This window comes from Cupressus sempervirens, chromosome 9 (genome assembly GCF_028749045.1).
Source record: "Cupressus sempervirens isolate cs-2001-9-10 chromosome 9, ASM2874904v1, whole genome shotgun sequence".
NCBI lineage: Eukaryota > Viridiplantae > Streptophyta > Pinopsida > Cupressales > Cupressaceae > Cupressus > Cupressus sempervirens.
The window spans coordinates 444,266,554-444,338,642 of NC_143126.1; the positions used below are offsets into that span (position 1 = coordinate 444,266,554).

General features: G+C 33.7%; 2 protein-coding genes across 2 annotated transcripts; one reads left to right on the forward strand and one right to left on the reverse strand.

Annotated features, from left to right (window-relative positions):
- Positions 1 to 22,850: 22,850 nt before the first annotated feature.
- On the reverse strand, positions 22,851 to 24,002 carry LOC149539214 (uncharacterized). The gene has a single exon (XM_089802526.1). It carries the CDS (start codon positions 24,000 to 24,002, stop codon positions 22,851 to 22,853), a length of 1,152 nt encoding a protein of 383 aa, XP_089658652.1.
- Positions 24,003 to 24,093: 91 nt separating this feature from the next.
- Positions 24,094 to 25,674, forward strand: LOC149539215 (uncharacterized). The gene has a single exon (XM_089802527.1). The coding sequence runs from the start codon at positions 24,094 to 24,096 to the stop codon at positions 25,672 to 25,674; it is 1,581 nt and encodes a 526-aa protein (XP_089658653.1).
- The last annotated feature ends 46,415 nt before the right edge of the window (positions 25,675 to 72,089 follow it).

Below are 72,089 nucleotides of genomic sequence, written 5' to 3' on the forward strand. Positions count from 1 at the left end.
ATATTGATAAGATTGATCATATGAAGCTAAATTATGATTAATGGCATCCTTATCTTGAATTTCAACAAAAATAAAATCGGACAATGTTTAGAAAGACTAGAAAAATAAGTTTGATACCTTTGTTTGCTTATGAACAACATATCACTGCAACATTTTAGAAGAAAGTATTCATGAAATGACCAAATTTCAAGGGTCTATTTTCCTTTCATTTAAAGGCTTTCAAAAATTCTTTAAAAGAGAAATATAAAACTTTGTAGGAAAAAGATCATGTTGGTGTCATGCTTGATAGCTATTTTACTATAGGACAATGTGAAAATCGTAGTAATTAAGTCATGCATGTAGAAGCAAACTAGAAAATACTCTATACAAAGAACCTACACAAACTATAGCCTTATAGACAATAAGTATGTAAATGTAAGAAAAGCATAATGGATTTCTCTAAATTAATATATGATATGCAGGTGACGTCAAATTAATTAGAAGTTATAGTTTGCAACAAGTAAACATATTAGCATGTTGCCAGAATTTCAGTCACCCCCTATTTAAGCTTCTAGCTTGGAGTCAAGTTAATACATATGTGTCTATGTCTAGTGTTGGAAACTTACAATTGGAACAATTTTTTCTTTTTCATTGATGTCAAATCTATTTTATTGATGAAGTGGATTTGAGAAGTTGATCATAACTATAGCACCTAGAGGAAAGGTTGAAGTTATGAAAAGGGAGTTACAATAGACATTTGATTAGATAGACTTTGATAAAGCAAAGTAATTATTTATGTCAAGAAAGCTAAGCCAAACATATCAGAAGAGTAAGATACTAAGGAGTTCCAAATAATGCTACTATCAACCAAGCTATAGTTAGTGCCGAGAAAATCTAGTATTGACTGAACAAGATAGTTAATGCTAGGCCAGAAAGCTTTGTAGTGACTGAGTATTTCAATGATGACCAAGTGTCAGAATTTAGAGATTTTTGAGTGACAGTAAGAGAATAAATTCAAAGAAATTGTAAGATCAAGCTGTCTCAGTTGATTTCTTGGGAGATGTAAATTATGTTGAAGATAAGATTAATGAGTTAGATCATTAAATTCAAGGAGAAGATTATGTAAAGATCTAAAAGATGGATTCGAGAGAAGTTTCTAGAGGATGATCAAGAAGATGGATAGATACATTGAATCAAGTTGAACATGATCCTAAACCCTAAGATCTACAATGGAAATGGAAAATGGTAAAGCAAGAATTACATATTTAAAGAGGTACAAAGCCAAACAAATCATCGAGGAGATCAATTAGGAAATTAGGAGATCAAAGAAGTGCTAGTGCAAGGCACATACATACAAAGGTGGATCAAAATTGCACAAGAGTGTGAGTGAATGTGAAGCTAAAGGAGAGAGCTTTTAGATACAATGTTGTCATTGATAAGTGAATCAGAGCAGAAGGCTTAAGTGTTGATGAAAAGAGTGGACTAATTGCTTGAAGGGTGTCTAAGAAAATCAAGATTAGAGATGTCAATGAAAGCTTATCAGTAAACCAACATAAGGACCAAACAAATATCAAAACCTACAAAAGTGATTTGTAATCAAAGATCAAAACCTATTGTTTTCTTTCTTATCATTGTAAACAATTTGTATTGAAATCATTTTAACAGAGGTTGACCTAACAATTATTTAAAGACTTAACAATATGTGGAAATACTTTAACTAGGTGACATTCTAAATAGAATGAAAAAATTCCTCTTACAAGGCCACTCCTAACAAGGTGATTAAATCTTCTAACAAGGTCACATTTAACATTGTGTTTTGTAACTTTTAATAGTGTTGGCTGTTAACAGGGTTCACTTTGAAAAAGTGAAAAAGAGTGACATGTTGCAGGTGGTTTTTCTCAAATTGGGTTTCCACATAAAATCCTAGTGTCAAACTATGATGAATTCTTTATGTGTGTTTACATTTGATAATGTTTTCATTATACAATGCAAGTTATTTTTATGATAGTTTTACGGTAGAGATTGAGCAACAACAGGATAACCAAAATAGTGAAGTATTTATTGTTTAATTGTTCAAGTGGTACATATTGAACCGAGTAACCAATTCACCCCCCCACCCCCCTATTATTCTAAAAATTTATAACATCTAGGTCTAGGTTTCCATTACATGGCATTTCTTCTCAATATTTGTAATCTTGCCTCTGTGCAAAATATTGGGAATTCCCTACTCTACTTTCTTCCCTAACCCATCATTCTTGAAATCATGAAAATCATTTACAAATTGGCCTTTAGAGGTCTTAGGATTGGGAGAGATGGTTTTTATGAATCTTTCTCTAATGAAAAGAAAGAAAAAAATGGATGATCGAATTTGCAGAAGGATATTCTTCCATAATTTCACCTTTTCATCTGCTCCTCCATTGAAAGCGAAGGTCATGTATTGAGTTTCCAACACAAGATGAAAGGAAGCCTATAGAAGAAAAAAGTTGATGGAATATAAGATGGATATTTAGAGTAGTGTATCTAAGGAAAATTAGTCCCTAAATTTCCTAGAAATGAAGAAATGACTCAGTACTATGTGGAGTTAGAAAAACATCTCTGTTGCTATGCCCCCACAGGAGGAGTAGCCCAGAAATGGTTTTCTGATAGAAGGAATTTAGCTTCACTTTTGGTGGTAAAAGTGATGGATATGTACATAGGTAATCCAATTTTATTTTCTTAAGAAGGTAAATTTGTTAGCATGAACAAAATACTTAGTGGTGGATGCTTTAAGAAAAAGGTTGTTTTAGATACATTGCGAGGCTAATTTCACCATTTTCTGAAAGAGCGAAGTTGGGCATATTGTATCAATCTAGTAGTTGGAGTTCAAATTTTAAAGTACCTAGAAGGATAATAAACTAGATCAAGTCATTTGTGAAGTGAATCAAAGAAAAAGATGATAAATATTTCTTTGTCAGAAAAGCACCACTGCAAGTGCGGATTTGAATAGTGGAGCACCCTGAAGAACACTTTGCTAGAAGTGTGAATTATCCATTATACGAGATGTGCACAAGAAATTTTTCATTCTATAGGAGATTCAAGGTACTTTGAATAACAAAGAACCATTTTGGAGTGTCTTAAAGACATAAATGACAATTTCAGAATTTGGCCATTTTTCAGTGTGTTGGAGTACCTATGACCCCAATTTTTTGAAACTTTGAACTTGATTGAGTGCTTAAGGTATACACTTTAAGATTTAGATCCCTATAGTTATTAAAGAAGGCCTTAAACAAAAAAATCATTTAGATGGATAGGTTTTAGTTGAAATTGTGTCATGTCAGAGTTTCCATGTTTCAACTACTCCTCCACCGAGGGAGTGCCTTATAGGCTACTTCTTCGACTGGTCATGTTAGAGCACAATTTGTGGTAGTGGCATGGTGTTGAAAAGGAGTATGCTTTAAAATATTATAGTATTATAATTCCTAGGATGCTTGAGAGACTAAGAATGCCAAGAATAAATAATTTTGAGAAAGTGAGAAATAAACTTCTTCGCTTTTGAAGGTGCACCTAAAATGCCGCAATTTTAACAAAAGCAAAATGTTAAGTATGTAAGAATTTCAAGAAAGTAGTAAATATGCTACTCCAAAATAACTAAATGGGAGTGTTGGAGAAGGAAAAAGTGAGGCTTCTTCCCCAAATGAGCCAAAAGACATTGTTCTCTCTTCAATTCAGATTCTCACATCAAAGATTACTTTCCAAAAGCTATTAAAAGAGGGAGAATTAAAAAATCAATTTTCCACTATGCCAAGGATTAAAGACTAGAATTTATTGTATGACTCCCCATTAGTGGTGGATTCAATATGAAATGAATCCATTAAGAAATTAAATAAAATTCCAATCCGATCAGTGTGCCATTAAAGGAGGGATCTGAGTTAATGGGTTATTCTTCACTCGTGTAACGAGGGAAACACAATGGCCAATGTTCAAATTTTAATTCAATAAGATTGGATTGTTGGTAGATTCACCTCTTCATCTTGCAATAGACATAATTTCATGATAAATGTGATCTCTTTCTTTGTTTGATTATATATAGTTAATGGCTAGAAGGATTTGTGGAACTGGTTGCTTACCTAGATTAGAGAGTGAGCTTAAGAGCTATATAGATATGTCTTTCAAAGTTTATAATCATAGAGACTTGCATAGGAGATTGAACACTCAGCCCATTCACTCTATCACTCTAAAGATTAAAGAAAGTGGGCTAGTGGAGGTTGATGGATTCCCCATGGTAGTCCAGGAACCTGAACTTGTCAAGGAATGCATAGCCTGGTATGATGCAAAATCTAAGAAAATTAAGATGTCTAACAAGTTTGTCTTTCTCACATTTAACAGAGGTCTTATGAAAAGAACATTTGGCATTCTAGAAAGAATAGAATACTGTGATATTAAATTTGGCTCATCTACCTCCATGTTAAATGAGAAGAAGAATTGAGGGCAGGGAGACATTTTGACAACACGGTTCCAACCACCAAAGAGAAAGAAGAGTAAGCTCCCAAAGATTCTATTTTGAACCATTATGAAGCAAGAAATAGTAAATATCTTGGCCTTATTGTTGAGATTGAAAAAAAAAAGGAGGCCCTTAATTTTATTGAGAACCATTTCTTTTTGGTGCAAGCGATATGTGTTGATGGACAATACATTGATTGGGTTCAGATTATTTGTGATGAACTAAGTAGTTGGATGAACTCGGCGAAGCCTTTTAGGAAATTTTATATATTTCCATACCTAATATACATTATGGAAACCCATCATATATGGTCAGGTTTTCCATGTATTAAAGAATTTGATGAGGACACAAAGATTTATGAATTCTACCCCTGCTTATAACTGGAGAAGAACTATGAAGAGTATGTGAAGGTGAATGATGCCTTTACTATGAGACTATGTAGAGAGTTGCAAGGATGCCCAGAAAGAAGATTTTCACTTGAAGCTATTTCAATGGTGACACAATTTGGTTGTTGTTTCATCCAATTCCCATTTTTTTCTTATATCAAAATTAGAGTATTCAATGGATTTCCATGGAGGCTACCAAGGTATCCAGAAGATAAAATTAATTAAATTATGTATAAAAGTTATGGAATTTAATACCTTGTTCTCAGCTATTAATAAAGCAAGAATTCCTTTCCCACTTGTTATAGGAGAATATTAATGTGCATCCATATTTGATGCAAATAATTTGTTAAAGGCCTTTGAGGGAAAAAATAAGATGAAAGATTATGAAGTCATAAGGACACAATTTGATCCAGTGAGCTACATGAAGGATAATTGGCAACTAAGTTGTAATTATAAGCATGTGCTAGATATAGAAGATTATTGGGCTGGTTGCTACACTAAAATTCAAACTAGGGAGAAGTTTTGGTCATGACTCACTGTGGAGAAAATAAAGTTATACAAAGTGATCATCAATGTGGATGATGTAGAGGATGATAGTTCACATATGACATCCTTATCTATGAAAGGGATATCAAGGACAAACCTATCCTATCTACTCCACTAGAGGGCCCAGTAATTAAAAAAATGTAGATTCTCATGGACACAATTATTAAGAGAACTAATAAGTGGGTAGAGTGGACAAGAGCCAAAATAAAGTGGATGGGTACTATAGGCATGTTCGGTGGTGCTCAAACAACATAAATTCCCACTTCTACCATTGCAACTACCACCTCTACATCTATGGGACCATCTCAATTAGTAGGAGGAGGGAGTGATCAACCACCAGAAGATAGGAATGTACAAGTCCCTCCTACTTGTGGGGGAGGCTCTTTGCCTGATATGGGTAAAGTTGGTGATACAAAGACAAAGAAAGAAAAGGAGAAAGAGAAGGAAAAGGAGAAATCAACTAGAAAATACTACTCCACTATTCCAATAATCAATCTTGATGGATATAGAAACTAACTAGGTGATGGCCCTGATTGATATGGTGGAGATGGACAAGCGCAAATTACTCTATAGCCACAACAATAAGGAGGAATGGATCAAGGTAATTTCTCTGCTTATTCTATAGCTAAATTCATAACATTTTCTTTCTCAAAAAGGAAGAAATAGATTCCCTCAGTGGCTAGAATTTTTTTTGATCCTATAGCTCTACAGTTAGCACTCAATGTCCTCACAAAAGGCTTTTGGTTGGATGATATTAATGAGAGGAAGAAGAGAAGGATGGAGGATAATGCCCCACCTAAGAATTTGATAGCCCATGCTATGAAATCATAGCCCCCATCCCAATAAGTGAAGAAGAAGAAGACATTAGAAAATATTGAAACTAATGCCAATACTAGACATATGGTCATGGAAATAGCTAAGCTGTAGAAGGAGAGAAGAAATGAAAACCTAGGCCCAGGTGATTTTCTAGGTTAAGAAACATGATATGGGACTTCCAATGCATGATACCATGCTCAACATGTGGAAGTATAGTAATGTGAAGATTAGAGATATATTGGAGGAGTTGATACAAATGAAGGCAACTTTGAATGCCTCAAACAAGGAATTGATAAATTCTATTAGGGAAATGGTTGGACCACTTGCAGTTGTGCTAGTGAATAGTACTACTATGAGTACATTTGATCCAACTAATGAGGAGAACAATAATTTATCTATGAAGCGACAATAGGAGAGACATTTTAGTCGGGATGAACATTGATTGAAGATATGAAGACCCAAGGTCCTCCTTTAATTTAGAACCTTGGTAACCTGTTGTTGGATGTAGACAAACTATAGGAGATAGTCACTAGTCATCAAGCTTTTATGTAAGTTGAAGCTCAATAATTGGAAGAGGACTTAATTCTACTACAAGAGCTGATAGATATGAAGAATGATGTAGCCATCATTCATGACATCCTCAGAATAGGGAAAAATTCATTACACCACTAGAAACAGTCAATAGAGTTCAAGACAGAGAGCTTAGAGAAATTTGAACAAGCATTGAAGAGTGTGAATGATGATGTAAGGAAGATCATGGAGAATATCTTCATGTATCTAAAGATCTACACACTGAATCCCAAGTGGCTTCTAATAAGAAATTAGTAGATATCCAACATATGAAGGTAAATTTTCTTAGCTTCATAGATGAGACTACTAATCTAGCCAATTATTAGGATTCCAAGATCCTAGAGCTGACAACAGTTAATGAAGCTCTAAAAAGGGAATCTGATAAGCTCCAATCTAAGGTCACCATGATTGAAGAATTGATAGAGGACCATGGATATTAGGTTGTCAAGACTGACAATGTCTACATACCAAGTGTCAAAGAGATGAAGACAATGGTTAATGCTAAGAAGGTGCATAAGGCCAAGAATATAATGCCTAAGAAGAATAACATACATGAGTAGAAGTGTTACATTCTTTTGATGATCCTCATTTAGTCTAAATTTTGACATGTATCTCTTTCTCTATGTTATTGTAGTCACTTTTGACGATTCTCCTCGCATGAATTTTATAATAGATGACTGACAGTCAATCCTAGTTTTGGGCAATACCATCTTACTAGCCTAATGTTTAATGATGAAATGTAACTGGTCAAATTTCTAAAAGGGCCTATAGATATAAGTTTCAAAAGATGAATAAAAGATCGACAAAGCTTTGGTGTGAACAAACCCCTATAGCTATGGCTACTAAGTGAGACTCTGTGTTTGCACTAAGTTTTACTCTTCAAGTTAGTTTAGTTGTGCATGTGAATGGAATTTGATTGTTGATGAATATGTGAGTTAATAATAATTTGAATGTTGTTATTTTCCTTACAGTTTGTAATATGAAGTATTGCTATCATTTACAATGTTATTTTAGTTTCCCTATTCTGCATAAGTTAGGGTCAATTACAATTTCATTTATGTGTAAGGGATTGGGATATGGTCAATAAAAAGTTGTTAAGTTGAAAGTAATTTGAATGTTGTTGTAAGATTTTTGACTTGGGAAATCTAAGTGCTACCTGTTGATCTATTATTTTGCACAATGCTTAACAACAAGAATCCTTTCAAACTCCTCTCTTGAAAAGCTAATCTAGGATCAACTCCAAGGTTCTGGGTGATCTTACAACCTATTGAAATTTTCTCAATTGAAGATAAATGTTTTTTTTCATGAGGAGGCCTTTGCTAGTCCAACCAATTTAGATAAGATCTATAAATTGTTGTTTCAAAAGTAACCACAAAAAAGATATTTTTTTGGTATTTTCTATTTTATAATGAATGCAATCTATCAATGCAACTATATGAATTCCTAATTGAACCAATTGTTAGCAAAGCAAATGATAAAGATAAGGTAATGATAGATGAAAGCAAATAACTTGAAAAAGAAATTCCTAACAGACATAAACCATAGTAACAACATGTCTACAAGTTAAATTATCAAAAAGATCAGGTAGAAAACCAATAAAAATAGGAGCAATGCTTCCTCAATTCCACTGATGCAATTGTCGATGGGAGCTCAATAATAATTGAAAGATGTTTCAGTTATCAAATTGCAAGGCCATAGAAAGTGCACTCATGTGAGACAAGAAGCTACGCAGGAACAATATGTGATCTTTTCTCCAACTCGGTATGTCAAGGGAATTTGTTAACATGAGGCAAACACTAGAACTAAATGGTCATACAATCAAATCAACAAAATCAAACCATTGGCTTCATTATTATTCATGAACATGCATTCACAAAAATAGCACACTCCGACAATAATAACTACACTCAGAATGAAAACACCAATAACATATATTATTGCATTAGAATAATTGCTTGGAATACATGTTAGATTCTTAAATTTATAAGAAATCATCTCCTCAATTTGTGTTGAGAGTGAGAGATCTCTTAATGCAAACATATGCTTCTAGACCAATAAAACAAATCTAATTATATACAAACTGACTCTCTAAATGGTGCTAAGTTGGACTCCATACTTATTTTTATCAATTAATGGGTGCATGAGCCTTTGCATGACTTAAAACAATAGACAAGGAGAAGGAAGCCACAAGAGGATCTGAGACTCACTAGAAGCTCTAAAAATGGAAGCTTGACCTTCTCTAGGTGTTTCTAGGAGTTGAACTATCATTAGAATGCATTTCTAGTGCATGGAAAGCTCTAAATTAAGAATTGGTAGTTAACTATCGTTGCACTATTACTTTTTCAAAATTTTCAGCATACCTATATGAATAATGTACCTACCTTTAGGAAATTTGTGTAGGGTGCTCAATTCACCAAAAAATCAAAGTTCTCTATTTTGAAAATAGTTTTTGGGTTTTTCTCAGACAAGGTCTAGGAGCACTCTAGTGCACTTATTTTTCTCTTTTTGATGATTTATACCCTCTTTATAGCCCAAAATTGTCATAGAATTGAATTCTTGCTTCTTCTATCTAAATTCCCAAAGTGCATTTGTTTGAATCTTATCATTCATAGTTTCATAAGATGAGGAACTTGTTCAGGTTAATGTCTCCAACCTCTATATCTTTGATCTTTAGTTTAAATTCATGAATAAAAACTTACGCATGACTCCTTTGAAGGTGAAAGTTAATAGCTTAGGTGAGATCTCTATTGCTGCTGATAATGAAGATTCTATGATAATCTATACACTTGCGCATTATGTGCCACACCTTTGTGTTATGCAAACTTGCGCACCTTCGTGTTATGCACATCTTCATGCATTGTGAAGTCTATTCCTTGATTTTTTCTTCTCTCTAATCCTTCCCGGTCAGAGACCAAGTGATCTAAATTATCCAAACTAATCAAATGTTTTGAAAACTTTTCATATATTTTTTAACAATCTTTTCTAGGTCTTTTTAATTGGATTTTTTGGAGGTCTTTTGCTCAAAATTTCAAGTTAAAACTCTCATCGGTCCCTAAAACTAGGAAGTCAAAGGCTCTCTATTTTAGTGACTAAAATTAGATTTTTAGTTCTTCTTTCCAACGGTGTAAATGGTTTTGAATTCCAAGCTCTAGGTCAAAAGTTATGACCCTAACAAGTTAAGGATGCCTTTTTATTTGCACAAAGAAGAAAACATTAGTTATCTTATGTTGGAAGACCTAAATGAGAGCTCTACAAGACTTAGACTGACAAAAAGATGGGTCAACAATAGTCTAAATTCACAAGACAATTGGTTTTATCCCCCTAAAAGCCAGTTTTGTGCAATAGTGCACCTTGGAAATGGAAAAAGTGCATAGCTGTGCATTAGCACACATACGTACCTTGACAAGGTGCACATGGTGCTCATGTGCATAATTGCACACATGCACATTTTGCATTGTGTAGGTAAAAAGGTGGGGGGTTTATATAGGTGCTCGAGAGGGCCAAAGTGCACATCTCCATAGGTGTGCCTCTTGTGACGATGCACACCTCCAAGGGTGCACACATGCATATCCCCAAAGTGGGGGTGAAGTGTGCATGTGCACACTTAGCGCACCTGCACATGTGCACATTTTAAGCACATGAAGTCTTAAACTTGATCTTTTTATCTTTGTCTGACTACCTAACCCTTTTTGATTAGAGATTGGGGTTTGGCATAGACCCAGGGGAGGGTCCAAAATGACCAAGGCTTCAGACTAGATGCCTCACAAGGAATTTTGAAACTAGGGGGTCCTCATTTTATGACTCAAAATGGGGCGTGCATTGTGAACCCACAATAAATAACCCCAACAAAAGGGAAGAAATGAGAAAGGCATTTCTTTATTAGAAAGCATTCTTCTGACATGTTTCAAATGACAACTAAATTTTGAACACTTCAAGAAGCTTTCAAAAACCTTGATAGTCAAAACTTTAGAATCTTGAATCTTCAAGCTCAGTGTGTGCTCAATGTATTTAGTTCCTTCAACTTCTTGAGGCGGAGTGTATCATGAGTATCTAGCAACTTGGAGAAAATCTTTTGTTCCACTAGTCCATTCATCAGGAATCTTTGTTAAACTATTTGTCCATCACTATTTGACTAGATGAGATAATCCATTCTAAGGGCTTTTAATGAGTTATCATTTTTTTTTTGCATTTAAGGTCTTGAGTAATCTTTGGATTCTACTTTACGGAGCTCACACATTTCCATTTTATTCTTCCATGAAGCCATTTTGGAGGGCATGTCCCTATTGTCAGATTACCTTTTCTCATACCTTTTGGAATCTTTCATTCTTAACACCACCATAATTTTTATTCTCTTTCTATACCCTGACCATGCTTAGACTATGTGGCCAAGGCATTGGTGCCATTTCTTAGATTCTTTCTTTAGTTTGATAACCTTTGCGTTCCTCTTTATGCACATTATGATCTCTCATGCCAAACAATAATCTGAGTAGTTCTTTGAAAAGACCCTTTAGTCCAAACTGGTAAGTTTGAACTATCCCTTTCTTGTTGTCAACCTTGATTTGAAAATACAAAGATAATCAATCTTTAGACTTATAAAGTATTGAGAAATATCGATCTGCAATTCTAATTTCAAGACTGAAAGTCCTTTACACTTGTAAGTAGCATCCATTTTCAGTTGGTACAAGAAACAATTTTATTTGAATTCTTTGACAAAGAAATACCTCTTCCCTAAAGTTGAGACTAGTTGGGATGGGCCACATGTTGGGAACAACCCCGACAAAACATAGTGACTCCCTAACTCAAAGACTAAAAAAGAAAAAGAAGCAAAAAGATACGAAACTCAAACAAAAAAGACTTGACTCAAAGAAAACTAACACCTAACTAAAAAGATTTTTAAAAAAAACTTATATACATAAAACCTTGAATAATAAGAGTGTGGAGTGGTTGTCAACAAATTTCTCATTATGTGCAATGCTAATAAACCACCCCATATTGTTTTAAAAAATGTTGACTTGTCTTTGTACTCAAAAAAATAAAATGTGGGCAATCTTGGTTCAAATTTTGGGTACAAATGACACAAAATCAGAAGTTGTGGTAACTCTTCATGGCCATGATTAATCCACAAAAAAGTTCTCTAACCTTCAACATCACATTCAAATTGAAAATCATCAAACTGAAAGGGATAATGGGAAGATATCACCTAATCTAGCGAGTCCCCCACCATAGGGGTACACTCACACATTGTAATTTCTCCTTTTGGTGGTCTTATCTCATTGTACACAACTCCATGCACACATGGAAAAAGTAGTGTTGATGATGTAATATAGCTATCAAAACAAGACACAAAAGATAAAATATTATTTTTATGGTCCTTATTATCACCATCATTAGCCTTAAATCATGAATTGTCACATTTAGGCTCATTGGGACTAGAAAAATAATTCATAAGCCTTCCTTTCAAATTACAAGATTCATTAGTGTCATTAATCAAGGTGTTTCCTCCCTCATGTCCCAAAGAAGCCTGTTCAAAATCATACATGCCTTCCATTGCGATCTCCCAAGCTAACAAGAAATCAAGACAACTTTCTTCTGAATGGAACCCAAATGGATGGATTATACATGAATTAGTTATTGCATGGTTTGATATATGTGTATAATACCCACAAATAGACATTCCCTTAGTCAAGCCTGAGACCAAATTAAGCACTCTATCCATCTCTTCTAAGGACATATCTTTTTTTGAGGGAGGTATCTTATCATTATTTAATGGGGAATCAATATCACAATAGGAAGCATTGGTATCTTCTTCTTGATGAAATCCTCATTCAAAAATCTCACCAACCTTAGGATCTTCTGCATTTCCATCTTTTTTTGCAACTTTGAGAATTTTTGCAACTCCATGGAGTTTTGGAACTTCAAAATTTTTCTACATACTCAAAATTTCTTGGGATATCCACACTTATTGCAATATCTAACCTTGAAATTTTTCATTACTTCAAATAATTTCAACAAGTTGATCTGCTTGCACCAACACATTAGATACTGCATCTTGGCAACTAGCACATTCTAACTTTCAATGAATCCTTTGATGGAGGCGATAATAGTTAGGAAACAAAAGGATGTTTAGATTCCAGCCTTCTACAAGATACTTCAAATTTCTTGTTATTTTATCCGTAAAACCTTTCAAAACCTCATCCTTTACATGTAATTCCTTCTGAACTATCAGGGTAATATTGGTTGGAACCTCATAATGAATTGAAGTATTACAGACTTGCAGGTCTGGAGGAGTAGGATGCAACCATAGAGAGACATCATCCATTAGATACTCTTCTCTACTTCTCAAAATTTGTGTGTTCATATTATTTCTACAACAAACATGTATCCATGAGTGTCCATTCTCTTCCTCTTCATTGAATGGGAACACAAACTCCCCTTGATCATCCTCATCATTTTGTTCTCCTGCAGATTTATCACATGATTCAAACACCATGACACTAAACTGCAAAGGTTGTTCCTCCATGATTTGGGGAGGCTGATTTGAAACATCATTGTGCCCATATTCATTTTTACTTGGACTCATGCTTGTAATACCTTTAATTCTCATTGTTGATGTTACCATAAAGGCCAAAATTTTTGCTCTGATTTTGAGAATAATTGTTTTGGGCGGAAATTTGTCTCGAATGATTGCCTTGTTTTCTTGAGGAATTCAACTTTATTTTCATAAGTTCATTAGATAAAAGAGACATCATCTTCTTCATGGCCTTAAGCTTCCTAGCCATATTGTTCTCAAGTTTAGTAGGTGGAGAAGTCTTTTTCTCAAAGAATACAGTCTTTTGGGGCTCATACCATGAATATGTAATTGTTGGCATCAGAGTAGTAGTAACCTACTTTGTGAATGTAATAGCATCTTTGAAGACCTTTGCAATGGTATCAATGTCTCTGGGTTGGAGCCTTCTTCAAAAAATAGAAGTTAATGAATCCATTGTTCCAAAATAGATCTCGATGATAGCCTCTTGTGGTACAATGTATGGAAAATCCATTCTTTGATACATCCTATATAAGCGATGATTAAAGTGTGAAATAGTCTAGTGGAGATCCCTCTTAATTGAGATGAACTGATGATGTAGGATAGATGAATCAATATAGATCTTAAATTATTCTACAAACTTGCTCTCAAAAGAATTCCAATCCCTTATTGATGTTGGTGGTAAATTGAGGTACCAATTGAATGTCATTTCCCCCAAAGCGTAAGGGCAAAGGCAACATACCACTTCCATATGCTGAATTTGGTTTTGATTAAAAATTTATTTGAAAATTTTAATATGATCTTCTATTGTTCATGATTCTCCATAGATGAACCGTGGAGAAAACTTTTTAGGATTTTTGGGCAAGTCATGTAATGGACCAGTTAGATTAAAAGGTGAAGTTTGGGCATTGAAGAAAGACATGGTACATAATGATGGGAATGTGTGAAGTAGAATGTAGAGAGGACGACGATGATGGAATTTGTAATGTGAATGGGTGGTGTTCTTGGTATCCCTTTATCATTGTGATGCTTGTGAAAGTGACTGAGTTCTAGGAACTTTTGTTTTTCTAGAAAAGTGCACCTTTGAAGAAGTAGACTTTCTCAAAGCAACACACTTTGCACACCTTCTGTCAGTTTTACAAAGAATTTTTTTTGAACTTCTGAAAACTTCAAAATTTCAAAACAATGAGTTGTTTTTTTCTTTCGAATGGTATGAGGCCCTCTTTCTAGTTCCACTTCTATTGAGCTGGCATTTTGTACGATGTTGAATGACATGAATCCTTTTGAACTCCTCCCTTGAAAAGCTGATCTTGGATCAACTCCAAGTTTCCAAGCAATCTTGTGACCTACTAAAATCTGTTCAATTGAAGATAAATATGTTAGTTCATGACGAGGCCTTTGCTGGTCCAACCAATTTAGATAAGATTTATAAAGTATTGTTTTGAAAGTAACCACAATATATATATATTTTTTGGTATTTTCTATTTTATAATGAATGCAATCTATTAATGCAACTATATGAATTCCTAATTTAACCAAGTGTTAGAAAATAAAATAACAAAGATAAGGTAATGAGAGATGAAATCAAAAAACTTGAAAAAGAAATTCCTTATGGACATAAACCACGGTAACAACATGTTTGTAAGTTAAATCATCGAAAATATTGGGTAGGAAACCAATAAAAATAGGAGCAACACTTCCTCAATTCCACTGATGCAATCGTCAATGGAAACTCAATAATAACCAAAAGATGTTTCACTTCTCATCAAATAGCAAGGCCACAAAAAGTGTGCTCATGCGAGAGAAGAAGCTATGCAGGAACAATAGGTGATCTTTTCTCCAACTCAGTACATTAGTGAAATTTGTTAACACAAGGCAAACACAAGAACTAAAAGTCACACAATCAAATCAAAGTAACACTTGGCACACCTTCACATGTGTGCACTTTAAGCACTTGAAGTCTTAAACTTGATCTTTTTATATTTGTTTGATTGCTTGACCCTTCCTAATCAGAGGTCAAGGTTTGACCTAGATCTAGGGGAGGGTCCAAAATGACCAAGGCTTAAAACTAGATGCCTCATAGGGAATTTTGAAACTAGGGGGTCCCCATTTTGTGACTCAAAATGGGGTGTGTATTGTGAAACCACAACACTGCCTTATCATTTATTATGTTTCTATCTCCTTGTAGTGTGCATATCAGTTAGTGTAGCCGAGCATATAAAGGTTAGAATAGATTTCATATTAGGAGTTAGATCTATAGAACTAAAAGAAGGTTTACACGCATTCATAACTATGGATTTTGTAGGCTATCATATACATCAACCTACCTAAGTCATTCAAATATTTGGGTGACTTGGTTATTTCCTTTCCCACTTTTTGGTTAAGAGCATACTTGCAAAATACTTGATCTATTAAAGACAATATCAAGGGAGTTGTACCTTTCAATTCAAAGGGTAGTGATATTACCCATACACTAACCTAATATGTTGATTCCAGTTTGTTCTCCCCCCACGTTGGGCACACAAAGAGTCAAGTTATAAGCCAAAATATAGGAAGGAAAACCTGTTACCAACATGGCATATCATACTATTAATTTTAGATAACAATACTATCATTAAAAAGAAGAAATCGTTGAACCTTTGTCCTCCATAAAGTCTATGGGTGCACAAATGTGCAGTGATTGAGAAAGTGGAAAACAACGTTCATTCAAATTAAATTAAAATGACATAAGACTGGACAATGAGCTCCTTTACTTGAACAACTTTGGAAGATTGGGTAACTATCTCTAACTTTAACATTAGAGTAGAAGATTATACATAAATGATTTTCATTTTAATGCCTATTAAATAAAAGGCTATACAGAAATGTAATTATAATTAAACCCATTTTTTTGAAATATTAGATAATAATTAAAATAGGAAAATTCTTACAAAATGAAGTGTCTATTTATTACAATGGAAAAAAATACTTTTTTATTATATTAAAAATTAGTGTATGGAGAGAGTTTTTATTTACTTAAAAAATATTTCTATTAAATATTCAAATTTTTATTGAAAGAACTCTTTAAATCTATCAATTTATACCAAAAAGAAATAACATACTTTACAATATATTTTAAATAATAAATACTAAAAAATTAAAATACATAAATATAAATATTTAGATTTTTAAAATAAAGCAATATGGCATTACATTATTAAAAATATGGTAGATTTAAATGTTTCCATAATAATTTTTTTAATAAAAGAGATATTATATTTATTATTTACACCATTTGAAGGTAATAATTCTCATAAATTAGAGATCCTGCTCAAAGTATTGAAAAACACTACAAAATAACATATTGCTTAAAAAAAAAATGAAACCTTACAAATTTTGTTATACTCTCATGGATGCCTATAGCCTTGTCCCATTTCGACACAATTTTTTGAAATTTGGCACGTGTTGATTGCATTCCCTTCAATGCTTTTAAAGTGTAAGGAAGTTTGTGCATATCTACAATGATCATAGTCTAGAAGACCATTTTTTGTTTGAGGCATTTTGCTACCCCTCCATGTGTCATGTTCGTGCTTCCAATTTTTTACACATATCTTGCAAACTTGCAAATACAAACAAAATATTGAAGTGAGTGACTTAAGACACGTAATTTTGTAGCTAGCCCAAAATACCTATTGCAACAACTATGCTTCAGGATTAATGGAAGAGATGAATGACTCTTCTTATTTTATATATATTTTTGCAAGCGCATTGAGGTAGCTTCTATATTTATAACTCCTTCACCAGTCATGCCTGATGGCTAAGTATATTTGGTCATAAATGATCCTTTCATTTCACATTTGATTTTTTTTTTTTAATATTTTGGTTGATATGATTAAAATTTGGGATGTAAAGTAATTTTAGTTCCTTTCCTCGCTTATTATTGAATGTGGATTTTGGCCAACATGCCAAAAAACTTTATCCATAGAACTATTTAAATTTTCTTCTACATTCTGGCACTATATTTGAGTACTTTTTATTCTACTTGAGATAATTTGATTCAAGTATTTGAAATCATCATATAGGAATACAATTAAAAAAACAACTTTTAATCAAGCAGATTAAGAGTTTAATTTGTGTGTCATAACAGGCGTTGATTTCTTAAGGAAAAATACAAAATAAATGATTAAGAAGTAGTTGATCATCATCATTCAAAGCGATTTGAGATGGTGTATTCAAACCTACTTGTTAAAGCCAAACTTTTGGGCTTAGATATTTCTAATGAGGCATCTATTATAAAGAAAATCAATGAAAAGTGGCACTTCAATTTGAAAAAGTAATCTTATGCTATCACCTATTTGTGATATGTGTTTTCAAGAAAGCACTAATTAATGATGGAAGTGATTGAGTATGGTGAATCAGAGTATCAATGCACTATGCATATAGATAAGTTTTAGGTACAAATAGGAGCTTGTGCAATGCCCCACTTGAAGATCCTTGGAACAAGGATTCAATACAAGCCAAGATATATATATGCAAGTATGAATGCACATAACAACATCATACAGGGATCACAAAGACCACAACAAAAGACTTCACCACAATCTGACAACCAACGGATCTCTGAACGCCACTACCAAACTGACACACGCAAATAAAAGCCAACAACGACCACACACAAGATGAGGGATCAAAAAAATGACCACCAATCAACAAAACACCAAGCTGGGGTAAAATGTAGAATCCTAAAATTTGGCTAAGTCTAAAATCTTTAAGCCTTGAAAATTGGTTGTCTGAATTTTTGAAGCCCTAAAATTTCCTAGAATCTTTATCTTATCTCTGAGAGGTTTGAAACCTATCTCAAATGAATCGTTGCATATATTAAAATATATATGTCAACTTATACTTAAATAATATATTTTAAACCCCAAGAGACTGACTACTGAAACACACACAACTAAAATCAAAATGTGACACCATAGGGTTGAAGAACACCGAAGAGGGTATCTAAATAAAATTCAAAAATTTTGGACCAGATTGAAAAGTGCCCACTGCCCACCTGCACAAGTTTTTACAAAAACTAGGCAATACTTTAATACAACATAGAAAAGTATCGTGCAACATTTCTAAAGAACTAGGGTGACACTTTTAGGGACTAGGCGATACTTCTCCTTAAGGCATGCAACACTTTAAGGGTGTCGTATGACATTTCTTATAAGGAGGTGTGATACTTTCTAGTATCATGCGATAATTCTCCAAGATGCGTGCGATAGAATCATGGGACGCACGACAAAGTTTCAATGGGCATGCGATACATTTTTGTGTCACACCATGTTGATAAAATGTTGCCCATAGAAACACAAAAACACTTAAGGAAAACACAAAAGGGAAAAAACAGAGAAAAATAGAGTTCAAAACCTCCACACTGGGGAGTACCAGATCCATATAGATTGAAAAGCGAACACTTGAGTGCATAATCAACAATATGCCAAGGAACAAGAAAGAGGAACATCTATCAATCTAAATCATAGAAATAACAGAACGTATTGAAAACAACATTGCAATGTACATAAATAACATCGCAATAATTGAACAACTAAAACTAAGTACGTAGTTCCTCCCAACTGTCAATAACATCATAAGACCATCATGGATCCTAGCCATCCCCTACGCGTAACATCCGAAGCCACCAATCAGATCATCGGTACTATTATAATAGGGACATCAATACTAAAACATGCTACAATATAAGCATAAGGAAATCTAACATGCTAGTAGAAAAGCATAAGATATTCCTACAAGTAGATAACATCTCCTATCACATGCTAATCATCATACTAGGGAATGCATCAAATAAACTAACATCATCTAAACATGATATCCAAGCATTTCAATGAAAGCATAAATCACAAGAAAGCATACTCCAGAACCCGAAGCATGAAGTGAAAACATCTAGCAACGATCGCACTAGGATAAAAGACCATCTTTGTACATTGGTCCCTAGCAATGTGGAGGTACCTATGCCTCCCAACCACATGGCACCTGTAGGTCCACACCCACCATGCTGACGAAGATAAAGATCCAACCACAAACACACAGAACAACATCCACGGCTAACACTCATGCCAGACAGTATGATGGTTGTAACCAAGAACCTAAGACAATGCAAGGAGTATAGGTCTTGGTCAGACACTCAATAGGCTACTAAGTAGGGACTGACATCATGGAGAGTCGCTTGGCATCGAAAATTCCAAGCGCTAAATGGGTGCTCACACATTGTGTCCTCAAACTTAATCGGGTGCTCACACATTTTATTATCTTAAATTTTATTACCATTCACACATTTTATTTAGTTATCACTTATATAAAGCTTCCTCTACCAACCCTATGGTGTCATGACACCAGGCTGCAAGATAGAAGCCCCCTCCATATGCTACCCTACCCTACCCATGCTCATCCTATGACAAGTTTCTGTGGGCATGCATACTCCCATCCCAACCCCAAAGATCATAACTTTTAAAAGTACCACAGAAGATCGGGCCTCACAAGTCACCTAACAAATGTACGTGCACATACCTGTGTGTGGCACATCACCATCACAAAGATCAAAACACAAGGAAAGGATGAGAACACAATGCAAAACAAAACACCCAACCAAAAGCAACTCAGGAGGATGGATTCTACATGAATCCCAAAACCAATAAAACCATACATCATGAAATCACTCTACCGGCCTCAATCCAGGAATATGGATTCTACATGAATCCCAATGATGCAACAAAACCAAACATCATGAACCCACTCAATCGGCCTCAATCCGAGGGCATGGATTCTACATGAATCCTAGTGTCCACAAAACAAAAGCAAAGGTCCAAAAGAAACCATAACACTAGCAATAAAATTACTCAAGTGAACACAAAGTTGAGAGTACAGGTGTGACACCCATCCCAATGCAACATAAAAGTGCAATAGTGGTTTGACTGATATCCAAATGGATCATCCAGGTCCACAACCCACATTGTGCCAAGAAAACCCAAGAAAATAGGGTGGCACACAAAATGAGGTAAAAATCCCAAAATTTTAAAAAACTTCAAAATTAAAACCCATTTGACCTTTGGGCACAAAAACCCCAAAAATCCAAAAATAAATGAGTTTAGACACCGTATGCAAAAATAGATAGCATAACGACGTAAAATTCCAAACCCTCATCCCGAAAAAATAGGGAAATGTTCATACCCATCCAACTGGGTAGAACTAGCATACAGAAATGGAGGGGAACACTAGTTCTTAGCCTCCAAACAAACAGCTACCAAAAACAGAAGCAAAAATAATAAAATAGGAAAGCCCTACCTCATAGCTAAAAGGGAAAAATGGGAATCTGAACCATAAAATAATAGCATGTAGAAGTAGCTAAAAATCATGCCAATCCAAAGTTTCCCCGAGTTGGATCCAGAGCCCAACCTCGCAAAGATCCCATGCCCGTAGCTCTCACAAAAAAAAAAGAGTGAATCCTCATGAAGAGGATTTTGGGTTTTACTCTCAAACTTTCTAATTCAAAAGTGAGAAGTCAGGAATTAAATTCCTTTTTGGATACTTATTCACTTTTCAAGTGAATAATCGATTAGGGCAATTAACTAGCCAACCTAATTAAACCTTGAATCGACCCAAATGAAAATAGGCTATTCCTAGAAATAGGAATTCATCTATGAAAAAGTTTCCAGAAATTAAAATAAATCAATTAAAAAGCCCAAAAGCCCAAAAACACATAAAATTCCTTAATGACTTTCATGACAATGTGAAACTCTAAATGCATAGACACACTCACTAGTCTAATCACATAATGCAAATGAGTTCGGATTTAATAATCATCGAAAGGTTTAATTTAAACATTAAATTAAGGATATGTCGACCATATAGGGACAACATTGGTAAAATATGAATGGTTGAATCACTAACTCCATGTGCCACTGCCAGGGATATAAATCCTGCACACTAAACAACACGATCAAGTGTAATTGCATATAACAACATAGCCAAAGCAATAAATACATTAAATCACCTAATTTAACCATTTATTTAATTATATTAAAATAATCTATTTACATCACTCACGTTCGCATAAAGCATAACAACGCAAGAATGAAGTAAATAACCATAGCATTAAATCCATCACATAACATAATCAGTGATATGCCCAAATATCAGATAACTAGATATCATCATAAAACACACTGTCATCTCAAAATGACATCATTATACAATACAATCAACTAAGCAGCATAGTATTCTAACATCTATGATACTAAAATTAAAGTATAACATTTGACCCTTAGGTCATCTCAAATGTAAAACATAAGATAAGTGACAATATCTCTTAGATCAAAACATAACAAGTAAATATCTACATCATATACCCAATGAATTCAACAAGGAAAATCCATTTCTAATTATATCATGAGAATTTTTGGAGTTTGATTGTGTTGTGATTTTTAAGCATCAACGTTTCGGATCACACACAGTGATCCATCATCAGGATGAGGAGTGCAAGAGAATAGAGAAAAAAAAATAAAAAATGTAAAGTGGCAGAATGGAGGGAGCAAAGAGATTAAAAAAGGAGGGGGGGGGGGGGGGGGGGGGGGTGGGGTTAGTTGAGGTAGCCCGCAGATCGAGGGGGGGGGGGGGTGGGTGGGGGGAACTAGGATTCAAAAAATTAAAAAGAGGGCAATTGGTGTAGAGGAGAGAAGAGAAGATGGAGAAGAAAAAACAAAAAATTAAAACATAAAAATTCAAAATTGAAAAACTAAAACTAAAAAAGAACAAAAAATACTAATTTATACTAATAACGAAATAATGCAATAAAGAGAAAAATAAGAATTACGAAATAAAGAACAATGAAATAAATATATAAAAATGGTAAATAAAGTTAAAAAACTAAAAAATGAAAAAAGGCAGGAAAGAAACAAAACAAATAAAAACCAATTAAAGGGGGGGGGGGGGGCGGGGGGAACAAATTTTTAACAACAACAAAAAAAAAAAAAAAAAGAAATAAAAATGAAAAATTAAACAAAGAAAAAAAGGAAAAGAAAATAAAAAGATAAAATAATATAAAATGAAATAGCTTTTAATATTACAGTTTTAAAGAATTAAAAAACTAATAGATAAAAAGAAAAAACGGGGGGGGGGAAAGTAAAGTAAAGAACAAAAAAAGGAAAGGACGACAAGAGAAAACTAAATAAATATTGAAATTAGTTGGCGCGACTAAGAAGAAAAAAATGAAAAATGAAAAGACACTACGCACAATAACCCTACCCCCAATAATAATGAAAACGAGATAGAGTTTGAGCACGAGAACCTGAAAGAAGGAAGAAAAGCCAAGCCCAACAACCAATGAGAAAATAAAAACTCGGGGGAAGGGCGAGAAATGGGGAGCCCCAAGGAGGGAGAGCCAGACACCAAAGAGGAATAAAAAGAAGAACAGGAAGGAGTAGGGGACTGCTACTGACCAGCAACCAGCACCAAGAGGAAAAAACAAAAAAGAAGAAACAACAGAGGACGAGCGCAGATCGCGAGACTAGGATCGATGGCACTTGGCTAACATCGGAAACCAGGAGGGGTTTAGGGTCCATCCCTCGTCCCTATTAAGGTTTATGGGATGACCATTGATTTCAATTGCTTCCTTAAGTTTCCTCTTGACATAATTGTCCTCCTTAGATAAGAGACGAGCATCTTCTAGGCAGATGTGATGTTTGGTGGTAGATGAGTGTTCAGCTAAGGCTGACTTTTGAACCCTATCATGTCTGATGTCCGCACTATGCTCCTTGATACGAGTGCTAAAGGAGCGACCGGTTTCACCTATATAAGGCATACCACAGGAGCAAGACACTTTGTAGACTCCTGATTCTGAAGAGACATCATTGGAGTCTTTGAGTGCAGGGGTCCGGTTTTTTATCCTATGTAAGGTTTTGAAAGCCACCTGTAAGCCTTTTTTACTCAAAATCTTGGCAAGCTTTTGCGAGACACCATCAACGAAGGGAAGAGACACAAAGGAGGGGGGTGGAGAGGGATTGGGTTTGGGAGCAGAGAGGGATAAGAAGAAAGAACGAGCTTGGGCGAAGGCCTTCGAAATTTGTTTACCGGAGTACCCATTCAGTTTGAAGACTTGGCGAAGGTGGGTAAGCTCCAGATTTAAGTGGTCATCGTCACAGATTCTGTGGGCCCTTAAAGCCAAGGTCTTAAGGATGCCAACTTTTTGGCTGGGATGGTGATGAGAAGAGGCATGGAGGTACAAATCAGTGTGGGTGGCTTTTCGAAACACCCGACGACCTAGAGATCCATCAGATTTCTTAATGAGTAACACATCAAGGAAGGGTAACCGGTCATTGGATTCAAGCTCTTTGGTGAAAGAAATGCAAGAAGAAATACTGTTGATATGCTGGTGAAACTCCTCAAGTTTCTCCATCCCATGGGGCCAACATACATTGGTGTCATCAACGTACCGTTTCCACCATTTTGGCTTGAGGGGGAAAGAACTAAGGGCCAACTCCTCAAAATGCTCCATATAAAGGTTAGCAATCACTGGGGAGAGGGGGGAGCCCATGGCGACACCATCTACTTGCTCGTAAATTGAAAGTGCAATACGCTCGCTCCCTAACGATGAGGCTGACGAAATTCGACAAGATTGTGCGGTTGCACTTAGACATGCTAAACCTCCGAAGCGCAACATTTCTAGGAGAGAGTCTCTAGCTTTCAGCAATTTTTTGAATAATAATGATGTTATTCTTGTAAAAGCTGACAAAGGCAATGCTACTGTAATCATGAGCAGACAGGACTACATTACTAAAATGACCAACCTTCTCTCTGATTCGGGTAGCTACAGAGTCCTTTCCATTAACCCTTGCTCCAAGATCTCCAAGAGGGTCAAAGGAGCCATTTCTTCCTCTTCGTTTGATGATGGCACCAAGAAGAGACTTTTACCTTCCAAAGAGGTGACCCCGCGCATCTATGGTGTCCCAAAAATTCACAAAGCAGGCGTCCCCCTCAGACCCATTGTGGACACCAGAGGTTCCCCCACTTACCTTCTTGCCGCTCATCTTGCCAAGTTAATCTCCCCCCTAGTGGGCATCTCCAGGACTTTCATCAAGGATTCGTCCCACTTTGTTAATTTCATCAAAGATACCAAGCTAGAGAAAGATGACATCTTGGTCAGCTTTGATGTGGTCTCCCTCTTTACCAAGGTTCCTATTTATGATGTTGTTGAAGTGGTGAAGAGAAAAACTAGCATTGAGATCGCCAATCTTGTTGATCTATGCTTAAGATCAACTTTCTTTTCCTTCCAAGGGGTCATCTACGAGCAAGTAGATGGTGTCGCCATGGGCTCCCCCCTCTCCCCAGTGATTGCTAACCTTTATATGGAGCATTTTGAGGAGTTGGCCCTTAGTTCTTTCCCCCTCAAGCCAAAATGGTGGAAACGGTACGTTGATGACACCAATGTATGTTGGCCCCATGGGATGGAGAAACTTGAGGAGTTTCACCAGCATATCAACAGTATTTCTTCTTGCATTTCTTTCACCAAAGAGCTTGAATCCAATGACCGGTTACCCTTCCTTGATGTGTTACTCATTAAGAAATCTGATGGATCTCTAGGTCGTCGGGTGTTTCGAAAAGCCACCCACACTGATTTGTACCTCCATGCCTCTTCTCATCACCATCCCAGCCAAAAAGTTGGCATCCTTAAGACCTTGGCTTTAAGGGCCCACAGAATCTGTGACGATGACCACTTAAATCTGGAGCTTACCCACCTTCGCCAAGTCTTCAAACTGAATGGGTACTCCGGTAAACAAATTTCGAAGGCCTTCGCCCAAGCTCGTTCTTTCTTCTTATCCCTCTCTGCTCCCAAACCCAATCCCTCTCCACCCCCCTCCTTTGTGTCTCTTCCCTTCGTTGATGGTGTCTCGCAAAAGCTTGCCAAGATTTTGAGTAAAAAAGGCTTACGGGTGGCTTTCAAAACCTTACATAGGATAAAAAACCGGACCCCTGCACTCAAAGACTCCAATGATGTCTCTTCAGAATCAGGAGTCTACAAAGTGTCTTGCTCCTGTGGTATGCCTTATATAGGTGAAACCGGTCGCTCCTTTAGCACTCGTATCAAGGAGCATAGTGCGGACATCAGACATGATAGGGTTCAAAAGTCAGCCTTAGCTGAACACTCATCTACCACCAAACATCACATCTGCCTAGAAGATGCTCGTCTCTTATCTAAGGAGGACAATTATGTCAAGAGGAAACTTAAGGAAGCAATTGAAATCAATGGTCATCCCATAAACCTTAATAGGGACGAGGGATGGACCCTAAACCCCTCCTGGTTTCCGATGTTAGCCAAGTGCCATCGATCCTAGTCTCGCGATCTGCGCTCGTCCTCTGTTGTTTCTTCTTTTTTGTTTTTTCCTCTTGGTGCTGGTTGCTGGTCAGTAGCAGTCCCCTACTCCTTCCTGTTCTTCTTTTTATTCCTCTTTGGTGTCTGGCTCTCCCTCCTTGGGGCTCCCCATTTCTCGCCCTTCCCCCGAGTTTTTATTTTCTCATTGGTTGTTGGGCTTGGCTTTTCTTCCTTCTTTCAGGTTCTCGTGCTCAAACTCTATCTCGTTTTCATTATTATTGGGGGTAGGGTTATTGTGCGTAGTGTCTTTTCATTTTTCATTTTTTTCTTCTTAGTCGCGCCAACTAATTTCAATATTTATTTAGTTTTCTCTTGTCGTCCTTTCCTTTTTTGTTCTTTACTTTACTTTCCCCCCCCCCGTTTTTTCTTTTTATCTATTAGTTTTTTAATTCTTTAAAACTGTAATATTAAAAGCTATTTCATTTTATATTATTTTATCTTTTTATTTTCTTTTCCTTTTTTTCTTTGTTTAATTTTTCATTTTTATTTCTTTTTTTTTTTTTTTTTTGTTGTTAAAAATTTGTTCCCCCCGCCCCCCCCCCCCCCCCCCCCCCCCTTTAATTGGTTTTTATTTGTTTTGTTTCTTTCCTGCCTTTTTTCATTTTTTAGTTTTTTAACTTTATTTACCATTTTTATATATTTATTTCATTGTTCTTTATTTCGTAATTCTTATTTTTCTCTTTATTGCATTATTTCGTTATTAGTATAAATTAGTATTTTTTGTTCTTTTTTAGTTTTAGTTTTTCAATTTTGAATTTTTATGTTTTAATTTTTTGTTTTTTCTTCTCCATCTTCTCTTCTCTCCTCTACACCAATTGCCCTCTTTTTAATTTTTTGAATCCTAGTTCCCCCCACCCACCCCCCCCCCCCCCCCCCCCCCTCGATCTGCGGGCTACCTCAACTAACCCCACCCCCCCCCCCCCCCCCCCCCCCCTCCTTTTTTAATCTCTTTGCTCCCTCCATTCTGCCACTTTACATTTTTTTTTTTTCTCTATTCTCTTGCACTCCTCATCCTGATGATGGATCACTGTGTGTGATCCGAAACGTTGATGCTTAAAAATCACAACACAATCAAACTCCAGAAATTCTCATGATATTACTAATGGATTGTGGAAATCAAATGACCTTAATCATTTCTAATTATTTAAGCATTTAATAATGATAGTTTACACAACATTAAAAGGGCACTTAAAACACATAAATGAACATAGTCATAAACATGGCTAACCACTACTACAGGAACCTAGCCAGTATAGCATGGTAATAGTTCACAGTGCAATCTCTACACACATCTCAGGGTAATCACATAACAACCTCATGATACCATCTCAATCCTAGTAAGCACTAGCACAAACCTCAATGAATCATAAATCATATCATAAGCATAATCAAAGCAACTGATATAGAAACATACATCAAATCAACTCTACGATGTAGACTACTCATGGTCACAATCATGATCCATCACAACAAAAGATCAACAAGGTTGCATGCATCAGGACGACTTACAGAAGTCAAATGGGAGAGGCACTACAGCTTAGCTTGTAGCCATAGTAGAGGAGTGTGGGAAGGTAGTAAATGGTGCATGGAGGGGAAAGCAGTGTGTGAGCATCCCAAAATGGGATAGTGTTCTCTTCCTTTACAAACTCTTGGCTCCTCAATTGTTGTAATGGGGTTTAGATCTATTCTATGTTAGAGTAGCCCCCCAAGCCCTTATAAGAAAGACTGTAGCAAATGCAACTAGAACTAAGAATATCTTGCACCTTAATTTATACACCAGTCATTGAGGTCACAATAACCTCCTTCGGTGGCAACTAGGACTTTATTTGGAGTTCATACGCTTCTTGTCATCTTGATGTTGGCATTTCATGTTTTCCTTCCATTTTAGTCAAATGAAAATGTGTTACACATTTGGGACGAGAGGTGGAGTACGACCACTAAAATTTAGATGACCACTATGTTGTAGTAAAGGCTTTAGCCTAGTGCCCATTCCTAGACAATCTATTAGCATGTCGAAGAGGAATGACATATAGATTTATCAAAATGTGGAATGTGCACACAGGTTCATGTCTTATTTCTCTAGCTCTCAGATGTGTTCCCTCTTATGGAATAAGCAAAAGATGCATTTACTTATGTTGGCTAATCCATTCAGCTTTTAAATTATTGAGTCTCTTGCATGCCTGAAAATTTTCCATTAAGAAATCTAACATATAGATGGAATCTAGAATTTTCTAAACCTACTATGCTAGATGTTCTCTGCCTCAAAATGATGACCATTTAATGCAATAACATTACATTATATGGGCTCTCAAAGTATTGGACCATTTTTTTGTTATTTTTCTTATCTAAATTTGATTTTAGTCCTTCCCTTTTTCCATAACAACAAATAAGATATTAGAAAAATAACAATTTTTTTTTTGAAAATATACATTTGAAATTTAAACTTTAGAAAAAATTTATAAGATTAATTTTTTTTGTAATTCAATTGGACAATAATAAGTTTTTGATAGCTTTTAAAAAAACTAAATGATTCCATAAGTATTCTTGTGAACAACATAAACTAATAAAACAACTCTTCCTAACAAGGGTTCTATTAAGTAAGGTGAATCATTTCATTTGTCTTACCATTTTACATATTTTTTCATACTTGTCTCTTTCAAGGTTAATTCCTAAATGGGGGCTTGACCAAGACAAGCCCCTCTCCCCAAAAAAAAACCAACTTTTCTTGTGTACAAGAATAGGTTATTAAAATTGTGAATTCAAATTTAAAAACTGATAGTTGAGAGCTTCTAGAATATTCTGGGTTGACTTTAGTTGTGTACTCTGGGAAGATGCCTTTTATCCAATAATCTACTAGTATACATCACCTAGATCAACCTACACCTGGAGATCTAAAATTTTAAGGGTTTTATGTATTTTCTATTTTGATTCTAGATTCACAAATATATTTTTTTAGCAGTTGTATATTAATAATTTTTCAAGTTGAAAGGCACTTTCCATTGCAAATCTTGAGGTCAATTTTCTATTTTCTTTTCATTTCATATCATAATTTATTTTCCTAGTGTAAGTGGATTGATTGCATAAAAATCATTCCTAGATCTATTCATCTTTGTCATTTAATCACTTGGTTCACTTTACTTTCACATTGCATATCTAAGTTTAATAAACATTGCATGAAAGAGGACTTGTTTGCATAATTCCTTAGTATAATTTGGGTTTAGTATTGGCATCCCTTCATCTTATTTGGATTTTTTTATAATGTAATTTGGGTTGTATTGAGAGTTATGTTTGGAAGCCATGCTTTATCTTATATTGAATGACTAAGGGGAAATATGTCTAGCTAATGAATTCATCTCATCTAGTTTATATTATTATATTCATTGATGTCATTTCCTCTCTAAACATTTTTTTGAACTTGGCATGTGATACTTACTTACATTTTGGAGTTTATTTTTTATATCTTGTGGAGTTAGATCTCTTTATCTTTCTTGTTGCATCTACATCTACTTTGCACATTCTTGATTTTATTAATGGTATTTATATCTACTTCACATATTCTTGATTTCATTAGTGGTATTATAACTGTTGGAATACTTTAGAATAACTAAGAGGGGGTGGTGAATTAGTTATCCAAGGTCCAGATGTATAAGTAAAACTTTTCATAGCTTATTGAACCCATAAAACATTTATACTCATGCATGCATCCAATAGATTATGCAATCACTTAAAACTTGTAGGTTACTGTCAAATCAACTTGCAGAAATGTAAACATGAAACATAACAGATTCATCAACACACATGACACAATGATTTACGTGGAAACCCAATTTGGGAAAAACTGCCAGTAACATGCTACTCTTTTCACTCTTCTGACGTGATACCCTGTGAAAGGCCAACCCCGTTAAAGGTTACAATACACACTGTTAAATGTGACCCTGTTAAAGGATTTCAATCACCCTGTTAGGAGTGAGCCTTGTTAGAGGACTTTAGACCATTCACTTGGAATGTCACCCAGTTAAAGGATTTACAAATGATTGTTAGGTCAATCTTAATCCAAAGGATTTACCCTAGACTGATACAATTGTTAGAGAGTAATAGTAAGGCTTTGATCTGATACAACTTACAACTTCATTTGTAGATTACAAATCACTATTCAGTCCTCCATTCTGCTTGGCCTTCATACATTGCAGCTCTAATAGCTTGTTCACCCTTCAAGCATTTGTATCCTTAAGCCTTCCTACTTAACATGCCATTGCAGACTCTTCTCTTAGGTCACTTGATGAAGCAAAACCCTTGACTCCTTGTCTTCCTTAGGTTCTCGTACATAACAACATTGCTTCATGACTAGCCATTCCTATAAATAGGAAATTAAGATATTTTTCCACTCATTCTCCATTGTCCAATTTAGGGTTAAGATGGATTAGGTAGGATACAATGTATCTAACCCACATTCCATATCTCTTCTAGAAACCTCTCTTAGAATCCACTTTGAATTCTCCTAAAAATAGTTTACCTTGAATTTTGTGCCATCAGTTCATCAACCTTATCTTTCACCTAGTTCACATAATCCAAGAAAAAAAACTTGTCATCTCAGATTCATCAAATTCACGTTCTTTTAAATAATGCATCAGCTTAGCATTATCAAACTTCTAATGCTCAACATGCACTACGTTGCTCAACATCCATTGTGAAATTAGTTAGCACAAACTAAAGTTTACTGGTGCTTGGCATGAACTAAACTTTACTCAACATCCACTGTTCTACTTGACATACACTAGAATAAGCATTTACTTGGCTCCAACTAATTTTTGCTTAGCTTGCACTGACTTTGCTCGACACCTACTATCCACTCAGTCAAGCTTGGTAGAAAAACTTTGTGTAACTTGTTCTTCTAAACTTTCTTTGTGTAACAAACCTTTGTAACGTTAAGTAGATTAGTAATACATCATGTCATCATTGTCTTAACTGATTCTTGTACCTCATTACATAATCATAACTCAACCTTTCCTCTAGGTGCTATTGTTACATCTTTTGATCAAATCCTCTTCATCAATCATCTAAGTGATAGTACTTAAATCATATAAGTAATTATCTTACCAACAAAGTTTGGCATCAGTGACAAAACAATGATTGAAGCATATTGGTCATACTTATATGTTCTTAACAATCTCCCTCTTTAATTAGCTTCTTCAATCTATTCCCAACAATTTCCCTCTTTGGCATTGATGGCAAATCAAACTGATTAACCAAATCAACCAAATGGTAAACACCTTGTTCAACCAAACTGACTAGGTTAAAACAGTAAGACAATACTAAAAAGAAAATAATTCCTTGTATTGAAATCTAGTCCTCTATCAACAACTTTCATCTTCTGAATAGGTTATAAAAATCTTTGGTATAACTCCCTCTGATATCTCCCTCTTACTAGGTAAAGTAGGATTTCTCCCTCTTTCTTATATTTTTCTCTATCTCCCTCATCATACTTGTGTTCTCCTCTGATTAGCAATATCATCAATTATCTCCCTCAGTAATTATCTTTGTATTGGCTTAATCTTGATCAGAAATCTCTCTTGATCAGTAATCATACTGTTGATCAACAATATTATCTCCCTCTTTGACAACAATGCCAAAGGCTTGTAATCTTATTATACAGATGTAAGCTTTTTAGTTTCTTCAATTTCTCCCTCTTTCACCTTGCTTATGATTGATTTGAAGTTTCATATCAAACAACATATCAAATAACATATGAACATTAGCTTGTTTGATGCAGGGTACTCCTCTTGTTACTTAGATAGCCTTTGATAGGGGTATCACCCCTAGTTTACCTCTCAGATACTCATGAGCATCCTTAGGTAATGCTTTTGTGAAGATATCAACAATTTTCTCTTTTGGGTTAACATATTCCATCTTCACCTCTTTATCTTGAACTAACTCTATCAAGTAATGATACTTGGTTGCAATGCGCTTAGTGTTTATGTACATCACTAGATTCTTTGATATATTGATAACACTTATATTATCACAATAAAGTATCACTAGTTTTTTAATCTCTTCCTTCATTCCTTTGAGTAGTTGTTTGATACATACAATGTTTGTATAATTTACAGCAGCAACAACATATTCAGCTTCAACAATAGATTGTGAAGTGCAATTTTATTTCTTGCTAGTCCATGTAATCAACCTCTTGCCTAAGAAAAATGTTCCTCCACTAGTGCTCTTTCTGCCATCAATATTTCTAGCCCAATCAACATCAGTGTAGGCTCTCAATTCAAATTTTTCATTTTTCTTGTAGGATAGACCAAACTCTTCTATTCCTTTAAGATATCTCCTATTCTCTTTACAACCATTAAATGATTCTCCTTGGGACTAGCAGAGAACCTTGCAACTATCCCTATAGATAATGCAATGTTAGGTCTATTATGTACTACATATTGTAATTTACCAATCGTAGACCTGTACAATGTTTGATTCACCTCAGCTGAATCATCATTCTTTGACAACTTGTGTTCTATCACCATAGGTGTACTTATTGGTTTGGAATCCTCCAATCCAAAAGTTTTCAATATTTCCTTGACATAATTTGACTAAGTCTAATCCAAAAGTTTTCAATATTTCCTTGACATAATTTGACTAAGTAATGTATATACCATATTTCATCTGATATACTTGCAAACCCACAAAGAACTTGATCTCTCCAAACATAGACATCTCAAATTCTTGCTTCACCTAATTTGCGAAATCCTTACATAAAACATCTTGACCTCCAAATATGATATCATCAAAAAATATTTCAGATAACAAAATACCTTTTCCTTTCTCTATCTTTATATATAGATTGTTGTTATCATCAGTCCTTTCAAATCCAATCTTCACAAGATAATTATGCAGTCTCTCATACCATGCTCTTGGTGCTTGTTTCAAACCATATAGAGCCTTGTGTAGTCTACATACCATGTTCTTATTGTTAACATCAAAAAAACCTTCTGGCTGTTCTATGTAAACTTCTTCCTCCAATATGCCATTCAGAAATGCAGATTTAGCATCTATTTGATAAACTTTGAAACCTTTGTATGCAGAATAAGCAAGTAATGTTCTTACTCCTTCCAATCTTGCAATAGGGGAAAATGTCTCTCCACAATCAATTCCTTCTTCTTGTGCATATCCCTTGCAAACTAGTCTTGCTTTGTTCCTTATGACTTCACCATTTTCATCTAACTTGTTTTTGAATACCCATTTGGGGCCAATCACATTCTTATCTTTTGGTCTAGGAACTAGACTCTATGTTTTGTTCTTCTCTATTTGTTCAATCTCTTCTTCCATGGCTTTACTATAGTCAACATATTCTAATGCATCTCTTATTGATTTGGGTTCCTTCATGCTCAAAAAACATGTATCACTTCTTAATCTATTTCTTTTCATTAGTCTAGCATCTTTATCTCTAATGATTTGAGCAATAGGATGATGTCTTTTGACATATTTGGACAATCTTGGCTCAGATCTAGTTTCTTCACACTGTCTTTTAGCTTCTAAATCACTGTGTTCATCTCTATCAAGTAATTCAACATCTCTTTCATGTACACTAATCTCAAAATTTGAATGTGCGTCTACTTCATTCTGTAACTCAACATCTAAATGTGGCTTGGTTCTTGAATGCAACTTGACATTCATGGGGTGTGACTCGACAGTCACTAAAAGTTGTTGTTGGTTTGTAGCTTGATTTGCAACATCTTCTTTAATAGGCATACCTTCATAAAAGTATACAAATGATTTGTATTCTTCTGGTTTTGTCATAGGTTCAGCCTCATACACTTCTTTATATTCATCAAAATTTGCATTTTCACTTTCCAAAACTTTGTTAGTGTTAGTATTTAAACACTTATAAGCTTTACTTCTTGTGGAATATCCTAGGAATATACCTTCCTCACTTTTTGCATCAAGTTTACCATTCCTGACATCTTTAAGAATGTAACACTTCCTTCCAAATACCTTAAAATATTTCACATTGGGTGAGTATCCCTACCATAGTTCAAAAGGTGTTGAATGAGTACCTTTCTTGATTTGCACACGATTTAAGGTATTGACAGTTGTACTTATAGCTTCTCTCCAGTATTTTAGAGAAACATTCTTCTCCATCATGAGTGTTCTAGCATAGTCCATTATAGACCTATTCCTTCTTTCAGTGATTCCATTTTGTAAGGGGTTCTAGGGGCAGATGTATGTCTTTTGATTCCTCTATCATTACAGAACATCTCAAACTCATTTGATGTGAATTCTCCTCCTCTTTCAAATCTCAAACACTTCATAATTTTACTTATTTCCTTCTCAACTCTTGCGAAGTACCACCTAAATATTTGAAAAGCATCAAATTTTTGTTTTAGAAACATAACTATCATCATTCTAGAATAATCATCAACAAGCAACATAATGTACTTATCTTATTTGAAGCTTTGCACATAAATTGGTCCACACAAGTTATTATGAACAATCTCTAGTATTCCTTTAGAGGTATACGTTTTACCCTTAAAACTTGACTTTGTCATTTTGCCTAACTAACATTGTTTGCACATTACATTATTAGGCTTCTTCAACTTAGGCAAACCTCTAACCTTTTTCATCTTACTAATACTAACCAAGTTATCAAAATTAACATGACATAATCTCTTGTGCCATAGCCATACATCATCAAATTTTACAACAAGACAAGTAGCATCCTCTATATCAAGATAGAATAGATTACTCTTAGTTTGATCACCCTTTCCAATTAGTTTCCCATCAGTGTCATATATCTTAGCAATCTTGTTTTAAAACTCAACCTTTCATCTCAAATTATTTAGTTGTGACACACTCAACAAATTATAGTTAAGTCCTTCAACATAATAAGCATTGTCACATAATATCTTATCTATGATCTTGATAGAACCTTTTCCTTTTATCAAACATGGTGCATCATTACCAAATCTTACACTATTTCCATCATAAAAATTTAGGGTAATGAACTTACTTTTGTCTCCAATCATGTGATGTAAACATGCACTATCAATGATCCATCTATCATTCTTGTTCACACAAGTCACAAGTGCAATTGCCTCATTTCATCAAATTCATCCTTCATTGCAACATACACCACTTCATCATCATGTTCATCAGAATCATCCTTTGTTTCCTCTTCAACTATGTAGCATGACTTCTTGCCTTTGTCTTTTTAGTCCTTGCTATCTTCATATCTTCTACTCTTGTATTTGTCACCACCTCTATAGTTCTTCTTTTCTGGATATCTAGCAGCAATATGACCAACCTCATTGCAATTGAAACAAATTATAGGTAACTTACCTTTGAACTTTCCTTTACCTTTGTGGAATCTTCTTGCCAGTAGTGCTTCAAGTTGGTCAACATCCTCCTCATCTATATCACTATCACTAGATACATTTTATTTTTTTCTTCTTCTTCTTCTCATCAGGTTCCTTCAATGACACTTTAGCTTTGAAAGCAAAATCAACCTTTTCAAGTTTGTAATTATCAAAGCTAGATAGCTCAAAAGTAGTGAGCCTACCTACCAAATCTTCAAGTGGTAGATCATTCTCTAGAATACATCTCAGTTCTTGAATTGTAGAAACTCTAATAACATATATAGAAAATAGTGTCCTTAAGACTTTGTTAAGTATAATATAGTCATCTAATTTACCAGTAGCTCCTCTTATTGCATTAACAACTTCTTTTATCCTTTCAACATATTGAGCAATATTTTCACCTTCTTCCACTCTCATACCATCAAACTTACCTCTAAGACTTTTAGCTTTGGCTCTTAGAACATTTGCATCTCCTCCATAGATAGTGGCTAGGGCATCCCACATTTTCTTTGCACTGTCAAGACCTTTGATATCATCAAATTTAGCATAACTTAGGGTAGAGGCAATTTCTAGCATTGCCTGGTTGTGTTCTTTCTTATTTTTCATATCCTCAATAGTTGGGGCACCAAAAGGATCAACATGCTCAACAATGATGGTAGATTGTGCATGATCTCCAAGTCCTCCAAGGTGTAGCTTCATCAAAATTTTCTATGCAAGAAAGTTATCTCTATTAAGCTTGGGTACTTCTCTTTTTGACATCTTGATCTTTGTGCTTCTAGTACCTTCAAACTAGTCCTCTTAAGTAGATGACTCTGATACCAATTGTTGGAATACTTTAGAATAACTGAGAGGGGGGATGAATCAGTTATCCAAGGTCTAGATGTATAAATAAAACTTTTCATAGCTTAGTGAACCCATAAAACATTTATACTCATTCATGCATCCATAAGATTATGCAATCACTTAAAACTTGTAGGCTACTGTCAAATCAACTTGCAGAAATGTAAACATGAAACATAACAAACTCATCAACACACTTGACACAATGATTTACATAGAAACCCAATTTGGGAAAAACCACCAGTAACATGCTACTCTTTTCACTCTTCTGAAGTGATGCCCTATGAAAGGCCAACCCTTTTAAAGGTTACAATATACACTATTAAATGTGTCCCTATTAAAGGATTTCAATCACCTTGTTAGGAGTGAGCCTTGTTAGAGGACTTTAGACCATTCACTTGGAATGTCACCCTGTTAAAGGATTTACAAATGACTATTAGGTCAACCTTAATCCAAAGGATTTACCCTAGACTAATACAATTGTTAGAAAGTAATAGTAAGGCTTTGATCTGATACAACTTACAACTTGATTTGCAGATTATAGATCACTGTTCAGTCCTTCGTTCTACTTGACCTTCATACATTGCAGCTTTGATAGCTTGTTCACCCTTTAAGCATTCATATCCTTAAGAATTGTTGCTTAACGTGCCATTATAGACTCTTCTCTTAGGTCACTTGATGAAGCAAAACTTTTGACCCCTTGTCTTCCTTAGGTTCTTGCACATGACAACATTGCTTCATGACTAGCCATTCCTATAGATAGGAAATTAAGATATTTTGCTTCTCATTCTCCATCATCCAATTTAAGGTTAAGATGGATTAGGTAGGATACAATGTATCTACTCCACATTCCATATCTCTTCTAGAAACTTCTCCTAGAATCCACTTTGAATTCTCATAAAAATAGTTTACCTTGAAGTCTATGCCACTAGCTCATCGACCTTTTCTTCCACCTGGTTCATGTAATCCAAGAAACAAACTTGTCAACTCAGATTCATCAAATTCACGATCTTTTAAATAATGCAAAGCTCGACATTATCAAACTTCTGATGCTCAACACACATTGTGTTGCTTAGCATCCATTGTGAAATTAATTGACATGAATTAGAGTTTACTAGTGCTCGGCATCAACTAAACTTTACTCAACATCCACTATTCTACTTGGCATACACTAGAATAAGCATTTACTTGGCTCCAACTGATTTTTTGCTCATCTTGCACTAACTTTTTTCAACACCTACTTTCCACTTGGTCAAGCTTGGTAGAAAAACTTTGTGTAACTTGTTCTTCTAAACTTTCTTTGTGTAACCAACCTTTGTAACATTAAGTAGATTATCAATACATCATGTCATTACTGTCTTAACTAATTCTTGTACTTCATTACATAATCATAACTCAACCTTTCCTTTAGGTGCTATTGTTACATCTTTTGATCAATTCCTCTTCATCAATCATCTAAGTAATAGTACTTAAATCATATAAGAAGTTGTCTTACCAGCAAATAGCAGGTTTTACATCGGTGAAAAAATAATGATTGAAGCATATTGATCATACTTGTATGTTCTCAACAATCTCCCTTTACAATCTCCCTCTTTGATTAGCTTCTTCAATCTATTATCAACAATATCTTCTTTTTTGTGGTGAGATCTCAATAGATTCCCTTTTGTAATATTTCATTTTATAAGATTGATCACATTAAGTCTAACCTATAGCATTCTCATTAGAAGAAGCCATAGACTCATGACCTCTTTTGATCATGATTCATCTTTATTTTGTAGGACCCATGATGATATCAACATTTTCACTCATTTCTTAACCCTGTCATGGAGAGAAAATATTCTCACTCTTCCCATGATGAAGGTGAAGCCTCAAGTGTTCCTCCACACCAAGTTGAAAAGATCACTCATTTATATGACAAACTAGAAAATTGGCTTGTGTAAGAGAATCAAATTCCTCATAGTGTTGTCATTATTAAAGATTTAAAGGAACTTATTAATCATGACGATAATAACATTAACATTTTTCATGGCATATCTCATCTCATTATTACTCATGCCAAGCCTTTGACAAAATATGCTCAAGAGTTAGGATTCAATTATCCTTCCACTCTTGTCCAACCTTCCATTCTCATTTAAACTTCCATTCCTAGCATTCCCACTTATGTGCCACTTCTTATGACTACTTCTAAACAAGTATCTCATCCCGTATGTTTTGGTCTTCCTAGCCCCACACTTCCCATGAGTGTTCCTCCTACTTTCATACCTTCTTCATTTCCTTCATATAATGTCGTGCCCTTTACATATTTCAATCCTCTTCTATTTCTTCCAATCTTCCACCTACCACTTTTAATATTCCCTCTACTTCTTACAGTTCAATATTGCCAAGATATCTAATGTGTTTATGCCTACTATTGCATCTTTCAATCCCACCATTAGTAGCCTACTTTAAACTACCTCGCCTTTGCAATAACAAGTGGATCAACTCACTCAATCTAAGTACAACATTCCTACATGTGATATTGCTAATCTTCTCTCTCTAGACATGCTTCTTGTTGTTGTTTGTAACATGTTGAGATACCTTGTCTTGAGACGTATCATGGTAAGGGTGATCTTGTGATTCAAATTAGAACTTTCCAAACTATATATAGTGATTTTTATCACGACTTTAGGATCATAACTAAGTTTTTCATGCAAACATTTAGGGACAAATATTTTCAATGGTATTGCTCTTTACCTCTTTATTCTATTGATTCCATTTAAAAGATTGCCAATGCTTTTATTCAACAATTTAAAAACAATATTGGTCTTCAAATAATTTAACTAATTAATGCTTTGTAAATAGAATGTTAAAGAAAGAGTTAGTAACTTTATTAGTAGATTCAAACACATGTATGCTCAAATATATTATCTTGTGGTTGATCATGATATTTAGCTTATTTTTATTTCTGATTTACAAAAAGTTAGTATAGATAAGATCCTCTGTACTTAGTATACTTCCTTCTCAAATCTTTTTGTAATGCTTCACCATTATCAATTACACATAAGTCATCTTGAGAGCACCACTACAATGGCTCATGTGATACAATACATGATCAAGTTGCAACCACATCTAAAGGTAATACTACTTTTTTCTCTATATATCATCCTAATCTGAAGTACACTACTTTATTTGAACCTTTGCATGTGGTGATGTTCAAGTTGATTAATTATAATATTATTAAAATTCCTCCTATATGCCCCATTGACACTAGCAAACCAATTCCTAAATCATTTGATCAAAAATCTTTTTTTCTACTTCATTGTCAATATGGCCATAATACTCAAAGGTATTAATCTTTGAAAAGTTCTATTCAAGATATTTTATATTCTAACTCTATATTTTTTTTTGTTGAGGTTGATAATACAAATAAATATGTTGCACCTCCTAATTAGAACTTGCAAATTTACACTAATCCTTTACCTTCACTTTTAGAAAATGTCATTGTTAACCCTTCTTCTCTTGTTACTAATATAACTCATGATGACAAGGCATAATAATCTAATCATGTAGTTAATCATGTTGAATTTCAATCTCAACCTTGGAATTTTCCTCCACATGAACCTAAATCTCACTTCCTATCACCTTTGATCATTCTAAGATGAGTAAAGAACCTAATGATCCTCACTAGATTACTACTAGGGTTTCTCATATACCTTCCCATGGTGCTTTGGTTGTTCCCTCTTCCACAATTAATGTTATCACTTAAGAGCATATTTAAAAAAAATATTTCATAAGAATTCCTATGAGATATATAAAGTGTGGATTAAAACTTGTAATGGTTTCTTTTATTTCCCACGAGGTTCTATATCTTTGCATGTAATCCTCCATGTTAAAGTTGTGGGTAATACCTTTTTATTAATCCCTACTTTTGATAAATTTTAGGTTAAGCTTGGTATCCTATGGCTTTCTTCTATGCAATTTTTAGCTTCTCATATCCATAAATGCCTTAAATTTCCCCAAAAGAGAGAAATTGTCACTATCAATTGTTCCCTTTATCAACCTTATCTCCCTAAAAATTGTGTTGAAACATACTTCTTTTAGCCTTCTCTACCACAAAATCCACCACTTGTCTTGACCATCTTTATTGATCCTATTAGAAATTCAAGGTAGAGGAGATTCTTGAGCTTAGTCTCACTAAGGTTGATCCCTGAGTATTTATCTTACATGCTTCTTCTATTCCTCCTTTACATGACATACCTCAACCTATAGTTGTTCCCTCTTCAAAACCTATGCATGTTAATCTTAATCCTTCAATTTTGTCTTGTAGTACTGTCTTTAATCAACATACTTGTAAGTGTTGCAAAGAATATCAAGATAAAGACAAAGCTCGTAATCTTGCTTCTCAAACTACACCATCTTATCAATCTTTTCCTTTCTTTGATCAACCCATGCTTGAGCCCTTAGAGGAAGTGAATCATAATAATAACATGTAAATGGATAAACATGATGAATATATTCATATCTTTTTTTTTGTGTGTGATTAGTCTTTACCAGGAAGAAACTCTTGATAATGAGGTTATTGATGCTAATGATAATGCACATGTTAGTGATGATGAATATGAGACTACTGAATTTTATCACGATTCATGTAGCATTCTTTCTAAATAGTTAGTTCTTACTACTATTATCAAACACGATTGCTTGAACTAAAGTCTTTGCTCAGATCTAGTTGTTATTGCTACTCTGTTGTATGTTATTTCTTTTGCAAGTTTCCTACCTTTCCCTAAAAATACAGACTGAGATGGGGGGAGGGAGGAGGCAAGTGGAAATCTTGAAGAGGAATAATAGAATTCATTAGAATGGTAGTCTTTGTTAGTTGAGTTTTCCTTGTACTATGTTTTTTGTGGATTACTTTAAATGATCCTTGTTGCTCCATTGGCACAAGGTGATGAAGTAATTGAACATATTGTGCATATTCTTCTATTTGTATCTCTCTTCTTCCATATATCATTACATGTTTTGTTGTATATATACTATTGTTCTCGCATGTACCCTTATGTAGTCTTCTTAGATTCTCATAAGATGGTGTATTGATTCTTTTTGGTCTCCATGTTTCCAACCCAAAAAGACTCTTCCTCATATATTTTACATGTTTGTACATCCACTATATTATAGTTCTACTTCCTTTGGGGAATGATGAAATTTAACATTTAATATATTACACGTTATCATATGATCACAAACTCCAAATTTGTTATATCCCTCTTCTTCTCTCTCTTTTGTCATGTATATATTTTCATTGAAGTGTTCTCTCTTGATGGCATTTCATAGTGGAAATATTTCTAGTAGATGTATCTACCCTTTTTAGAAGAAATTTCTCTTTTTGAGGCATTTTTAGTTGCTTTAACATGGGATAGCACACTCCACTCACTTGTGCATGCACACATTTTGATGGTTTGTTATTTATAGGATTTTTATCCCTTTATCAAACTATTAATAGTTTGGGGGATCTAATCCCTGTAGCTCTTTTTGAATCCCTTTATCAAATCATTAATAGTTTGAGAGGCTTGATCCTTTCTATTGATATCTATTTGGATTAAAAAATAGTCTGGGATGCCCCATTATTTATTTATTTATCCCTCTTTAGGTTACTAATAGAATAAGAGGCCTCGTCATTGATTTTGGATCATTCTTTGAATTAGTAATAATTCAAGAAGCCTGATCTTGTTTTTGATTCATTAAGGAAACACACATCCTTATGCCTAGGTCATTTTTTATTCCCCTTTTTGGAGATGGGATTCCTAGAGGATGAAACTTTTATTAATTTACTATTATTCCAAACACATTTTCTAGATTATTCAATGTCATCTTTTGTTGTAGTGCACCTTTTTGTGTAGTTCACAATAAGGAACACAAACCTTATTGGGCGAGTTGACTATACTTTCTCTCTATTTTCCTCTTTTTAGTAAAATATCCCTTATTATTAAATTGGATATGATGAATACTCAAATTTTTTGGGGTCTTTGTCATTTCTTTGTCTCAATATTGATGATAAGATCAACTCTTTCTTTTGATCTCCTTTACCGTGACTATGAGGTAGGTCATACTCTTGCTAATATGGGGGCTAAATGTACTATCTTAAAATGGATTAATCCACTATTTAAGACCTTTTAGCTCCCATTCTTTAGTGATTTTATGGTCCATGGATGCATTTATTCTCAAATTTTCTTTTCTCCCACTCTATTTCCTTTAAAAAAAAAAATCTACCTATGCAATTTTTGAGACCTCAGGGTTACCCCTCCTTGAGATAACCATGATATAGGTTGATCTATTCAATCTATACCCTAGGAATTTTATATTTTGGAGCTATTTTTGTATCAAGAATTTAAGTTTGAAAATTGAGTAACCTCGTTAGCTTGCTTTATTTTTAATCTCGAATACTAGTATTAAAGGAATCTTGGGAACCCTATTTTCACATCTACTATAAATCAAGAAGAAACCATAAGAACTCTTAAGGACACTCAAACTAGCACATTTTTTAAGGCATTCAAGAAATTATCAATTATTCAAGGTTCTTTCAAGATTCAAGGATCCTTTGTGAGCATTTCCTCTTCAAGATCTAGCATTTTGTTGGTTATCAAGGGGGAAGATTACATTATGGCATTCACCCATTCCTTTGTGTGCATCTACATCCATGGCTCCATGATTTGGTATTGGTGAGATCTATTGCATTTTTGGAGATTTCTTACATTTGTATTGAAGGTTCAACATCAACATCATATAACAATAATAAAATTCTTCCTAACAAGGGTTTTATTAAGTAAGGTGGATCATTGTATTTGTCTTAGTATTTTACATAATTTTCTCTTTCAATGTTAATTCCTAAATTTGGGCTTGATCAAGGCAAGCCCCTCTCCACCCCCCAAGAAACCAAGAAAAATCAACTTTTCTTGTGTGCAATAACATGTTATCAAAATTGTGAATTCAAATGTAGAGACTTAAAGTCAAGATTTTCTAGAATTTCCTATGTCGACTTTATTTTTGCACTTTGGGAACATGTATTTCATCATGTAAACCTACTAGTATATGTAACTTTGATTTACTTGTACCTAGAGATCTATTTTTTAAGGATTTTATGTTCTAATTCTAGATCTATAGTCGATTTCTTGTAGTAGTTATAGCCACAATTTTTTGAGCAGAAAGGTACTTTCCCTTGCACATTTTGAGGTCATTTTTCTACTTTCTTTTCATCTTATATCATAGATCTATTTTTCCACTTTAATTGGATTGATTACATACAAATTATTCCTATATCTATTCATCTTTGTTATTTAATCACTTGGTTTAATTTACTTTCACATTACATATATAGGGTTAATAAGCATTGAATGAAAGAGGACTTTCTTGTGTACTTAGTATAATTTGGATTTAGTATTGGCATCCTTTCATCCTATTTGGAATTCATTAAAACAGATGAATGAATATGATAGATAATGGATCCAAGTTTTCTATGCATGACACTTGAAATAGGTTTTCACCATGGTACTTATCCAAACCCCTTGATTGCCAAGTGTTCACGATTAGACGAATTATTTCTCTTTATTTTCATTTTTATTTCTTTTCTTGAATTATTTTTTATCTATTACTAAGGCATCTATTTACTAGGTTTTCATCAGAGGAATAATTTTTTCAGGAACCTTTTCTACTTTTTAAATTTTCTTCAGGAACTTCTTTGTACTATTTTTGGATTTTTGAATCTTTTTGTTTTTTTGGACTTTGATGATTTTCTGACTTTTGAGGATTTTTGTAAAAAAATATCTACATAGAAACTATTGTAAATAAGTCATAGAAGTGCTTGAGGTGTTGAATATTGAAAATATTAGAGATTGGATCTCCCTCTGAAGAGGAAATATGTCAGGCTCTAGAACCAAACTTAGTTGTGGCAATAAATGGTCCAAGCCAATTAGGCTCAAACATTATGTTCTTTGCATAGTTCTAAAGATTTCTCATGTTTTCTTGTAAGAATTGATCACTAACCTCAAACTCATGAGGTTTGACCTTCTTGTGAAACTATAGATGCAAACAATTTTGATACACACAAAAGTGGTTTAAGGTATCGAGGCACCTCCCATTGAGGAGTTGTAGCTCTTACAAGCAAGCAACTTGGTATTCTTCTTCAACCATCATATTCTTGAGAGAAATTATGAGGGAAGAGATCTTTATTTCAATGGGTAAGATAGACTTAGAACCAAAAATACTAGAATATAGAGTGTTGCCTATGGGAGTGCATATACAAAGAGAAGGAGCAAGTTGAAGGTGCTAGTCATGATTAACATCACTGAATATCTTCTGTAGGATTTTCAAGATAGTTTTTTTAATCCTCAACTTGACTATTTCCCTGGGGGAAGTATTTATATGAGTAGTATTGGGAAATTCCAAACTTCTTACATAATGTAGAGACCTCCTCATTTTTTAAAGGGGCTTTGTTACGAGTCAATATATCTTGAGGAATGTCATAGTGAAAGATCTTGTAGTTTAGGATAAACATTGAAATCTATTTTCCCACTGTGTAAGCAAGTGGAATAGCCTCAACCCACTTTGTAAAATACTCAGTAGAAACATTAATGTACTTATGACCATTCAAGGAATTTAGATAAATTAGGCCAACAAGTTCATAACCCCATCAAGAGAAGGGCCGAGGTGTTATGGTGGGTTGAAGCTCTTGAGAGGGAGCGTGTATTAAATATCCATGTTACTGAAAAGAAACACAACTTTTCACAAAACTATATGCATCTTCTTCCACAGAAAGCCAATAGTATCCTATTCTTAGAACTTTATTTTCTAAAATTAGTCATCTAGAATGGGCTCCACAAATTCCTTGGCATAGCTCTTCTAACATTGCCTTAGCTTCCTTTTAATTGAGACATTGAAGGAGGGTTTCATCAAAATTCTTTCAGAAAAGGGTATCATCAATGCTAGTATATTGGGAAGTGTAGAAAATGAAGGTTTTACATTGATTAATTGAAAGGGTGATGAGGATGGTTTCATGGAAAAGGTAAGCATAAATTTCAATGTACCAGGGAGACTCAAGACCAAAAATTTCATGCACCAACTCAAATTTTGGTTGCTCATAGATAGGAACTAGGAGATTCTCAACAAGAAACTCGCATTTAGGACTGTGTTCAGGCACGAAAATAATCAAAGTAATAGTGACCATTATGTCAATTTATTTATTATTGGTGTTTGGAATCTTCTAAAAGATCAACTCTACAAAATGTTGTTTGAGATCCTCTATTGCTCTGCATTAAACTAGTAGCTTATCATCTTTAGTCTAGTATTCATTTATTACTTGTTCGATCACCAATTGGAAGTCATTGAAGTCAAGAAATCTCTTAATGTTCAAGAAAATAACTTGATGAACTCTTGTTACCAAGGCCACATACATAGTAGTATTTTTTGTACATAAAAAATTAGTTTGTAAGACTTTGGAATGAGATCTCCTTATGGCATGAAAACCAAGATTCTAGCCCCCAATCCTTTATGCATGAAAGAGCCATTGAAATAAAGCTTCCACATCATACTAGGGGAGATATTAATTATTGATTTATTTGGAAAATTAACCACAAAAGGATTCTCTCCTAAGAGGGGAGCTTCTACAAGTTGTTCAAATAAAAGTTTTCCCTTGATAGCCTTACATTCTAAATAGACAATGCCATGTTCACTAATTATTTAAATTTGTTTAGTAGCACAACTAGTGAGTTCAAATTTAGATAGAAGATATTTGACAGGATCCACCTTGGCAATTAGTTTTGTAGTGTGATTGAGTATGTAATGATGTAGCTTTTAGGTACAAAAATCTTTAGCCAAGAAAGCTCTCTTAATTATAGTATAGTTCAATTCATAACCAACCAATATTTTGCTGAGATAATAAATTACACATTCCTTTCCATTATCATCTAGATGTGCCAAGAGGGAACCCAATACAAATGAGCTAGCTGATATGTACAAGATAAAAGGTTAGCCTTGGACTTGTGGGACCAACACTAGTGGATTATCTAGATGCTATTTTAGTTGTTCAAAAAATTATAACTGGAGAATACCCCAAAGGAACTTGATGTCTTTTATGAGTAATGGACATTATCTGTAAGCTTAGAAATAAATCTTTTGATGGAAAATTATCTTACTTGTCAAACGTAGAATTGTCTCAATGTAGTAGGATAAGGCATATCCAATAAATCTTTCACTTTCTTGGGGTCTACCTAGATCCTCTTCTGGATACAATGTAACTAAGCAATTTCCCTAATTGTACATGAAAGACACACTTTTTAGGATTTAGCCACACCTGGTGCTTCTCCAATCTTTCAAATATTATGGCAAGGACAAAAATATGTGATTCTCGTGTCTTATATTTTCCTAGGATGTCATCCACATAGTCTTCCATGATTAGATGTTGAAGGTCATAAAAAATTATTGGCATAATGCGTTGATAAGTATTGCCAAATTTTTTTAAGGCCAAAAGGCATTACCTAATAAAAAAATGTTCCCCAAGGGGTGCAAAATGATGTTTTATATTGGTCTTCTTCTGTAATTTTGATTTGGTTGTACCCTAAAATAATATCCATGAGAGATAACAATTCACGTCCAACTACCAAATCCACTATAATATCTATATTTGGGAGAGGAGAATCATCCTTAGGACGTACATGATTAAGATTTCATAATTTGAGCATATAAAAATGCCCCCAGTAGATTTACCTACTAGTAAAATATTTGAAACATATTTAGGATAGTCAATTGGTCAAATAAACTTTGCTTCTAACATCTTTTGGAGTTCTGCTTTTACCAATAGTGCGACTTGGGGATGCATCTTGTATAATTTTGGCTCTACCATTTTTTCTTTATGATAAACTAAAAGGTAGTGTACAATAAGGTTTTATATGTCCATGTAAAATTTATTTGTCCTTTGAGAAGGAATTTAGTCACATTTTTGCATTCTTGTTCATTCAAAGTAGTGGTAATGTAAGTGATCTTAGGATTTTTAGTTGTACCTAGATTTACTAGTATATAGTTTCCTCAATCAAGATAAAGGACTTTTCAAGTGGTAATGTCATGATTGGAAAGCCAACTTTTCCCTCTTATGGCACCTTAAGGAGGGTTTTACTAGTATATGCATCCTTTAATTTCTCTTTTTTCTTCATACAAAAGTGCCTAAAGGGGTTTTCACTTGAGGATGCTTTATAATTTATAATTTTTTTTTCACTTTTGCAACTAAGAGTGTTAACTTGGATACCAAATTCATATTTGTCATTGTATTTTTTCTCATGCTCACAATCTTGGATGTCTCATAGGCCAAAGAGGATCATCAGTTCGTCATCCATTTTATAAATATCTAGAGCTAGCATTGAGTCTTGTAGGTCCCAATCAATCATGTTAGGGTTTACAAGGAAAGTTTTGGGGAGGAAAGGTAGATGATAGTTATGACATGGACATAGTTATCAAGTCATATTATATATATTGGAAAGACACTTTGTATAATTTATCCTCATCATTGTTAGATTTAGCTTCTACTAAACAAGAGTTATCAGTAAAGGTTTCATTGGGTTTGATGGAGCTCAATCCCTTTCCTCAGGGATAACTTGTAGATTCAAGTGGATATCTTATTACACTATAATTAGCACCAAGTTTAGTATTGTGATATTCCATGCTTTGAATGATAGGAGGCACTTTGACATGTTTACCTTTAGGAATATTCATAAGATCATCTTTATCATCTTTTTAGAGCTAGTCTAGGATGTTGGACTCCATGTATTCAGCACCAAGAGAACCCAAATGTTTAGAGGTTGTTCTCTTATAGTGCATAATATCTCTGTCTTTCTTAGAAAATATTTGTGAAAGTTTACCATAAGATCTAGAGGAAAGCGTAAGTTTTCCAATGCACAAGGCACTTTCAAACTTATAGTCCCCCATTCCATTATTAATAGATGTAACCTTTTTGTTTGCATTAGAGGTGTTTATTTCTTCAAACTTCTCTTTTACTTTGTTAAATTCTATATTAGTTTTTGGTGTTTCACTTTTAGAAGTTTTATATGATTCTATAGAATCTCTTGGAACAATCTTTTCAGAATTACTTGTAGGAAAAAGATATGTTTAGCACTTTCTAGTCTTTTACAATATGCAAATGGTTAAGGATGTCCTAGAATTTTAATTTATTTTCCTTGGTGAGGGAATGTCAGGAAATAGTGATATGGAGATGAAACATCTCCAATAGTGTGTATCCAAGGTCTACCAAGTAGAATGTTATAAGGAAAGTCCAAATCAAGGACATAACATTTTGTTTCAATCAAAGAAGGTCCAGCTTGAAGTGGAATCATGATTGTCCTCTTTAATTTTATTTTTTCAATACATGCTTTTATTTTATTCTTTTTGTTTCACCTAAGAGATCCTTGGGGAGTCCCCATAAATGGATTATTTTAAATGTACATAGATTCAAATTAGATCCATTACCTATAAGGACTCTCTTTATTTTGTGTCATTGGATTAGGACTTAAATGTGAAGAGACGTGTAATGATAGGTGTCAGGACCATGGAAATTTGTCTCTAGATACAAGTTGTTGTTTGGTGGTAAGATTTTTAATCATGGTTGTGAATTGGGATGCATTGATATTTTTAGGAACATGAGATTCTTAGAGAGCAATATCAAGGATTTTGTATGTATAGGTGATGTGCTAAGAAGCTCAAGTATATAAATTTGTGTAGGAGACTTCCCTAATTATTAAAGGACATCACAATGGGTCAAGTGGAAATGAGTAGTGCCATAGGCACATTTAGAGCTTGTGGATTTATAGAATTGGAAGCTTGTACAATTACTCTTCTCCTTTGGGTGGTAGCATTATAGTATTTGGCCTTAACCTTGATCATGTTAATGTGATTTTCTATCGCTTCAATGCAACCATATTGTGAATCAAAGCCACAAACATCATTTGTATCCATCTTACAAAAAGGGTATCAAAACCTAAAATGTGATTGGTAGAGTAGTCATACTATGTTGTGTTAGATGTTGAGGCTTAATTTTCATTTTGTATTATTTCTATTGTTATTATTATTGTCTAGGAAAGGTTTGTGATACATTTTCCACTTTTTGTTATTAGATGATGGTCCTCCAACCTTAATTTGTCCATCATCTATAAGGTCTTAGATGAAGTGTTGAAGGTTCATGAATTTTTTTGTGTCATTCCCTTGGATGTGATGATAATCATAGTATTTTTTTGTCCTTATGCCATTATTGTTTAGACTAATTTTCATAAAAGGGTCTTATATTAAAAAAAAATCACATTTTAATCCACTAGTCTTTTGAAAATGACATCCAAAGGTTCTTGTAGTGTTATGAATTGTTGTTTTTCATCATTACTTTGATTAAGGTTATTGTTGTTGTTGGTGTTGTTTTTGTTGTTTCATGGAAAGAAATGAGATTGGTTACATAATTGTATCATTCGGAAGGATATTTCTGGTATCATGTTCTTGATAAATATGTCTACAAGGTGTGAATCTTTAATTTTCAAAGGAATTCAATTCGCAATGTGTGTCCACCTTTGCAAGAAGTGAGAAAAGACTCAATGTTTCATTACTTAGTATTAAAAACATCACTTAATCATACATGGTGTTAAGTATTGTATGAGTATCAAGCAAGAATTTTTTTGGTTAAGTCATTAAAAGATGTTATGAAGCCATGAGAAAGATTCATCAACCACTTAAGGGTAGGGCCACAAAGACTACTAGTAAAGAGTCACTTTAGGTAATCTCCATTTTAGGCGACCTCTTTTCAAAGCACAACAGATTCTTTCAGATGTGTGATAGGACATTTTTCTCCCAAATATTTATTGAATTATGAAATCTCAAAGGTATTTTGAAAGGGTATCATGTTGATTTATTTTTCAAAGGGAAAATTACATATCTCTTCAAAAGAGAATTCTTTCTTACCCTTGTTGTTATTCATCCCTTGCACATAGTTCCTAAGCTTGTTAAGTTGTTGTACCAAATTAGGAGAATTATATGATGCAAAGGGAGTTTTCTTTAGTCCCTCTCCAAGCTTTTGTTGATATTATGGTGGTGGAGGATAATGAGGAGGAGGTGGAGGTGGATGATAATGTAGTAGGTGGAACAAAAGTCTTCAACATGTTGGATGAGATTTATAGCACTAAGGGCACTTGTTGGAGAATGGGTTGAAATGTGGTGATTAGTGGAGGATTAAGATCATGCCTAATATTAAAGTAACCTACAACAACCCATGTTGAGGTAGTAGGTGTGGTTCTTGTATGTGATGTTATGTTAGCAAGGTACTAATGATCTATTGAATATTTTTTACACTCAAATGAAAAGTAGGTTGTTGTGAAGTTGATGCAAGTTTGTGTTATTTCCCTTTTTGTGATGATGTAGGAAGTTCAGTTAGAGTTTTCAATATAGGATATCAATTTTTGGTAATTTTATTAGAAAGGGCGATCTTGTCAAAGTTTATAGGAACAATAAAAACACCATCAATGAGATTACCTTATTTTGTATTCAATGAATTTTCTATGTTAACTAATATACTTGTAAAATGGCATTTGAAATCTCAGTTTGGTGTTGGTTGCAACATTTTGATAAATGTAGATTTGACAAATTCTGTAGAGACCATACACATGTGACCAAGGAGTGAGTAAAGATTGTGAAAGAATAGGAAAAAGATGAAAGAGAAAATAAACTTAGGACTAAAGAGGGAAAATGCCTCAAGGATTGATTGGATGTTAGATTTGATTTGATTTGATTTGATTTGATTTTGGAACTTGGATTTGATTTTTGATTTTTGACTTTTAAATTCAGATGAAGGTTTAAGATAACATTGATGTAAACAAAGACTTTATGATGTTGCAAATAATTGGATGGTGGATGATGATATATTTCTTTTGTTGGAAGTTTAATTGGGAAAATAAGATACTGAGGGAGCTGGGGGGGGGTGTGGTGAATCAAGATCTATGAAACTTTTATCCTTCAAAATAACTTTACTGCATTCACCACATTGACCTTCTCATAACTTGTAAAATAAAATGTTGTAATAAATATATCTAACTATCAATCACACCCATGAAATGTAGACACATAACACAAAATATTTGATTACCTAGAAACTCTCCAAGGTGAAGGTAAAACTAGGTTGGGAATGACACTCACAAATCTTCAATACTACAGTAACAAAGTTAACCTATTAGGGTTACAATTTTGATCACTTCTAATGATCTACCCTATGAAGGGTCTACCCTACTAAAGCCATTTAAGACTATTAGATCTTACTTTGTTAAAGGATTTTACACTTACAATAAAGTAAGGACTCTGTGAGGACATTTACAAAGGTTTGTTAAAACCACTCTATTAAGAGATTTTTTTTGATTCAATTTGTTAGAATTGTCTTAGTACTTGATCCTTTAGTCTACACTCTAATTGTTGATTATAGATCTCATCCTTCAATTCTCTGATTTGATCTCCAATTTGATATGTCTTTACTCAATCCTTCACTACTTCATAAGGTCGCAATACTGTGTTATTTTTAATGCTCGCATGCATGCAACATCCAAAACTTAATTCCTTTTCTTCCTTCACACACTTTTCAATACCTTATGTGATAGCTCTCCTCACTTGTATATAAAATAAGTTTGGATTTTCCTATTTAAAGACTTCTATGGAGTCTTCTAGATCATACCCTTTTTGCCTCTTCATTTGATTGGTTCTTCATTCCTGATAGAGATCGGTAATCTACATCAAAACACATAACAACCTCTATAACAAACTCTACAATCATTAATTGTTGTGTCCATTTCGGCTTAAAATGGTTTACCTCAAATTTTGTAACATTTCAAACTTTTATGATCTCTCTGTGTTCCTTGGTACTCACTATTTTTGATGCTTGGTCATAACTGTTATCTCTATTATTTCTTGGCCTTAACTATGCTCAACTTATTTTGATAAAAACTCAGCATCAATGTGCTTTGTCTTATCAACATTTAGTAGGATCATCTTGTACTAAAAATACTTGGTGACCAAATACTTTCTCAGCTCCTATAGAGCTCAGTATATACATGATTATTTACAAGTCTTTACATGACTCAGCCTATGTAGAGTAGCTCGGTTGCAGTGATGACTGTCTAACTCTACCTTATATATGACTAAGTGTTTGACACTAATAGAAAATAAGACTTAGAGATATCAACAATTTTCCCCTTTGACATTAGTGGAAAAAACACTGTGTCATGATTACAACTTTATAGTATAAAGAATAATAGTACTCCCCTAATCCTATGACTCGATTCCTATAGAACTTCAAATCTTGCCTTTACAATACAATAAAAACTTTAAAATACTCAAATAGTCTGATTGTAATGTTGTCATACATTGTCTACTTTTTGTCCTCTGAACTTTGAATCTCATCAATCCCCCTTAGTCATTAATCATCATTCCCCCTTGGTTTTGACACTTATGTCTATGGTTTTGACTACTGGGGTTGTGAGGGTGTTAGAATCAAACCGTATTTATCAGTAAATGGTTTGTGAATTTGGGTGATCATAACAACTCCATGATCCCATTTAGTTCTTGTTGATTCTAAAACATGAATCTTCAAATCCAAATTTTCTACTAAGTTAGTCAAATTGTCAACAATCAAAAGATTATGATCTTTTTGTACTAGATCATATGCTGAGATCATCTCTCATTGCATAACCTCTAAATGAGGTATCAACATTGACTGTATAGAGATTAATTTGTCTCTCATTATGCTATTTGATGTATTTAGCTCAGCCAACCTTCCTTGTGCAATTTTTTTTTTGTTATAATGCTTTAAGCTTGATTCAACTGACTAAGATATAGATTCTCTTGATTGCTTCATGCCAGCTTGAATCCTTTGTATGTTTTCTTGAAAGTCACTTGTGAACTTTAGCATGTCACAAAGTATGTTGTACAAATCTTGTACTTTCTTTAAAAGTTCTTCAATGTTTAGTACAAGTTCTTGCAACTCAACTTTTCTAATTGCAATGGTAGTAGAAAATTTCTCCAAAACTCTCTTCTCAAAATTCTTTTTAGACTGGGACATTAGTTTGTCATTTGCTTCAATATCTTCAGTGTTGACCTTTTCAACAATTTGTACTAGCTAAGAGATAATGGGGGCCTACTCATCAATGATCCGAATATCAAAAGCATCAACAAAAATGTCTTTGGTTTCATGTAACACCTGTTGCTATTGCAGTGCACTCATAATCTCTTCTTGCTTCTTCTTCTTTGCTAAGATTTCTTGTAAGGTGACAGTTTGCTCAAGAGTGAGATTTTCTAGATCCCATTTTGGCAATCCAATTACTTCATCCAGACTAATAGTAATATTTGGAGAACTATCCTTAACCTTCTTTCCTTAACGTTTCTTGGGTGTGTTGTTGCTTGGAACTACTAGAGTAAGAGTAGGTGATGGGACGTCACCACTTAGCCTTGCTTAAACTTCAGTGCTTGGAACAACAATGGTAGCACTCATCACTATATTCTCTTTTACTATTTCATCTTTTCAAGTATCCTTGTCTCCCTCATCTTGAGGTTTTGAGACATGTGGTCCTTCTTGACATGTAGTAGAATTTTCTAAATTGGTTTCCTTGATTGATTCGTCTTGCTCTCATTTCTCCCTATGTGGTTCCTTGGCTTCTAAGGTCTTTTTCTAAACAAATTCTTTAGTAGTTAATAAAAAAAATGCTTCCATAGCAACTCATTTTATTGTACAATAGCCTCAATCTTATTCTATAAAATTATGAATGTTTTGAATTTAGGAATGAATCGGCTCCTATAATTTTCTTAGAATGTTGTCAATTTTTAATTTGATAAATCATGCATAATCTTGGCTAATGTACCTTCTCTTATTTGTTTCTCTACTATAGATGCTTGCTCCCATATTTTATCTAACCTATTATACAAATCCCTTAGAATGTTCTTTTCCAATTTAGTAGGAGCCAATTTATTATTAGCCAACATATCTATCATGGCCTTCTCTACGTTAATTCTATCATGATTTCTCAATGTAGCATACTTCACATATCTAAAACTTGATAATCCTGTAGAGCTTCTAATGTTGTCATATACCTCATCAATAATTCTTGGCTATTGTGACTTGGTGATGTCCAAGTTCATGAGACTCAGTCTTCTCTACATCTTCCTCTTCGATGTATTTCTTCTTTACTAGTCTTCTACTCTTTTTATGGCCTTTAGTGTCTATCACTTTCCTCTTTCCTATGCTTGTGCCTCTTGGTTTGGTGATTTAAATCACTCCTTTCTTCACTAGTGGCTTGACACTTACAATTGCTACTACTCCAGTCCTCTGTCTTTGAAGTGGAGGAGGAGAGAGGGGCTTTGGTGTTGTGTTCTTTGCAACCTTTGTCACCTTAGGCTTTGTAATTTTTACCGTTTTAGCCTTCTTTGCTCGTGGGTTGACCATTACTAGGGCTTTTCCCTTTTTCTCTTCACTTTCTTCCTCTTCCTCATCACTACTATCATTTTATTTATCTTCTCCTTGACCTTGAATTAACTTCAAAGGTTCTTTGCCTTTTGTATGTTTGCCTAGTTTACCCTCTAGGTCTTCAATCATTCTCTTTCACTTCTTATCTGAAGAAGCAATCTTGATATCAACTATGATTTTGGCCTTTGCTTCTTCAAAAATTCTTAAAGGGCTTTGCCTCTTCATTAATTTCTTCTTTAAGTAGTACAATAATGCTTTCTCTAACATTATCATCTTCAATCTCATAATAAAAGGGTTTAAGCCATGCTTTCCTAGGCTTAACTTCATGTATCAATGTGTTACCTATATCTACGAGAAAACATACATCATTGTAATGTTTCATCACTAATGATGTTGGGATCCTCATTCTTTTTCTCATTTTTTGTTTGAATTATTTGAATTACTTATCCATAACATTTTCAAAATTTTCTCCCAAGTTTATTATGTACTCACTAATTTTTTTTGTAACCAGTTTACCTTGCTCCCAAACAATATTTCCAATATTAGAAAAATAATTCTGAATATAGAAAAAAATGCACATAACTAATGATCCAAATTTAAACATACAATTCTCTACCTTCCTGATTGACGTTAGGTTCTTTTCCAATTGTGACCTCTACAACTTGGCAAGATCATATTCATGATCCTTCATCACAATCTTCCATGCTTCGTCAACTTCCATACATGGCATGCTATTCGGTCTACTTGATCAATAAAATTTGTGAGAAATGACCTTCACTAAAAACTCAATCATAGGATTTATAATGGTTGAAATAGACAATCCTCATCCATTCCATTTAGCCTTAGTATTAGCCTCAATTTGTTCTCTTCTTAGGAAACACATCATCTTCTTCTTTTCCATTGTTGGATGTCTAGTTACATTATGGAACACTTTCTTTGAAATCTAGATTGATCCATTTTCTAACCATAGCTTCATATCATGAATTTTTCTTAGAACTTCTTTAATCCATTCAATCTTAAAATTCCTTGGAAAATCTAGGGCACAAGTTAACCTTGTTATTTCAAAAAATTTGAACTCATTTTTTAGTATACCTTCATCACATAATTTCTCATACGCCACATGGATCTCGTCGTCTCCAACTTCACCAATTTTGTACATGTAACAATTCCATACATCAGGTATCATGTTAACCTTAGGTGTTATTGATGATAACACACCCGTTGAATCTCCTTTTATAGCAATATTCAAAATAGCATGAAACCTAGGTGGAGGACAAGCATCACTCATTGCCAATTGAACATTCCTTACCTCTACTCCTTGATTCTTCATTGCAGATGATGAATATGGAATATTCTCATATTAAGGTTCTAAAACTTCACTTTTTGAACTCTTTAGCACATTTGAAGATCAATACTTGATCGCTCTTTCATTGCTAGTTCACTTTCAATCGCTTCACTTATTGCTCAAATTGCTTTGTGCTCTCAAAATTTGAATGCAAAGTGTGAAGAATACCTTCAAATTTTTTATATATACCTCCATTCACTCAAGTTAGGGTCTCCATTAATGTTGTATCCTTTGGTAGGTGGAATCCAATTGTCTCAGTCATGACTAAACTTTTGAACTTGGTCTCCACTATAAAGCTCGGTCTATTCCATCTAACTCGTCCAATACATCAATCTGTCATTGAGGTAATTAGTCTATATTACAATGCTTGATCAATATAGAAAATTTTATTGATGTTCGACACCCATTGTGTAAATGATTCTTTAATACTATTCTTTCCATAGACTTGTTCTATTGCACCTTTTCTCATGATAGTATGAAATTTTGCACATCTCATATTAGGAATTGACGTAAGATAAACCATTAAGTACATTTTTCCTTACATAAGTTTCTTGATTAGTTTGAGATGGTGTGATCACCTTCTCCATTGGATTGGCTGACCTTAACTTCATTTGTTCCATTACCTCTAGTTTCCACCTTTTTCTTCTAGGTTTGATTCATCTCATTGTTTTTTATTCAACATCCACTTTTCCTTTACCCTTTTTGAGTTCATTGTTTGGCACTGGTGCTTAGGTCCTACAATTCTTATTCACATGTCCAATCTTGTGATAGTTAGAACAAACTTTCTTAGGTGCATTCATGTTTGTCCAATTAGGTTTTGCCTATGATCTGCATTCATATGCTCTATATCTAAACTTTTGACAATTGTAACAATAGCCTTAAAATCTCGGTGAAGTAGATGTATTTTTTTGTTCTTGATCTGCACTCATGTATTTGACGTCCTTGCTTCTTGTAGTAAAAATAATAACCAATAAACTTAGGTTTGGGATTTTGAATGCCATTCTTACTTTTGGAAATATTTGCAGTATGTCCAAGTGTACCACAATGATAGCATTTAGGTTTACCTTTTGACTTTGCATTCCTCAACTTTCTACTTCGATGATTCTCCTTCTTTAGTAGATGAATGTTTCTTTATATATTCTTGTCCAAAAGTGTTGCTAGATGACCTAGGTGATTTCATCAGTTCTTCAAAGTATTTTAATTCTTCATTAGGATTGTTCATCCTTTCCACAAATTCTTTCTATGATCTTAACTCATTCCTTAGTAGGTCTATTTGAGATATTAGATTTTCTATCTCCATGTCTTTCCTATGAAATTCATGATTTGCAAGCATCAGTTGATTCATCATGTCTAGCTGAGTGTTTATAAGCTTTTGCACCTCAGATGACCTTTTTTCAAGTCTGATAGCCATTTATCTTTTTTCTTTCTTAGCTATAACTTTTTCTTCTTTAACTTTCTTCTTTTGTTCGATCACTTCACATAGCCTTATTGACTAGATTTCATGTTCTCTCTTCAATCCTCTGACTTCTTCATTCAGGATATTATTCTTCTTTAGTAGATTTGTAATGGATGCATCATTCTCATTAGAATTTCCATTGTCAAGCAATCCTTGTGTATCAACTTCTTCATAATTCGTATCATTTTGTTGAATATTCAAGTCCTTTCTCTTTCTAAGGGATTTCCTCAATTCCTCTCTTGCTACATCAAGTTGCTACAGTATGAGTCGGATGTCAATCACTTGATTGTCAATAACCTTTCCCAATTTATAAGTCTCCATCTCCAAGATTTGAACTCACAAGCTGTTAGACTTCCTTTAAGAAAACTAAGCTTTAATACCAATTTTTGGAAGTTTAATTGGGAAACTAAGATACTAAGGAGGGGGTGGGGGCATGGCACGAGGGGTGAATAAGGATCTATAAAACTTTTATCCTTCAAAACAACTTTACTCCATTAAATATATTTACCTTCTCATAACTTGTAAAATGAAATGTTGTAATAAATAGATCTAACCACACCCATGACATGTAAACACATAACATAAAAGATTTGATTACCTAGAAACCCTCCAAGGTGAAGGTAAAATTGGGGTGGGGATGACACCCACAAATCTTCACTACCACGGTAACAAAGTTAACTTGTTAGGGTTACAATTTTGATCACTTTTGACGATCTACTCTGTAAAGAGTTTACCCTTCTAAAGATGTTTAAGACTATTAGGTCTTACCCTATTGGAGGATTTTACACTTAAATAAAGTAAGGAATCTGTTAGGAGATTTAGAAAGGTTTGTTAAAACCACCTTGCTAAGAGATTTTCCTTGATTCAATCTGTTAGAACTATCTCAGTACCTGATCCTTTGGTTTGCACTATAATTTTTATTTACAACTCTCTTCCTTCCAATCTCTAATCTAATCTCTAATTTGATATGTCTTTACTCAGTCCTTCACTACTTCATAAGATCGTGATACTCTATTCATATTAACTCTCTCATGCATGCATCATCCAAAATGTAACTCCTTTTCTTCCTTCATACACTTCACAATACCTTTTGTGATAACTCTCCTCACTTGTATATAAAATAAGTGTGGATATGCCTATTTAAAGACTTCTATGGAGTCTTCTAGATTCTTCCCTTTTTGCCTCTTCATCTGATGGTTTGTTCATTCCTCATAGAGATTGGTGATCCACGTCAAAATGTGTAACAACCTTTGTAACAAAATCTAAAATCATTAAATGGTGTGTCCATATTAGCTTAAAATAGTTTACCTCAAAGTTTGTAACATTTCATACTTTTATGTTCTCTCTGTGTTACTCGACACTCACTATTTTTGATGCTCGGTCATAACTATTATCTCTATTGTTGCTAATCCTTAATTGTGCTCAACTCATTCTGTAAAACCTTGACATCAATGTGCTCTATCTGCGCGACATTCACTAGGCTTGGCTTGTATTGAAAATACTTGGCAACCAAATACTCACTTAGCTCCTATAGATCTTAGCATATACATGATTATTTACAAGTCTTTACATGACTCAGCCTATATAGAGTAGCTCAGCCGCAATGATGACCCGTTAACTTTGCCTTATATATGACTAAGTGATTGACACTAATAGACAATGAGATTTGGAGATATCAACAACTTCTATTTGGAGATGGAAAAATGATCCCAAGTTAGAATAGGACACAAGATGAAAGACTTAGTACTTGAAAAATGACAAATAATCCCAAGTGAGAGAGTGCAACTATAAAATGTTGCTAAGGATAAATGCCCAATATCACACTCTCAAAAGATCTTTCTACCTAAAGATTTTATTGAATCTTGATGTAACACCCCACCAAGTAATCCAAAAGAATTAACCTAAAGTTTTAACTAAGTTTTCCAAACACTTAAAAAAATAAAAAATAATAACATACATGTCAAACACAAAGTAATGAAAGCAATAACATACAATCATAAATAAGAAAATATCACAGATTACATTCCTTAAGGATCCCAAGATGTTGAATCACATTTAAATTTAACTAATATAAAGCCTAACAATTACCACATCCACATGAAAGAATAATTAAAAGTCCAAAGTCTATTTAACAAATATACATTTGTTTCGAATGCCAGTTGGCAATAAAATTCAAAATGCTTAATCATCCACTATACATGTCACAGGGTATGAAAGTCTAAAAGAATATACATTTATAAAAATAGATTACATCATCCTTTTCAGATCCATGAAACAAAGTACAATACAATAAGTGAAATGATCCATCATAAAGATATACTCCATCCATCATAATATGCAAGAATACAATGAAAGAAAATGTAGACAAGGAAACTCCAGCCATGGTATCAACGGACGGATGTCAATGGTAAGAGTAAAAAGCACTAGCACCCGACCACATTGTAACCCAAAAAGGCTCACTCCCACCGCACTAAGGAGATAGTCTCAAGTCCCAATAGGATATCAATCCAAATATTAAAAGTACTCTCTAAGTCCAAGAAACCCTAAAAGTAATCTAACTCAAATGTTCCAAGATAAATCAATATCTAGACCCAGAGGCACACAAAGACACATAGGAAACCTACTATGTAAGTAGGCAAGTGTCATCGCACAAATAAATGCTAGAGTTACCTTGATAGTCTCTCAAGCCCTCGATCCCCTAATGACCATATGTACCACTAGTATCCTCTCGTACTAACAAGGCATACTAATGGTGCATGTTCACAACTAAGCGTTCTCTCTACTCCCATCCTAGTTTGTACTAGCACTCGAGGCATGGGCAAGAACATACAAAGAATCTTATTACGTTCATTTTACTTTCATTTAATGTAGTGTTTTCACTTATTAAACAACTTACAACGGGTTACCCTGGCAGCCACTTAGGCCCCGACCTCTATTGCAAGTCACTTCTTGACATTACATATAGATAACCTACTCTAGGCTCATAAAATCCCAAATCAAAGAATCATATTAAATCACCTCAGTCCTCTACAAGTGACTGGAAAGCATCAAAAATAAATCACAATAACCCATCAGTTCTCTACAAGTGACTGGAAAGCATAAAAAATAAATCACAATAACCCATCAGTTCTCTACAAGCAACTGGAAAGTACCCCAAAAATATTGATCGAAGACTCAAAATGGTTAAGTCAAGTAGGTCATAACTTTCATCTTGTTATCCCATAATAACACAGAAAACAATAGCCAATAATATAAAACACACTCATCATATAGCATACCAACACATTACCATGGTTGAGTTTAAAAGATCAAGTTCAAATCAACATAATATCACAATCGCAAAACTCCCAAGCCTCTAGTAGACATCCTAAAATCGGTCAACACTTTAGTCAACCCAAACCCAAAACATAGACCACATATAGATAATAAAATGTAGGTTTCAAAGTTTGGTTTGATTTTGAAAACTTATTGTTGAGTTAAATGTAAGGTTTTAGTTTTCAATTTATTGTAAGTTTCAAGCAGATAAGATTCATAGTTCACCCTTACAATTAACCCATTCTTATATTTAGATAATTGCACAATTGCCCCTATTCAATTACTAGTTGATTAATCCAAATAATTTAAGGGGTAATTATTTATTTAGATTATTAAAATAATAAATTATTAATTATTAAAAATCAAATACCTGCAATCCCAATAATAATCAATTTATTAAATAATAATAATAACAATAAATATAATTAAACATTTTTAATTGATATTTATCATTAATTCGAGTTAGCTTCAATAAAAATCTAAATTACTAAATTTAATAGTTATTAATTAATTAATAATTAAAAACTTTTAAAAATTCTTTAATAATTAATATTCATTAATTATAAATTAATTTAATAATATTAATAAAATACTATTAATATTCAAAATTCCAAATTACAATATTTGTCACAAACAAAATTAGATAAACAAATCACAATCACAAAGAAGACAGGAAAAGAAATAGCATAAATAACTGTGCGAATTTATCACAAAAATCTACCTGGACTCTAATGCTAAATTGCTACACCCAAAAATATTTGTGAGCGAAATTTCTCCTCTCAAAACCTTCTCTCTTCTGAAAATTCCTTCTTCCAAAATTCGTGGTCCCTTCTCAAAACTTTGGTCCTTTGAAAATGAACCCTCAATTGTTGATAAGGAGTTCTCTCCTAAATTTGGGGCACTAATTGTGCAATCACCTGAGAGGACTCCTTGCTCACAACCCTTTAACTCTTTATTAGATTTTCTTTTATGTTTTCATGCAAACTTTATGCAATTAAAATAGCTTTATTAAATTTACTTGCTTTATCTTTTTAATTAATTTATTATATTTTAATCTCATGCATACTTTATGCAATCTTTAAACTTTTAATAAATTAATATCTTTTCCATGCTTTACTTTATTTTTGAAATGTTAATTGATAAAATATTTATTAACTTAAATAATAATAATATTTAACATTTATTTAAAAATAAACTCTAAATATATTATTATTAAATTAAATAAATATTATCACGTTCTAAAATTAAACTTATAACTTTTATCTTTAAAATTTAATTCTTTTTATTTAATTAATTCTCTAAATTAATTAAATATTAAAATATCATAAGTATTTTCCATTAAATTTAATCATTTAATTTGACTTAATTAATAGAAAAATACCAAAGACTTATAGGACAAAATATGAAAACCCATCATAGAAAAACACACACAAGATCAAACTAAGCGTTATGATCACGAATTAATGTCATACAACACATTCGAAAGGTAAAAAACTCAGATATTTGTCCTAATTTTTTCTAGGACAAATGGGTTCAAAGGTTAGGATTTGGACTTAAGAATTTATCTCCCCTCTCTTACCATTGAGATAATGCGATAAGGTATGCTCATCCTGGCAATTCAAAGAAGTTGACACCCAATACCTACAATTTGCATAAAATCCATGCATGTACAAACACACATATACTAAGCTAAATAGGAAATGGCAGGAAGTGGTGCATTGTGTAGATCCTGACTAGCAGGTGACTAAGATTCCCTTCATTAACCACATCAGAAACATCATACATAAAGAAAATATACACACACACCATACACATGCAGTATGGGGTGAGTATCCATAAGAAAACACATATGATAACCCATCTAACTAATCATCAACAATAATTGAAATCATTGTATAATCATCATGCATACATGAAGTTTAGAGTACTAAGTAATCTCATCATATAATCAATTGAATGTGAAACAATATCTGATAATCTCAAAACAATGCTACTAATAATCAAGCATAAAACTAGCCTAATAGAGTTCGACAAAAATAACAAAATGTAAACTAGGTCAAACACTACACTTGATGAAGGAGGAAGATTATCGATGATCTTGATTCAACTTGGATGTAGGATAATAAAGATAATGGTGTTGGACTAAAAAAGTTCAATGATAATGCTCTTAAAAAAGAGGATTTAATATAAATGGATGTGAGACTAGAAGGTTGGCTAATTTTTGGAAAATGTTTGAATTTTTTTTAAATGGATCAATATTGTTTATTTTAGAAAGTTTCTCTTGTTATTTTGTGGTGACTAATCAGGGAAGTACTATACATACTTCATAAATTCTTTGGGGTTCAAGCCCTTGCATATCGCCCCAAAATATTTTTTTAGACTATGGCTCACGTTGTAGCCGACATATGGATGACATATGGCTGACATGTTGTAACCCTAAAGAGGCATAAAAATACTTGTATAAAAGGGCTTAGGGTTAGGGATTGTTTCATAGTTGTGATGTGAAAATTGGTTCTTTTGGCAGTATTGAGCTATAAGGGGTTACAGATTGTAATCAGGTTGTAATCACTAGATTGTAAAATATTGGACTTGTTGTTTGGTGGATGTAGCCGAGGAATTGGGTGAACCACGTTAAATATTGGTGTCTTGTGTTCTTTTTTGTGTGATCTATTTTTTCTGTTATTGGTTATATTTCCATGTAATTGTTATTTCTATCCCTGGTTTAATCCTAACATCTCTTTCTTTAAATCAAATTTCTCTAGATAGATAAACCTTTGATTCACCTTAGGACACCAAAATTGAAGTCTACCATTGTAGCAGACTTTATCATATTTTTCTTATCATTTGGTTTTAGCCTTGATAGATTTTGAAGTATGTTGGTATTTTTTTCCTTTATGGTATACAATTTTATTTTCCTTATATGCTAAAGATAACAAGATTTTCACCTTCTTATTGTTTGTAGATTTAGACATTTGGACATTTAAAAGGACTCATGAAGACAAAATAGTTTTCAATCCCTAAATCAATCACAACGTCAATATTTTGTCAAAATTTAAAGTTTGATATTTTAAAGTGGAGACAACAAACCACATGCATAGATGATAAAACATAGAGATGCAAAAATCCAAGTGGAGATGAATGAGTATAAAACTTTGTTGTCAAGGCCTAAAAATTGTTAGTTTTCTCATTTTATGATTATCTTGGATTGACTTATAGTTTTGTTCTTGAAAACACAATGCAAGTTGTACTCAAAACAAATATTGCAAGGGAAAAAATAACCTTTCAAGATTTAAAATATCTAGGGGATTAACTTGATAAACAAACACATTTCATCCCTAAAACCAAAAAATTATAGAGGAATCAAAACCATTGCCTACAACTTGTGTGTATCCATTCAGCTACACAATCATGTCACCTCCTATAGAGAACCAATGTTTTTTTCCATTTCTTAGAGCTTAATATAATATATTCAAAGGGTAACTTGTAATGAGCTCTATTGGCATATTCCACCTTAAAACACTCATGGGTGTTTTCTTTAGGAGAGATTTGTCCCCCTCCTTGCACAAAGGTTATGACTCCTTGTAGAGGTGAACCAGGTCAGAAAATTAGCTAAAGGCATTTAATAAGGAATTCATTTATAACTATCCACTTGTAGTGTTGTAAGTGGTTTAAGGCCTCTCATCCCTAAGAGTACTCAAGATATCACAGTCACACAAGTAGGATTTAGGATACTTGCCCCTATGAATATCAAAAGCATATCAATGATGTAAACACCAAGGGTATAATTAGCTATATCCTCAAAGACTTTAATCACAAGAGGCTTTTATTTTATAGTGGGTTGGAAGAGCTGACATCCACTTGTTCCCACTTGAGTCATTCTTGGGAGATATTTTCTCAATCGATAGGATCTCTAAAGGTGTAAAGTAGTAAATGGGATAGACAACATTTGGAGTCTAGATTTTTTATTCTCCACTAGGGAGAAGAGAATACTCTCCTATCCATGTTATTTTCTCCAAAATACTCAAGCATGCACTCTTTCCAAATATTTTTGTAAATGTTAAGTCAATCACTTTAAAGGTATCTAATTTTCATGCTTGAAGAAAAGAGCATACCCCATTAGCTTTAAACTAGATATTCACAATCAACCGCTAATTAATCTATGTGACTACAAAATGACTTCTAAAGAAAATACAGTGCTATTACAAATTCAATAACTATTTTAAATTTGTCTTAGTGAAATGTGATCTTGACGTTAGTGGGTCAGTAAAACTAGAGAAATCACAACAAAATATATTAATCTGAAATCAAAATGAAAGTAATATGATTAAATTGATCTTAACTTTTAAACTACAAAGATGATAGACAACATGCATAGACACCAAACTTTAGAAAATGATAGTTTAATAAACACCCAAACGATAGAGTATGCAAAATATAAAAAAGGAAATATACCTACCATGTGTCATGGGAATCTTGTCAGGTGCAATGATAGTGTTTGCACAAATGAAACAATGCAAAGTATGCACAGATTATAAATATTATTATGACTAAAAACTCAAGTACAAGTAAATAATTAAAAATTTGGCCAAAGCTTCTCTCTATAAAAGCATACAACTATCAAAAACCTAAGAGCTAAAATATTCAAATGTCACAAAAAGAAGCTTCAAATCAATTTTGAAAATAAATTGTGCATAACAAGTGGAGATGACGATTTGGTAGACGCTAAACTATAGAGATGCCAAAACAACCCATGAAGACAACATTATGTTCTATAGAGATGTCAAAGCATGATTTGGACCTATAAGTTACAAATATTTTAAATTTTTAAGTTTATGATAGAGACATGGATCCTTCAAGGCATGCCAAAATATATATGATAAAATCCTACTTGTTGGGATCAAGCTCAAATAATGAAGAGGTTAGTGAAAAAAAGACACGTATCAACCCAAATTACTAACTAAACTAAATTTTTTAAATAAAATCTTAAATCTCAACTAAGATTTCTTCACAACCTCATAGAAACTTAACAAGGGCACCCAAAGTTGGTTTGATCATGCATGAAGATTGTCGATGTGCTCTCCCCACACAAGTGTATCTAATCCCACAATGCACGATTAGAATGATAAATGCAAAGAGATGATAGAAAATAGATGCAGACTTCTTAGGATTATGGTTGAATGGTTCAAGAGGTATGGTTGAATGGTTTAAGAGGCAGTAATGAAACAAATACTCCTATTAAATGAAAATATACCAAGAAAAGGTTAGTACATGAAAATTTGAATGCTTAAGAAAATTTCTAAATGCATTAAAATATTCCTAGAACAAGGGCTCTATTTATATGATTTTGGAAAGGCCTAAGCAGGTGGCATCTATGTGGCATCTGCATAGGTTTTATAAGGGAGACATGTAAGCCATAAAAAATCTAAGGTTTTCTCACACATACATGTGAGAAAATTGGGATGTGATGGGTCAAAGTGTAGTTGGAGTACAATTTGTAAGTTTGTATAAGAGGTGTTAGAGGAAATGATTGATAAAACACTTAGAAAGTGTAAGAGATGTCATAAGGGGTGTAAGATTCCCTTGTTGGGGAAAATAAGGTAATTGATTTGAAAAGTCAATTTTTGGAAATTTTATCACACATGTGTGAGCAAATAATTTTGGACTAATATTTATAGGAAGTCGAAAATTATCTTAATTAACCTTTATTAATTTGTGGGTATGATTATTAACTAGAAAGGGATGCTACTAGGGTAGGGTCTAGGGTTAGATTAGGATTAAATTAAATAGAATTTAATTTAATAGTAGTTTAGGAACAATTAAGTCAACAAAATAAAATAAACAAATAAGATTTATTTAAAAGGGGATCTATGGAGAAACATGTATTGAATTAAATATAATACATTAGGGGATAACTTTTTGATTAAATTCTGTTGGTGTAAATAAGTATCTACTTATTACACTTACTTAAGTTTACTTAGGTTAATGCATTATTTAATTATTTTGCATTATTTAATTAGTTTATTTAGGTGAGACACTTAGGAGTTTGTGTACTCTCATGAGTTACACAACTCTAATTATGCACATGGTGTCTACAACATAGGAGTTTGCATCATTCACTGAGTTGTCATGTTGACAACATAGTTATCCACACTCCTAATTTAGCACATGTTGTCTACACCACTGATTTGCATGATACACCATTGTAGGCTTATCCTCACATCATCACACTTAATTCCATGCTTAATGGAGGATAACCCATATCTAGTGGACATGTGCCTGGTTGTATGACTTATCATAGTGCTGACTTCTATGCATTCTAGAAGCTCTCTTGAGGCCTTTATATATAGGCACTCCTAGTGTACTCTTGTAATGGTTGCATAGCATATTGAATGAATATTGTCATTCTGATCATACTCTCTCTATTGGTATACTGTGTGCTTGTGTTGAGTTATTTAGTTCTTGGGTGAATTCTAGCCTAAACCAAATTCTTACAAATTCAAATACATGAGGAAAATGAATGTACTTAATTTATTAATTTTAATTAAATAGGTAGTTGAATATAATAGACATAATTACTTATAATATTATAGGAGACATTAAATACATTAATATAAGCATTAGGGATGATATGAATGTCTATAGATCTACTAGGGTTAAGCTCATATCAAGCCAACTCAACTTATTTTATGAAATACTTGAAATCAAATTTGAGTTAGTCGCCCTTAAAACATCTTAGAAAAATGATATAAGAGAGCTCAAGAACATAAAAACTTTTGAGATAACAAAGACCATGTTTTTGGAAAGGAATATTCCGAAGATGTTTTAGAGAGAAGTTGTGAGCACTATAGTCCACACACTCAACTACACATAGATCATAGATGAGACTAGTAAGGCACCTCATGGACTCTAGTATGGAAAAGTGCCTACTATTAAGTATTAAAAATGTTTGGTAGTATATGTCATATAAAAAGAGATGAGGATATATGAAAGTTTGATGCAAGAAGTGATGAGGAAATTTTACTTGGTTACTCTTCTCAAAGAAAAGCCTATATTTACTAAAACAAAAGATTAAGGAAACTAATAGAAAGTACAAATGTCAAAGTGGATGAAAGTTTGAAGAACCTAACAAATTGATGTGAGAGTGAGTATCAAAAAGACAATGATGTTCGAAAGAAATTATAGAAAGTGATAAATACATATCTAAATACAAGTGATAGTGAAAACAATGAAGCATACACAAGTGGAGAAGATGAACAAGAAAATAAATATGTGACAAGATAAAAGACTCCAATATATGTGAGACTTCTGAATAATGAAGAATAGATCATTTGGGGCAAAAAAAGGGGTTGGCAAAAAAAGGGGTTCAAACAAGAAGAAAGGTTGCACAAAATTAGGTATGCCTAATGTATCATACTAAGCCCAAGGAAGCAAAAAAAGGCTATCAAGATGATCATAAGACTATATGAAAAAATAACCTTTTTAAAGTATAAATCTTGACTCAAATGATGATGAATGGAACATAACCATTAAAGAAGAAATTTCCACCATAGAAAATCATATTGATAATATCATGTTTAGGCTTAACACACTTGAGGCACCTCTAGAAAATGAGAACAATGGTGTGAGAATTGAAAAAGGTGAATTTTTTAGGACATAACAAGACATGCATTAAATTAAAGGGCTAAGAAACAATGAAAAGAAGTGTGGAGTAGAAAGGAAGAAATGGGAAAATGGTAACAAAATAAAAAATATTAAGAAATTAAAAAAGAAGAAATAGAAAATAAGGATCAAGAACCAAGACAAAGCAAAGAAAATGGACAAAAGGAAGAATATTAAAGAGAATAAGGAAAATAGTGCAAGGAATAAGACTACAAACAAGAAGATTTTAGAGAAAGGGCCCAAGAATAATAAATTCAAGGGAAAGTGTTTTAATTCTAGGAAGTATGGACACAAGACTATTAATTATCGAAAGGCAGATAATTCTTACAAAAGAAAGAAAGAAATGGACATCCATTTCCCATGCATATGGAATTATACAAAAAGACTAAATGATATTGTCAAATGAAGAATGAGAAGATGCCCATTTCTTATGATAAATGATGATGACAATGGTCAAGGGATTGTTGTATGCTTAAGTTATAACATGTAGAGAAGAAAATAATGCACCCCCTAAAGACTGGTTGATATCTCAAAGGGATAGACAGTTCCCTTCTAATAACCTTAGTTAGTTGACTAGGAGTGTCAAGAAGATATGGTTAAGAGATTAAGTAATGCGAGTTGATGTTATGAAGATATGTGCATGTGTGTTTGTTTGTGTGTGTAGATTCAACTAAGTATATATTAAGGTGTATTCGATTAAGCTAATTTATTATGTGATTTAAAATAATTAAACATATGCTAATTAGTTTTTAGTTTGTTTTGATATGTAAATAAAAATTGCCGGTGCTACTAGATAGATATGGGTCACATAGGCCAAAAGTACAAGTTGCATAAATGAAACTCTGAGACAAATTACCTCTTTGTCACAAATAGATGCATAAGTCCCAAGGACAACAACATGTCTGAGGGATACTAGCATTAAGAAATAGCATCCCATATGGATGGACTTCAAAGTTCACAGATTCAATCTTGAGAATGATGGGGCAAAGTCCATATAGACAAAATAACTACCATGAATGATGACAAGTATATCAAAACATAACAAAACATCTAAAATATTATATAGATGATGAAACAAAGTAAATTGTAGATTTAATATATTAATGTAGTAAAGAGATGAACTAATAGAAGAGAAAGAGAAGATTAAATATGGATTAGTGATCAATAATGTGATCCTCTCGAGTATCGTAGAGTACATGTGAGAGCCTAAACCTGCACACAAGAAATAAGAAAACAAATGTTGGGGTCATTTGAGAGGCTTACCTCTATCAAACCCTCACTTTGGTGTTTTCACCTCCAAAGATGACCAAGAAAGATAGTGATAAAAAGAGTGTAGATATGATAATGATATCATTGATAAATAGTTAGATTGCAAGATCAAAGTAATTCTATGCTAATGCTAACAATATTAGAAAAATGATAAATATTTGATATGGCCAAGACAATAAGAGGAAGTAAATAAAATAGGCAAGAGACTCCCAAAAACCAAGAGGAGTATGCGTGCAAGTAAAGACATTGAGTAAATAATTTTGGAATGATCTTCAATGCTAGAAACCTACAATAAATTGGTGTTTTGAAGTGGAAACATATGAGAAATATGGAGAGATGGACACAAGCATGATGTGAGGATACAAGAACAATTTTTTTAATCTTGTAAAAGGATGCAAGTGAATGTGAAAGGTTCAGATAAATGGATTAGAGAGTGAATACCATGAATTGAAGACCCAAAATGATCTCCTTGAAGGGTTTTTATCAAACTTAAAGAGGACCTGTGTAAGGACATCATTCTTAGCATTAAAAACTATAGGGTGGTAGGATTTTAACACTCAAACAACACTCAACATATTTGTAGATTTGTAGACATGATAATGCCACATAGAAATCTCTAGGGTGCACACATGTCTTAGGCCATTAGGGCCTTCTTATGTGGATATTGGCTAAGGTTTTAGCTAAATAAAAATTTAAAGGGTTAAAGGGTTCGGGTTTGTGTCTATACTAAAGGATGACATAGTGTGTAAATGGTCCACCCTTGGGGGTGTAAACTTTAAGTCATTACATCTTATCCCCACTTTAGCGAGCATACAAAATGTCAAGAGATGAAAATATGAAGTAAGAAATGCATTACCTGACTTAACTATAGGGAGTTTCATTGCATGGATTTTCCCCCAGCTAGGGACCCTTGTAGTGATGTTGACCTGGATGTAACATGCAGGGGTATTCTAGATAATGTTGGTGCACGTGATGAAGATCTCTTATAGGTACATTGATATGGATGGCAAGTTGTATTGTGTTCATTCATATGATAGGGTGACTTGGTAAGTGTTGATGAAAGGATTGCCCCCAAAAAAGGAAAATAACAACATATTTACCCCTATAAAAGCAAATATGAATTGGCCTCTATAAAAGACAATGGAAGACTAGCCCCTACAACGGCAATAATAGATTGGCCCTTGTAAAGGAAATGATAGATTGACCCTTACAAAGGCAATGATAGATCACCCCTATGAAGGCATAGAAAGATGGTGGCTTGGCCCCAACTAAGACAAGATGGTGGCTTGGCCCTCACTAAGGCAAGATGGTGGTTTGATCCCCACTAAGACGAGATAGTGGTTTGGCCCCCACTAAGGCAAGTTACTTTCACATAACATATAAGCAAAGAGCCTATGGTACACACGAGATATCAATGAAAAAGTATGATTAAGACACATAAATATAAACACGACCAATCTATTAAACAAGTTGTGTTGCTCAGGATGGAACATGACTCATTCGAGAAAGGCAAAAGGGCATGCAATGGTGATATTGCATTTTGTACAAGAGATGCAAGAGAATCTAACAAGATTAGCATTAGAATCTAGAAGTGAGGGAAAAGGTCCACTCTCAAGGGATGTATCATGACCACCATCCATGATGCATATATGAAGAAGAGCACATGAAAACAAAAAAATTAAATTTTGGGTCAACATAAAAGGGGAGCCTAAATTTACAACATCCCCAAATTCAAAAGACAAGATCATGACATATAGAAGAAAAAAGAAATTAGAAGAATATTTATGATGACAAACTCCCATTTCCAAGTACTAATAAAGTAAAAGAGTCCTTCGAGAGGTAAAAACAATAAAAAACATACATGAACATGAGAATGCATATGATTGTTGATCTACAGGTGAAGACTAATTTTGACCTCACAAATCATCCACTAGTAGATCACCATCCTCATAATATTTATCATATTCTAAGGGAGTCTCACACTTCAACAAGATGGCTGTCAAGATGGTCCTAGGAACATCACCATTAGTTATCCCGTCAAGGATGACACACTAGATGTGTCTTCATTTAGGAGCTCAATTATGGCCAAAGATAGGGATCTTGTAAAGATCATGGTTAGCACTGGATGTCATCCAATCAAAAAAAAGTATGAATTGGTGCTTAAGGGTGATTCCCAAGGGACTAGTGATGATCAAGATGCTCTGCCAACCTACATGAGAGGAGCGAAGATTAACTCAAGAGAAGTTAGGGTTTTCTCAAATGGAAGAATTAAGGAAAAGAGAGCGTCCTTGGACATGAATGTATGTTTTCCTTCTTCTAGAAGAGAGCCCTACTCAAACTTACACTTATAGGAAGGAGGTGTTGACCTCTTATTTATTGTGGGCAACATTTTGGCATTAGGACAATGATGGTGTGAAGGAGACACAAATGCATTAGGTTTGAAGGATCTCATAAAAACTTGTGTATACTATAATGCCTACCCCTAGTTAACTTTTTTGTAGTATTGCTAGTTTTTTTATTGTCTTTTATGATTATCGATACTTAGTTACCAGATTTGACTAAATGTTATTTCATACTCAGTTGATTTATGTGATGAGTTATTTTTTTTCCATATGTCAATGATGATATATGTATGTTCATTTAGTGATTTTAGTTA

What these genes read in the sequence shown, in the direction of transcription:
- LOC149539214 (XM_089802526.1), bottom strand. Translation starts at nt 24,002, where the DNA reads ATGTTGCGCTTCGGAGGTTTAGCATGTCTAAGTGCAACCGCACAATCT.
- LOC149539215 (XM_089802527.1), top strand. Translation starts at nt 24,094, where the DNA reads ATGAGCAGACAGGACTACATTACTAAAATGACCAACCTTCTCTCTGAT.